This window comes from Solanum stenotomum, chromosome 2 (assembly GCF_019186545.1).
Source record: "Solanum stenotomum isolate F172 chromosome 2, ASM1918654v1, whole genome shotgun sequence".
Lineage (NCBI taxonomy): Eukaryota > Viridiplantae > Streptophyta > Magnoliopsida > Solanales > Solanaceae > Solanum > Solanum stenotomum.
In genome coordinates, this window is record NC_064283.1 from 4,739,849 (window position 1) to 4,797,428 (window position 57,580).

General features: G+C 34.2%; 5 protein-coding genes and 1 long non-coding RNA gene across 6 annotated transcripts; 4 read left to right on the top strand and 2 right to left on the bottom strand.

Moving 5' to 3' along the window:
* Positions 1-4,670: 4,670 nt before the first annotated feature.
* LOC125855406 (transcription factor bHLH84-like) lies at positions 4,671-6,322 on the top strand. The gene is made up of 5 exons (XM_049535130.1): positions 4,671-5,264; positions 5,361-5,615; positions 5,716-5,781; positions 5,875-5,940; positions 6,056-6,322. The coding sequence occupies exons 1-5, from the start codon at positions 4,671-4,673 to the stop codon at positions 6,149-6,151; spliced, it is 1,077 nt and encodes a 358-aa protein (XP_049391087.1). The 3' UTR covers positions 6,152-6,322.
* On the bottom strand, positions 4,993-9,224 carry LOC125855407 (uncharacterized). The gene is made up of 3 exons (XR_007445480.1): positions 9,037-9,224; positions 8,392-8,819; positions 4,993-5,125 (listed from the first exon to the last, which is right to left on the bottom strand). It is a non-coding gene; the product is annotated as an uncharacterized LOC125855407 (long non-coding RNA).
* Positions 9,225-11,727: 2,503 nt separating this feature from the next.
* LOC125857080 (uncharacterized) lies at positions 11,728-27,470 on the top strand. Its single transcript, XM_049536750.1, has 8 exons — positions 11,728-12,129; positions 18,595-19,331; positions 20,909-22,581; positions 24,757-24,959; positions 25,044-25,839; positions 25,916-25,997; positions 26,197-26,244; positions 26,677-27,470. Exons 1-8 carry the CDS (start codon positions 11,811-11,813, stop codon positions 26,878-26,880), a joined length of 4,062 nt encoding a protein of 1,353 aa, XP_049392707.1. The 5' UTR covers positions 11,728-11,810; the 3' UTR covers positions 26,881-27,470.
* Positions 27,471-29,553: 2,083 nt separating this feature from the next.
* On the top strand, positions 29,554-39,678 carry LOC125857081 (uncharacterized). The gene is made up of 9 exons (XM_049536751.1): positions 29,554-30,132; positions 30,941-31,100; positions 31,191-31,252; positions 32,281-32,375; positions 34,011-34,124; positions 35,371-35,436; positions 36,967-37,064; positions 37,405-37,844; positions 38,229-39,678. The coding sequence occupies exons 1-9, from the start codon at positions 29,730-29,732 to the stop codon at positions 39,521-39,523; spliced, it is 2,733 nt and encodes a 910-aa protein (XP_049392708.1). The 5' UTR covers positions 29,554-29,729; the 3' UTR covers positions 39,524-39,678.
* A 4,442-nt stretch (positions 39,679-44,120) lies between these two features.
* Positions 44,121-49,335, bottom strand: LOC125855189 (uncharacterized). Its single transcript, XM_049534874.1, has 13 exons — positions 49,019-49,335; positions 48,082-48,247; positions 47,871-47,951; positions 46,580-46,662; positions 46,363-46,478; positions 46,168-46,278; positions 45,878-45,987; positions 45,300-45,609; positions 45,130-45,207; positions 44,972-45,022; positions 44,795-44,881; positions 44,548-44,625; positions 44,121-44,411 (listed from the first exon to the last, which is right to left on the bottom strand). Exons 1-13 carry the CDS (start codon positions 49,026-49,028, stop codon positions 44,370-44,372), a joined length of 1,323 nt encoding a protein of 440 aa, XP_049390831.1. The 5' UTR covers positions 49,029-49,335; the 3' UTR covers positions 44,121-44,369.
* A 4,111-nt stretch (positions 49,336-53,446) lies between these two features.
* LOC125856837 (cyclin-D5-1-like) lies at positions 53,447-54,834 on the top strand. The gene is made up of 5 exons (XM_049536481.1): positions 53,447-53,725; positions 53,803-53,877; positions 53,966-54,242; positions 54,443-54,579; positions 54,760-54,834. Exons 1-5 carry the CDS (start codon positions 53,447-53,449, stop codon positions 54,832-54,834), a joined length of 843 nt encoding a protein of 280 aa, XP_049392438.1.
* The last annotated feature ends 2,746 nt before the right edge of the window (positions 54,835-57,580 follow it).

Sequence of the window (57,580 nt, forward strand, 5' to 3'; positions counted from 1 at the left end):
ATCTCATAAAAAAAATAAATATTGATTTTTCTTGTCAACATCTTCTCAATCGAGCTCGTCACACTCAACTTATCTTGATGCAATTATTGCATATGAGCGAGTTTACTCAATACGCACCCGAATAGCAATGGTGGGTTTTGGGGATTCCAAAAACAAAATGTGAATGGGTGATCACGTAATCTTGAAATACTAGAAATCCCTTTTTGAAACTTGCACATTACCAAATTTGAATATAAAAAAAATGAATGACATAACCCTATATCATTTGAATATATAAAAAAAAATAACCCTCTAAATTATTATTTTTACGTGGATCTCTTTTTAAGAATATTATATATAATAAAGTTATAAATTAGAGATAAATTTATATATAGAGTAATATTATAAAATCAACTGACCTCCAAATTTCTGATAATTATCTCATGCACTAAATGTATATCCACTTAATTGTTGAATAAGAAATATATATTGAAATGTATTCAATAAAGAGATCATATCAAGAGATATACAAGTTGGCTATGAAGGCTTCGATGACTTTTAATAATTTCTTTCAATCACGTACTCCCTCCGTCCCTATTTAGTTGTCCACTTTAGAAATGACACACAGATTAAGGCAACAATAATTAGCATAGTGAAGTTACAATTTTACCCTTATAGTACAATTTACAACTCCAAAATAAATTCACTCAAAATAACTAATCAATGCTAGGAAGTTCATAAGTTTATTTACTTTATTTATGACAATTTTATTTAAATAAGGGTATAATAGGAAAAAAATTGTTATCCTTTCTTGATTTGTCAAAATGGACAACTAAATAGGGACAACTAAAAGAAGAAATATGAACAATTAAATAGAAACGGAGGCAGTATCAAACATCTATATAATTTGTTTTTGCGGAAATTCCTTTTCGGGATTTCACAAAGCAATTAATGAAATACAAGCGCACTAAGTAATCTCATATGATGAGTTTGATCGAAAAATATGTAAGGATTTTAAATCTAAGACCCCTCATTTGAAAAATTACTTGGTCAATCAATTTGATCACCTCCTTGGACTGTGAGTCTTTAATCCTCTTTTGAAATATTAAAAAAAAAACAAATATGTTAATTGTCTTTTCCCACTTGATAATGTGATATTCAACATTAATTTTTATAGAATGGTACTTTACATTATTTTTTTGCAACTGAAATACATGGTCACTTCAAACGTGGCTCAATATTAAAAGACAACAAGACCTTAAAATGGTTAAACAAGGCAAAAAAAGAGATTGCTTCAATAATGCGGTAGTTCTAATCTTCTTTCACGTAGTATAATGTTAATTAGTTTTATTTTTACATAATTAATATGATTGAGTTCAAACTTCAAGCATGATACTCCCTCTTTTTATTTTTACTTGTCAGATATATTATTATTTATTTATTCATTTTAGCAAACCGAGAAAAAATTAATTACATTATTAGTAGTTAAATTAAATTTATAGACAAATAAAAGTAAGTTGATGGACTAGTTCAAATAATTTCTTTCTTCTTAGCTACAAATCATGACTCCCTAAGGGTTATGCCTAGTTAATAATCAAATAATCAATTAATTCAGATTCGAACTATAAAAATAAGGTTTTCCTAAAATGTACTTATTGAAATAGTAAATATAAATATATATCAGATAGTTATACCCAAAAAAAATTAATAAGACAATAAATTAGTTTTCAACTTGAACTCTTGTTAGAGAAGTTAGGATGAATTATATATATTATATAATATAGTGAAAAATACGTCGTGCACGGCCGGCCAACTGCCCCCATTTGAAAAAAACGAATTTCCACAAGAACAATATCTTAATTTTTTAGAGTTGTACGAATCTCTTAACTCTCAAACAAAAAAAGTAGATTTTATCCCCCCATTTTGTGGTTGCTTTTTTCCTTTTTAATATAATATAATATTATGTCTGTTAGTTTGTTAATTATGTCTTTTTTTATTTATCCTTTTTCATCCTTTGAGATCGTGCAATGGCCGGCGTTGCCTTCAAACTACATTGAAAAGTTATAAGCAAAATTCATAGAGAAATTTCCTAGAAGGAGTATTGGCCGACGTCTTAGCCGGTTCACGTGAATCCAATAGCGTTTTGTTCAAAGAGTAAATAACATAAATTTCTATGTATCTATATTTCAGAACATATCTAGAAAGATACATATACATCTATCTAGTATTTAAAGTTGACTCTCTCGCTCGTCTCTCTCCCCTCTCGCTCGTCCCTAACCCTATGTATAGGTATTTCATAATGTATTTGGTATCAATGATATATGTTTCTAGTATCTTAATTTGATACATGTATCTGACTTGAAATCGGGTACAAAATTATTGATTAGTAAGACTATGCGTAATTATTTCAAACTATAGAGTAGATTAGTATTTACTTATTTACATACATTATATTTAAAAAGTTAAAATAGTTAACTGTAAATTCAATTATTACAATATATTAATTTGAAATTTTGTTATATAGAAATCTATAAACTTTAAATTGTGATTCCGTTTCTATCTAGGAAACATAATATTTAATTTTAATGAAAAAGAAAGGAAGACAATCAAATATAGTTTATATGTTATTTTTGGTAAACACAAATAAAATATGAAGAGGAGGTCTTTTTCATGACGCGTAAATGATGAAGGGCGAAAGGAACGGCGGAATCAAAGGTGTGAATTGGCAAAAGCTAAGTTCAGGTAATCTAAAATTATGAAACCTTTAACTTCTATCATCTCACTCTTTTTTCTTATCTTAAAAACAAGATATCACAGCTAAGTTATATTTATATGATTGAGACTCTTGCTTCCCCCTATCCCAATCATTTATCGCCGTTTGTGGACACTTCAACTAATATTGTAACTGGTATTTTCTATCAGAATAAGTATAATTGTAACTCTATTTATCAAGGTTTGAGCGGATATAAAAAACTTATCTTGTTTTTTATTTAGCTTTCACTATGATTTAAACCTGAAACCTCATGATTTTCAATCCACTTTATTGATCATTAGGAAATTGAGATAAAAATTCATATCAAAGTCCTTGTCACAATTCTCAAAAGGAAATTTGATACATTGGCGGATCAAGGAAGAAGGCAATAAGAATTAAACGCATGCCTATTAGTGCCGGAGCTAGAATTTAAATTATATTGTAATTAAAATTCTAGCATTGCAATATAGTGTATCAACAACTGAGTTTTGAATTTATATATATATTGGTTCTGGATAGATGTGTGAGACAAAAGGCTCGTGGTACATATTGCCCATCTTTCCTCCTTTGTTTTGAGAATCGTGTGAACAAAAAGTAGGCAGAAAAGAAAGAGGTTTTCATACGGAGTCGCATACTTAAAATGTATCAAATAAACTCATTCGGGGCAAAAAAAAACAGACAAAGCATTACTTAGATAGCGCTTTGATTGATTTTTTTTCTTAGTGATTGGAAAGGAGGGCGTCTGAATATGTTATAGAAAGGGAAGATAGAATCAACATTAATGGCGAAGAGAGGCGACTCAGCAATATATATATATATATATATTATTTTCTTTATGTATTTACTTATTCATATTTTTGAACCTCTTGATAAAAATTGTGGCTTAGTACTTACCACAAAACTTAATAATAAGGTTTGTTATGATTCTATGTATTTGGAACCTTGTCATATTTTGGGACAAATGGAAGTATCAAGTACTTTTTTTCTCTTTGAAAAGGGAAAAATAGGGGGGAAATCCACTAATTAATATCCTTAATTAGAAGATATTGTATTTCAAGTACAACTAGGTGCAACAATGGTTAGGTTTAAGAACAAGAAAAATCCAAAAAATAAAGCAACAAACGAACTTTGCGGTTACTGTGTCGGATTTCGTTAGTAGTTTTAAAGATTTTCAAAACTCATCTCCCACGTCCTCTTCATTTCTTGTAATTAATTATAATTTATTAATCTCTCAACAGAACTCATTAAAATATTCAAAAAAAGAAACTCACCACGTTCTCACTTGTTTTTTTTTTCAATCTAATTAATCACTTCTCTTAAGATTAATTTTCATCAATCAGTGAGGTTAGTAGAATAGTAAGTCATACCTTAATGATTAGATTAAGACAGTTAATATCAATGACTTTATAAGCTACCAACATGGGTTGTGATGCAGTGGTGAGACTGCTTCACCCTTAAATAGAGGTCTCAGGTTTGAGCTCTAGGATCCTGTTGGGAGTGCCACCCCTGAGTAGGCACTATAATGCGCGATCCAAATTTAGTCTAAGCTTCTATATGGGGTTCGGACACCGAAGGAAAACAAAAAATAATGACATTATAAGCTAAGTCCAAGATTGCATTAATCTCATTGAAAGGTTAGAAGTATATTTTATTTCATTATTGCATGAACTTGGTCCCTCTTCTTAGTTGTACTTTGCCTGTTGGTTGGTCCCACAATTGGAAAAACAATTTGTAAATTAATCATTTGGAATTATGAAATATATTAAAGAAATCAAGTTAATCTTTTACTAAACATTCTTCTTATTCCTTTGTAATCTTCTCTAGTATAAATATTACAAACTTATAGCTCATAATTCCCAAGTGCTAATTAGATCATCCTCAAAAGCTTATTTTGTCAGTTTATTAGTTGACAATATTTTCTACATTTTTAACCAAAGAAATGGAGCATGTTGGAGCTTTTTTTGATGAAGAATGGGAGTCATTGAGCAAATTATTCTCTAGTACTGAAACTGCAGATTTCATGTTTCAATTGCAAGGTGATCATGGCAGTTTGTACTCGATGAATGGTAGCGATAATGCTGGCTCGAGCTATGGGACTGATAATCCACAAGTAGCATTCTCTCAATTATCTGATGAAGCTAACAATAACTTTCAATATTTTTCTCAAGAAAGTAGCATTACCAGCTGTGGAAGTGATCACGGCATGTTTTTTACTAACCCGAGCCACGAGCATCTGCAGCATTCTAACAACATTGATGATGTTAATAACCAGCTCCTTCAAGTAGCAATCAACAACAACCTTCCTGATGAGTATCAGTCCATTGATTTCTTCGATATGGACAGTAAAAATCTTGAAAATTTGTGTATTAATCAAGATTTTCAAGCTGACATGACCTACAAAGAAGAAATGGTATGTGATCAATTGGACAATGCTGGAATTTCCCCTGTTTCAGACAAGGAAATGCAGTTAAAAAGGAAGTGTGACAAAATAGCACCTGAAAATCCCAAGAAGAAATCGCGGGCTTCACAACATGTGAGTTAAATTAGAACTTTAACAAGCGTGATTGAATAACATCTTCTTTTTATACATGAATTTACTAATGGGATTCTACCAATTTACTCAATGCAGGCACAGAAAAGTACTAAGAAAAAGGCACAGCCAAAAAGGGGGAAAAAGAATCAGAAAATGATTCAAATTAACAATGAAGAAGGAGAAGAAGAGACTAACAACAATGCAGATAACCAAATTGCACAAAGCTCAAGTTGCTGCAGCTCTGAGGATGATTCTAATGAACTAAATGGAGGCACGGTATCTTCAAACACCAAAGGAAAGTCAAGAGCTAGCAGAGGAACTGCAACAGATCCACAAAGCCTTTATGCAAGGGTAATAATAATTAACACCAGCATCATTCGTTTATCGTTCAATAATAACTTGTTCGTAGATTCAAAATGTTAACTAGTATTTCCATTTGCGAAAATTGCAGAGAAGAAGAGAAAGAATCAATGAAAGATTGAGAATCTTGCAGACCCTTGTTCCTAATGGCTCAAAGGTAAACAATACTTAAAATCATAATACTTCATCTTAACGATTGATAAAATAAATCCTCTAATCGATTTTTCCCCTCTTTTTTGCTATACATCAGGTTGACATTAGCACAATGCTTGAAGAAGCAGTTACTTATGTGAAGTTTTTGCAGCTTCAAATTAAGGTATTTAAAAATCGAAGCCTTCACATATCAATTTTTTCCCTTTTCTTAATTTGCTTTGGTTAAATACCGGACGGAGAATAACATAATTTACTAAATATTTCTTCCATTTCTGCAGTTACTGAGCTCAGATGAACTTTGGATGTATGCACCACTTGCTTACCATGGAATGGACATTGGCATCTATCAAAAGATGCTGCCACATCTGCAATGACTTTAGAAGCAACATGAATTGTTGCAATTTTTTATTAAGTGTTTACCTATAAATAACAGATCACAACAGAAACCCCCTCGCCCCTCCCCCAAATATGCTGACTATGTACAAAAAAAAAACACATCTATCATTTCTTCTTGATCATGAGGAATAATTCTCATGTTTTATAAAGTAATATTTTATAGTTCTCTGCTCACATTATCCAAGGAAGAATTATGAATGGGTAAAATTTTATTCATACTCGCTATTGACACCAAATCACAGTAATTTCCCAGTGTGGCCTAGTGATCAATAATGTACTTGATAATTGAAGTTAACGCAAGTCAATAGCTTCTTTGATTATTGAGTACACTGTTGACTTTTCATCATTGATCTTTGGTCCTTATGAAGGACTTATCATACACAAAGAACCACCAGAGTCTTAATAACTAGGATGAGAACCAAGGTGAACTCATCATCAGATTAACTATGAGAAGCGGTCAATTCAAAGCTATCAAAGTTTTCCTTATTTAATGGAATATAAAAATGTTAAAATAGCATGAGATGCTAGAAAATAATTTCTTCCAATTAGGTAAAACAAATGTACAACTGATAACATGGAGTTCAATGTACTTTCCAACTTTTCTATACATAGGTAGGGGCGTAGCAAGAAAACCTCTTCACAGAGACCAATTACGTACTATTTCGAGTAATTCTCATTCCCTGAAAGTTCTTTTTTAACCAAAAAATAAACGTTTGTTTGGAACATATCTATATATTCGAAATAAGTAAACTATTGATGGTTAATAAATGGATATTAAGGAAACTTTTCGTAAATGAAAATCATTTAAATTGATATCGGTATCCTCATAGTAAGCAACGCAAAACCAATAAAGAGGAAAACAACTATTTATAACCAAAAAAAAAAAAAGAGTTCCGTAAACACCTACTCCTTCAATCATCAAGTACACTATTTGACTTCCAACACTTATTATGGGGATCTTATCATACACAATGCACATGTGTCTTCATATGAACTCTAGGACAAGAGTCAAGCAAAGGTAGACCCCGATTAACTATGAAAAGCGGTCAAATCAAAACTATCTACGTATGTTTTTCCTTTGTTTAGTGCAATATAAAACTGATAAATTCTGTGGGAGGCTAGAAAATAATTTCAACCTAGCTAGGCCAAATTAATGTCCAACGATAATATGGAGTTAAATATAGTTTCCAACTTCTCTAGAAAGTAGGCTGAGACTAATCACTTAGTACTAAGTAATTTCACTCCCTAAATCATTTTTAAAGTAAAAAATATAAAAAGCTATGCTTTCACAACATATATTTGGAATAAGTTAGCTACTGATAATCATATATACAAATACATGGATATTAAAGAAACTTATTCTAAATAAGGAACACTTAAATGTATATTATCAGTATCCTCATAGTGAGAAATGCATAACTAATAAAAACAAGATAAAAGAGTTCCATATCTTTTGGTACAGATAAAGCTTACCCGGAATCAGTGTTAACTGTTAACTAATATGTATTTTCTCCTAAATTTGTAACTCCTAATGTTAAATTTCTTAGTATGGTGCAGACATCATGTAAGTTTTTCCCTCTTGATAGACTCCACTTGAATAAATTTCTTTATTGACTGAATATTAATCGTGTAGCTTCTTCTTTACGCCTAAGGAAATAGTAGATTTTAGCTCGAGATGAATAGGCAGGTACGACGTTAAACTTGGAACAGCCATTTCAATCTTTTCTTCTAATTCTAAGAAAGAAAAATCCTAATTGCTTAGCGGGGGGTCGGTTTAGAAGGTTTTTTTTAGCACATGTTTATCATATTGATAACTTTCTCAATGGCCTCCTTGTTTTGAGACATTATGGCAAATTGTCAATCTTTTCTTTCATCTCGGGAAAGATACGATTGGGAGGAGCTAATTCAAAGAACAGCAGGGGTGACACATGTTGTGTACTGGTCAGATTTGAGCTGGAGATTGGCGATTGATTGAACTACATTGACAGATTGTGATGGAGAATATCTCTAACATAACTATCAAATAAGTTAATAAACTACACAAGTCATGTAGGTGCACACAATGCAATTCAAAACTACAATATTGCATATTAACCAACACTTATTTTTCAAATATAATAGAGTTACTCAGAACAGAAGATTAAAAAAAGTTAAAAAATGAATCATGGCTTGTTGTCTCTATAAAATTACTGAAAGACTAGAACTTTCAAGTACTTACAGTATGAGAACATGAACTTTTGACTGAAGACTTGGAATTCTTGAGGTCCAAAATCATCTCTAGGGACTTGGACTTGTTGTCTAGCGAATGCTCACAAAGTCACAAAAGACTTTGTCTTCACCTTTGTCTTTCTTTTTCCCATTGAAGCTTTTGTTTCTCTTTAAACTATACAAATTACAGTACAACCAGGGAAAACTCAACTTTTTGCACCCAAGGTGTGACTGAAGTGGGTCCAGAACTATTCAATTCTCAGCGGAGATAAAAACAAAAACGCCATTTTCTTCCCATCTGTCCCAACCTTGGTGGATAGTATGACCCGGTACATGTGTTGGTGGGATGTGTGTGCAAGCTGATACGAACAACGGGAACTAAAGTGTGTGCAAGCTGACCCAAACAATAGGAACAAGATTAACTAAGATGTGCACAAGCTGACCCGAACAACAAGAACAAAATTAACTAAGGTGTACGCACGCTAATCAGAACAATAGGAACAAAATTAACTAAGGTGTGTGTACGCTAACCCGAACAACAAAGCAAAATTAACTATTGTAGTATGATTGTAAAATTGGTTCTGTCAATTCGGTAATCAAATGATAATTAAGAGAGATTAGCATAACAATATCATGAGGGCTCTTTAAAGAAGACTGACCAAATCCCAAATTTTGCCTCAAATCACGAAATTATGGGCACTCATGAAGAAGATCTTCTCAAAAGTTCATATTTTAGGGCGAGCACGTAGCTTTTGCTTGGCTGCCTTAGCATTCTTCTCTACATACTACCGTTTAAAGGTTGCTGCCTCTCAAGACTCAACTACTGAGCGGCGTCAAGTTAGCCATGCACAAATTAGACCTCTGATATGGACAAAAGTGGTTTTAAATTGATTGTCCAAACACAAATGGTTGGATCCGGCTCCCCTCCATTACTCCTTCCCTCCATTTCGTTAAGTATGTCTAAATTATAGATATGTGTCATATTTAAAGTTTAAAGGTTAAAATTATATTATATGAACAAATATCATAACCATAGTTAAATCAACTAATTTTATAAAACTACTCTCCAAATTTGGTAAGAATTACAATATATTCCATATAAAATTTGATATTTATTAATATCATTAATTTCAGCTTATATTTTTAATTTACATTTAAATATTAAACTTGTAGAACATGAAGCATTTATATTTAATGTGATAAATAATAATCTTCAAAAACATTTGCATTTAAAACAATGTTATTTTCTATTTCACAAAAAAAAAAAGAGATAATTTTTTTTTCTTTTTTTTAAAAAAAAAAATTTCCCCTTCAAACACAATAGCCACATTTTATCGTTGGAATAATTTTGGTATTTCAGGTTTAATTCTAAAAACCTTTCATCTTTTCATTTTATTTTTATTTTTATTTCGTGTCTTTTATTTTATAGGTTTTTTCCACACTTATAATTCTTAACTTTTTTGTTTTGTTTCTCAGCATAGTATTATAATATTTCAAGAGCAAAGTTTACTAGTACATAATTTGTTTAGTTGATTCTCACTTTAAATATCATATAATTTAATATTTAAAGACAAAAATATAATATTAAATTAATAATATTAATAAATATCAAATTTTGTATATAATATATTGTAATCCTTACCAAATTTGAAAAGTAATTTTCTAAAATTAGTTGACTTAACTATGGTTATGATATTTCTTAATATAATATACTCTTGGCCTTTAAACTTTAAATATGACACATGCCTCTAATCTAGACGTGCACTTGATGAAATGGAGGGAAGAGGTAATGGAGGGGAGCCGGATCCCAAATGGTTAATGCATAAAAACATTTTTGTTCAAAAAAACACTTCTAATAAAAAGTGTACTTCTCAAATAATAGAGTTTATAAATTTGGCCAAACAAGTTTGTTGTTTTTGGCATCTTAACTCTATTTATTACTAATACCATGTTTGTCTTTCATACTATATCCTTTGCAAAGTAATACCAAAATTCTCGCATGATTTATACAAATATTATTTGTAAAAAAATAATAATCAATATCAACTTATGTTAAACTTTCTCAAATTTCAACCAAATACTGCACAAGCTTATGTTTTTTTTTTTCGTTTGGTGTTCTAAGTCTATATTGAAGTTTTGATTAAATTCAAATCGTGCATTGCAGGTTATTTTGGGTGATATTCGAACGAAAGTGGCGAACACGAAACCTCTAGTTAAGGATGGAATAGTCTCATCACTACACCACAACTCATGTTGATTATAAACTTATGTTTTAATATGAGAATTAAAATTTCTAAAAGACCAAATACATACATCGCCTCTTTAATTTGCTCTTAAATTTTGTCTTGAAACTCCGACTTAATCTTATTCTATTTTAATCCTTCAACCTCATTTCTCATGCGTCATTTAAACATAAAATGTTGACTAAAGATTGATGAAATTGCTCACCTTTAAAGTGCGTGAGAAATTTTTTAATAATAATATTTGACCCTTTTACGGTTAACAACCTTCTTCCCTATTTATTTCCTTTATTTTCTCGTCTTCCTCATTTATTCTGTCACCGACTTACCTGACTTATTCTTTTATTTTCTTCATCTATCCTTCTTTCTTATTTAGCTCTTTTTAAAGCTCTTCCAAGTAAAATAATGTCTCAAAGAAATAAAAATTCGGATAATCGATTCATTTACCAGCAAGCAACATGAATCAAAGTTCCTTTCCAAAGACACAAACGTAACCTTATCTTTCAGATGCAACACAAAATATAAAGAAAAATAATAAAAAGGCCTTAAAACATGATTATAGTCTTTGAATGATGAAGAATCCAGTAATTATTGAGGGCTTTATCTCCTCAGGGTGAGGATTTGGAAACGATTGTTGGGTTACATTATAGGTTAGAGACTTAGGTTTGTTTTATAGAAGCAATTATGTCTTATCAGAACTAGATTAATTCGGATGACATGGAATAAAAAATAAAACAAATGGCTTAATTTAATTGAATGTTTTTTATATTTCATTATATATTCATCTAACACCTGCAAAACAGTTATATATATCAGATAAATTTTTTTTGTAGTTTAATGATACATAAAGAATGAAATCAAAAAATTAAAATAAAGCTACATTAAGTTGAAGCGCCAAAATAAAATTCGAGACCAAATAAAAAGGCTTATATGTGTGTTTGGCCTATCTAAAACCCAAACCAAAGGACCTAAGTTAAATCTCCTCAAATTTCAATTTTCAACCATATATTATACATGAATATGGAATGAAATTTGCTGGTATAGACGGTAATTACTAATTACATATTTTAATTACACTTGGGAATATAAATATCCTACTTGTTAATCACCGAGTAAAATACAGCTGAAAGCCGTGACTGAGCGTGTCCCCACTCAGTTTCCGCCTCCTCCTCTCTCCCGTCCCTCCGCCATGGCGACGACGGAGCAACCACTGAAGAAACGGAAGCTCTACGAACCACCTCCACCGCTGCCTCAGTCACCGCCTCCTCCTCCTCCACCGCAACCACCGCCACCGCTGCCTCAACAGCAGTCGGCGCTAACTTTCCAGCAGAGCAACGCTGCTCCACCGCTATCTCAGGATGAAATTCTCCGACGGAGAAGAAACCAAGAAGAGATTCGAAATGCTTATGAGTGCTACAAACGCATTAAATTCTGCATCTCACAGAACGATGATCGTCTTTCGGTCGAACTCGAACAAGCATATCTTTCTCTCCTTACTGCCTCGAGAGGTTTGTATAAAACACGTTTTTTGCTAAGATATCATGTGGTTCTTTTTATTTTAGATTGTGAAGTTGGGTGTTTTCATCGAGAAATTTGAAAGAGTGGATTTTGAATGCTATTTTTGTTCAGTTGCCTGCTAAAGAGTCAGAATAGGAATGAGGTTTATACAGCTTCTTTTTCTCTTTGTTGTTATTCGAAGAATAAGAACTAGTAATTTTGTGAGATTGATTAATTATATGAATTTAAGTGTTTTTAGGCATTTCTGGGATTTCCCCCTTGTATGTTTCATGAACCCTAGGTTCTAGAAGTTTAAGGTTCGTTTGGTTGGAGTGAAAAGAGAAGAGGTTGAAGGAGTGAAACTAAATGTGGAGAGTTTGTTTCTTTTCCATGTCAGACTGAAAGGAAGAACTACATCTCATTTACTTCCTATTCAACAGTAAACTACCTTGTTATCATTTTTTTTAAATAAGGAAGAAAAAAGAACTAAGTTAAATTATAAACAAACCGACCAGAGTGATGCAATGCACGCAACGGTTACATCTCATGGTTGAAGTGATGCATATAAGAGTGTGTTTTAAGTTACTGCTTCTCATGGTTGTGTGTTTTAATTTACTGCTTCTCATGGTTGAAGCGATGCTAAGCTATGTTGTTCAGCCCCCCCGAAAAATGCATATTATTTGGAGGAATGACTCAAGTGTTATTCAAGCGAGAAGGGTTGCTTCTTCAAACATGAATTTGAAAGATGGATGCCTATTACTCTTTGAGTGGCAATACTCCTCTTTGCTGTCATCTTTTGGTTTTTTATCCCGCAAGAATCTCCTCCTCCACCTCCTTTGAGAATGGTAAAATTTTACTAAGCACAAAGATTCTCAAATTGGTTGTGCCAAAAAGTTTATACAATGGGCTTTGGATTACCCTTTAGAGAGCGACACTAATTGCTTTTGCTTATGAAAATCCTCTCTTGCTTCCAGAAAGCAAATGACAAATAGAGAATGAGAAGGAAAATTGTAGGATTCTGAATTCCTATATTTAGAGTAACATGGTTCATTCCTCAATTATTGAAGGATTAGACATATGAAACTATGACAGTTAGCCCAGTGACGTGTACTTGTGTTTGCTATCGTTTTTTCTTAAATGTCATATAACTGTGCCAATTGTTCTACGAGATCTACCCTTCATGCTATTCTTTCTCAAATGATGTTAGTGTGCCTATTGTTCAGTGAAAGCCGTTGCAGTTTCGTTTTATCTAAAGTGCCACCAATTGTTCTGTGGAACCCACTCATAGTGACCGGTTGGCTTGTATGACAGTTATTGCACTTGTGCTTGTATTTCTACTAGTTTTTGGATATGTACGTCGCACATACATTCTGTACTAATCAACACACTTTTTTTATACATATTCTAAAAGTATGTTGGATCATATATATAAAATGGAAATTTAAGTATACAAATACTTCAAGTTCATTGATCCTATTTCTTGGTGACAATTTTAGTTCAAAAATATTGGATTTCAACATAGTTGAACAATTAAATTAAGGTTGTTAGATACTATTTGAAATTACATTACTTTATCTTACAAGTGACATACATGTTATTATGTCATAGAAAAAGAACTTTCTGAAGGGATAATAGTGAATGGTTAAAGAGGGCGACTAACAAGGAGAAAGTGCATGAGGTGATAGAGTGTTGTGTGGGTGACAAGGATCTAGGTTCAGATGGTTTCACTTTGGTTTTCTTTCAGTATTGTTGGATAAAGTCAAACATGATGTATTGAATACTATTGATGAGTTCCAAGAGAGGGGTAATTTTTAAAGGAGCTTGAATGTTTTAATCATTGTCATTATTCCTAAGAATGAAAACAATTATAGAATTAGGGATTACAAACCTATTAGTCTGGTGGGAAGCATCTACGATTTTTAACAAACTTATAGTGTTTTGAACGAGGTTGATTCAGCTTCGCAAAATGCTTGTCAAAGGTAAAAAAGTTTGGTTGCTTCTTTGGTGGCTAATGAAGTAGTAAATTCGAGGGAGAAACAAGGTGAGCTGGGTGTTTTGTGCAAGTTAGATCTTTAGAAAGCTTATGATCATGTAAATTGGTAGTTCCTAAATTTCATTATGTTGATGATGGGCTTTGGGGAGAAATGAAGGATGTGGGTTAGTTTGCATGTCTTTTGTGAGATTCGATTTTGATGTAGGATAATCTGTATGGGTTCTTTGGTAGTTCGAGGGGTTCAAGGTAGGTAGATCCTTTATCACCTAAGCCTTTTATTTTGGTGATGGAAGCTTTAAGTAAAATGATGCACAATGTTGTATTAGCCAGACATTTCAAGGGGTTGAAGGGTGCGGTTCGTGGTGTTGGCACTGTGTTGATTGCCTATCTTTTATTTGCAGTTGATACTTTAGTGTTCTATGTTGCTGATGGAATGCATTTGGACTACCTTGGACAAGTGTTAACATAGTTCTAGGTGGTGTCGTGACTTAAAATCAATCTCAGAAAGTGCAACTAGACTATCTTGGACAAGTGTTAATTTGGTTCTAGGTGGTGTCATGACTTAAAATCAATGTAAGAAAATGCAGGATCTTACTCGTCAATGTAGTGGATAACATTGGCATGCTTGCTTAAGTTTTGCATGGCGGGGTAGGGGCTCTCCCTACTACCTACCTTGGATTACCTCTAGATGTGTCGAACAAATATCTCAGCATTTGGAATCCGCTCATTTATAGGGTAGAGAAGAGGTTAGCAGGTTGGCAGTGACGATACTTGTCCAAAGGAGGAAAAGAAGTGCTTACTAAAAGCTATTTATTGAGTATCCATTCATACTGCATGTCCTTGTTCAGTACACCTACCATTGTTTTGGGAAAGTTGGAAAGGCTACGAAAAGACTTTCTTTGGGATATAACAAATGGTGAAAAGAACTTTCACTTAGTTTGGTGGAGACCTTGACATCTTCTAAATGGTAGGGAGAACTTGGGATTAAAAACTTGAAGGTCTATAACAAAGTATTTTTTGGTAGATAGTTGTGGAGATTTGGGGTGGAGGGAGAAGCTTTATGGAGAGAGTGATAACTGAATAAATATGGAGTTCTGGAGGAACATAGAAGGGGTGGGGATCCTTTAAAAACAATACTACTTTTAAGGTTAAGGATGAGAGTGTGTGGAGTTTTGGTGCGAAATGGTGGTTTTTTTTAATTTTGTATAGGGTCTCTTGCCAAAGCGTATTATTTTTTCAGCAAGTTAAGGGGACACGGGGGTTGGACCTTTTGGGATATGAGGTTAAGGAGAAACCTCCAAGATCGGAAGGTGGTTGTTCTTATATTATACTCTCTTCACTTCACAACCAATGCGAGTCAGTCGAAAGACTCGATGGTTTGAGTTGGGAGTTGGGCAATACAAAGTATTCTTCCTCAAGTCCTTTTAAGAATCTTCTGGCTAGGACAAAGGATAGTTTTTCGTATGATTCAGTATGGATACCTAAGGTGCCAAGGAAGGTGTGATTTTTTCGTGGTTACAAGAGGAGTGATTTCGATGATAGAGAATCTTTTTATGAAACGAATGGTTGTTTGCATAAGTTTGTGTTTACCATGTTATGAGGCAGGTGAGGATGTGGATCATATTTTTATTACATTGCAAAACAACCACGAGGTTATGGTGGGATATTGTTAAATGGTTTGATATTTCTTGGGCAATGCCAAATTCAGTGAAGGAGTTGATGTTTAGTTGGAAGAGTGAGGCTAGTAGAAGACACAAGGCTTGGAATATCACTCCTCGTGCTTTAGTGTGGGCCATTTGGACGGAGAGAAATAAGAGAGCTTTTGTAGGGGTGGAGTTAAGCTTTGATTAATTGAGGAGTAGTCTTTGATCCCTTAATTTTTTTGGTGCATCTATGCAATTCCTATTTGTATAGAGGATTGAGTAGCTTATGGAGAGAATTATTTTTGTAGGTTTCTCCTCTTTTGATATATCTCTTGTATACGACCAAATTGGTCTTGTTAGTATCAATGAAATATTTTACTTGATAAAAGAGAATATAGACCAACTTTTAGAATAATAAAAAATTCTCAAACATAGTTCGCCCAATTGCTTGCCAATTGCCACATAATGGCCTAGTAGTTGCGAACGTGAGATATTGTTATCTAATTTGTTCATCAAAATTGAACTTAAAAGAAAAAAGAGCAACTCTCCTACAAAGAAATACCCTTATACTTGCAAAAACGGTTTGCACGGGAAAAATGAAAATTTAACCAAAAAAAGAAAGAGCAGAAGAATCACACCAACAAAAGAAGCAAATAAAATTTGATTATATATATATAAAGAGGGGGATGCGGTCCTGAATGTCCGTATAGGTAATTGAGATTGCTATATTTTGGCTAGTCAGCAGTTCCTCCACTCAATCAACATACATGATCTAAATTGCCCCCACACACTACCTCATGTCTCATAACTATAGTCTAACCCTTACAATTTGATTCTTTTTTGTTAATAAAATCCCTTTCAATGTGTGTAAATATTCATAGTGTCTTTTGGTATGTTTTTATAGAATTTAATATTGGATTAAATCATTATTATCATCATATTATTATAAGTGGGAAGCTGCAAAGTGCAAAGTTGGATTACTATTTTAATCCTTTACTAAGTTAAAATATTACTAGTAATGATTTCATGTTATATATATAAATTAATTAAAGTGAAAATTCACTATAGTTGCCGTGAATTCCATGTTCTGCCAAGCATTTAGTGTAATCTATTACTCCCTCCGTCCCATTTTATGTGACACTGTAAGACTTGACACAACATTTAAGAAAAAAATGAAGACTTTCGAAACTTGTGGTGTAAAACAATCCTTAAATATTTGTGTGGGTAATAGAGAAATTTAAAAATTAAATTGTTTCTGATTATAGTAAGGTGACATTTTTTTTGGGATGGGCTAAAAAAGAAAGACGTGCCACATAAAATTGGACGAAGGGAGTACCCTTTTTTGGAAATGAACAATTAATGTCTATTCATTGCTTTGTACATGAAAATTAGGTGAAGAGTTGTAGCCTTCGATAACGAAGAGTTGTAATATCAGTGGAGGGTAAAGAATATAGTATATACTGGAGCCGCTTAATTCTATAAATGTATCTCTTTATTTTACCCAAAATCTCCATCCTAATTCCTTCCGGTGGGTTTCATCCGGTCCCTTGGTTTCTTGCCGCTTCAGTTCCTGTTCTTTCTTTTCCGGTGAAGAATCCATTCAATGCCCCTTAAATTTTTACATAATGTTTAAGATACAATTCTCCGGTTTAATTAACTGTCTTTTTCCTATTTAAGATCGATCATTACAGAAAAATAATATATGCCATTATGTCTTCCGTTACGAAAGAGAGATTTTGGTGATTTCCTTGGAAAGAGAAGTCGAGATGGCAACGACATTAGTTTCCATTGCATCTCGCCTATTGTCTCTCAGATTTGCTCAAGTTTCTTGTATCATTTTGCGTTATCAATTACTATAATTTGTAATTACGTCTTTGTTGATCTGTTTTTAGTCCGTCAGTAGACATGCAAATCAAAATGTAAAAATCAAATATTTATCACATTCGTTTTTCTTTCGGATCTCTGACAGGTTGCTAGGACAAGTTTGTGTCTGTGAGTGTGAGTTATATGGCTTTTCACGGGTTGTTTCCTGTATTTCTGTTTGTAAATTCTTATTAGCCACTCATGGTGAACGTTTTATATAATCGCTTGATTTTTGTTCCTTTTTCTTCTTCTATGAATGTATGGAAGTAAAATATTTTCTTCCTTTTCAGTTTTCACGTCTTTGCATTTTTATTTTATACATTTGAGGAGATTGTCATCAGATTGATGTTTCAATTGTACCAAACCATCCTGTCTTTGTATTTTATTTTATTGTTGAATAAGTATATCTCTAAGCACTCTTTTCTTTAATTTTTTACTCTATAGTTTCGTGCAACTCATGACACACATTCTAATTTCATGTATTCCATAAACATGGACTCGTGTCCAGGAACTAGTAGTATAATAATGGCAAAAAATACAAAAGACTCAAGGCATCATTAAATTAACTGTTATGCATAATAAAATATTTTTAGATATTTTGATATTGAAGCTGAGGGGATATATGATGTTTATGGGCATAAAAATCAATCATCATTTAAAAGGCATTTTAGTCTATGAACTTTTCAATTTAGGGCTTCCCACTTATAATATATAGTATGATGATATGATTTTTTGCCACTCCGCGTTAACTTTTATTCAGTTATCTATAGTAATTTTTTTTCATCATCTTCTTTAATAATTGCATTATAATGAATTGTCATCGATATTCCTGGTAGAACATCATTGCACTGACGTAGCTTCTGAACTCCCAAAGGGAGTTGAATCGTTGTTGAATGTATCCTTGGTGGTGCTGAAATGTTTTGAGTGTTTTATAAAATTTTGAACTTCATTTTTCATCTATGACTCTGGATTTGCAGGTTGCACAAGTGTACAACGTCTAGTGGCTGATTTTATTCCTCGATTTGCTTCGTATTGTCCCACTGCTCTTGAAGCTGCAGTGAAAGTTGTTATCAATATGCATAATTGGAAGTTAGCTTTGATTGGTAAAGGAGAAGATACGGACGGTGTTGCATTTGACACTGCTAAGGTGTGCATTTTTGGTCTAGCTGATATTTGTCGAAGTGCTGCTGCTGAGGCACCAACATCGTCAGTTATTCGAGGAATTTGCACCACAGTTTTTCGTGATGCACTCACCTTCTTTATATCCTGTTTTGAAGGGAAGGATGTTCTCGAGATTGCTGACAAGGAATATTTTGGTATTCAGGATGCTCATTTATTTTCTGAGTACCAACAAAAGATTTTAAACAAGGAACAACCGGTACTGCTCAAGCTATCTGAGTTCCGAGTACTTTGTTTCCTCAGAATTTTCTTTACCTGCCCCAAAAATTCAATTGCAACTTGTTTTGAGCTCATCGGCTCTACTGGATCGGAGGAATCTAGTCGGGAAGGATATTACTTACTTCGTCAGTTAACTAACAGGCTTGATGATGCTGTTGGTCATCCTAGGAATGGAGGAAATAGTCCTGTGATATCATCACCGAAGGCCACAGAAACAAGTAGCAAAAGTAAGGATGTGGATGATGGCCTTGCAACATGTGGCAAACAAGGCTTAGACAATCGCTCCCTTGTTTCGATGAACTGCTTATTAGGACTGGTATACTTCTCTATTTACAATTTCTTTGCACGGATTAACTAGTCAATTATTGTTCCTTTTCCCCCTTTATCTAAAAGCAATTTTCTGAGCTTCTGAGTGTGGCAGCTTTATAGCACAACTGTTACTTATTGTTTCTTGATCAAGACAGTGACATAATGTTTGATGCTTTGATCCACATATTGAGATATCATCTGGGCTTAATATTATTGTTTCTATTTCCATCACTTGCGGCATCACAGAAAAGTCCACTATGATGCTGTATGAGTTGATCGGTGAAACAAGAAAACAGCTAGAGCTGTTATTCAGTTCCCTATACAATTAAGCTGTCATTTGTTTCTGATATTATTTCAGTGCATCTACTTGTCTGTTTCATGTTATTTTCTTTTCTTTTTCCTTTTAGAAGTATTTTTGTTTCATGTTAGCTGGTTGTTAGCAAGTGGTTTACTTGTGGAAAATCATACAATCAGAAATACTGTAGATTCACTGATTCAGTGTATTGCGTGTATTCTCTTGTTGCAATTACCTTGTTTGCTAGTATGGCAGAGCTGGTGATAGAAACTTGAACTCATGGCTTAGGTCTGAGACTTTCCATATGGTTTTGTAGATCATGGTTACCTCTAAGTAATTTCTGTTCCTCAGGAGGTTGTTCAATTTGAATTCATTATAAGCTCCTCCTTTTCTTTGCTTAAGTCCATCAGAAATTTGGTTTAATCATACATTTCAAACATATAATCTGAATATTGGTTTTCCTGTTCTCTAAAAAATTTATAGGCTTTACCTAAATACAGTACAACCACAACTTAGAGATCAACAACAACATACCTGTGTAATCCCACAAGTGGGGTTTGGGGAGGGTGTTGTGTACGCAACCTTACCTTGGGAAGGTAGAGAGGTTGTTTTCGGTAGACCCTCGGCTGAGTAAACCACAATTTAGAGATCATTGCTTCATTTTCCTCGAGTGCTCAACGTTAGTTTATACAATTTTTTCTTTGTTAATTGTTGCATTAATCATACAATAACTTCGGATAATTGATTTAAGGTGAGCTCTACATCCAATGTTTCTAATGAATTGTTGAAAACTTTGTTATAGTTCAACAGAAATGGAGGAGGAGGGTACAGACATAAACCTCGAGGGGAGTTTTTTGTAATTTAATTGTTTAACTAGAAGTGTAGCTTTCTTGTTTAAGTTATGTATCCCATATTTAAATCCTTGATTGCTACCCACAAGTAAAAAATAATGTATGATGATCATATTAGATATTCGATCCTTCACTTTTGATGTCATCTTGAGGAAAATGTTTCTTTTTTTTTTTTGAGAAGGGAAAATGTTTCTTTTTATGTTTAAACTGTCCCTAGAAAATCAATTTTGTTATGGAGATCACTCTGGAATTTTCCAGCGAGTTTATTAGTTTCAATAAAGTATTTTCCTCCTCCCGTGGGGAAGTGATACTCAGTATAATAGATTTATTTGGTTTTCAAGGCCTTTGATCAAGATGCACCATCATCTATTATGATTCATATCTTTGGTCTCTAAAGCTTATGCTCAAGATGCACTATCTTTGGATCTCTTTATGCAGGCTGTAGAGAAAGATCATTCTCTGAAGATTTGGATTTACTCAAGGTTTAAGAAATTAAGTGAATCAGCTTCCTCTCAAGTTGTTTCAGATATTTCCACAGTTCTTGAAGGAGTATTGCAGTCTTTCTTGAATGAAGTGAAGGCAGAAAGACCTCATGATGGTTGTGATGAGGATGGTCTGGATACTGCAAAGTATGTAAGTGAGTACTTGTGTCATGAGCTATCTGCTCAAAAAGTAACTCATGAAGTTTCTAGAAGCCCAGCAGTTCCTCTGGGATCAACTCACCGCTCCGGTATGAGTTCAAATACTAATAGTGGTGAGCGTAGGTCTGTAGTTTTTGATTCTAAAGAGTCTGGAGATTTTATGAATACTAGGCCTTCTGTGCATATGGAGGTCTATAACCAGCAGATTCTTTCACCTATTGCTAGAACACCATCGAATTTGAGAAACAGTTCATCTGATGGAGGACACCATGTTATGATGGAGAACCACCGAATTCTTAATGTGGACCGTCCTCTACCAGCCTCAAGATCATCAGCAGGAGGTATGAGCTGTTCCATGGAGTCACCTATGCAGCGGTTACCACTGTCTCATTCTCCCACAAATCAAGGGATTTGGTACACTGATGGAGACTCAGCTGCAGCAGACATCTTTTTCGCTTCAAAACAGCTATGGTTGGGGTCTTTAGGCCCTGATGCATCTGAAGTTCTTGTCAGAAATAAGTTTGAGATGTTTGGTCCAGTAAATCAATTTGCATTCTTTGCAATCAAAGGTTTTGCTTTGGTTGAATACCAAAACATTATGGATGCGGTGAGAGCCAGGGAAATCATGCAAGGAAATTCTCTTTGGGGTGCTGGTCTTCGAATAAAATTCTTGGATAAAGGATTAGGTACTAAGGGGGCTATAAATAGTGCCGGTGTTGGTTCTAGTTGCTATATTTACGTTGGAAGTGTTCAGAGCCGCTGGATGAAGGATGATGTCGTGCATGAGCTGAGAAAAGCACTTCAAAAAGGTCCTTGGATGGTTACTGATCTAGGCAGCGAAGGAGCATTGCTGATGGAGTTCAACACACCTGAGGAGGCCACAATTGCGATGAATCATCTAAGGCACTGGCGTAAGGTAAGGAGTGACTGCATTCAGCCCCTAAACTTAGGTCCAACTAATGCTTCCATGCGTACTGAAGGTATAAGACCTAGCTCTACGTCTGTTTATGTTGGTACGGGAAGCAATTTTTGTGCCAATAGTACTGTTGGGACATCTCACTTCAAGAACATGCTTGAGAACCATTCTGACAGTCACGCTCCAAGAATATCACGTCTATCTTCATTGCTTTCACAGTTGAGCACCAAATATAATGTCAAATATGATCCTGGCTATAATAGTCATCATATGCCAGGGAGTTGTGAAACTGGATTCTTCGGAGGAGATACAATGCAGACAAATACACTACAGATTAGCATTCCAAATGGTAGCTCCTTGTTTATCACAGAAGATGAGCTTTTGGCTATTTGTAATCTTGCCATTGACAACAAAGGTTCTATCATCAGGTTAATGAGAGAAAATATGCCTATGGGTTCTTGTTGGCTAGTTGAATGCAGCAGCATGGATTCTGCAAATACTCTCCTGAAGAACCTTCGTGATTGTCCTGGGTTATTCTTCCAGATAGAATTCAGGTATGTAATCGTATCCCCCCCCCCCCCCCCCCCCCACCCACACACACGCAAAAAAAAAAAAATAGGAAAGAATTCAGTATGTAATTTCTTCAAGCTTCTTGTCAGGTTTTAATTCACTCGGCACTGATATCCTTAAAATACTTCTTTTTTTTCTAGTCGCCATTTGATAGTTTGTTATAGTTTTAAAGTGACAATTTAATTTCTGTACTTGTCCTGTCTTTCCCACTCAGACGTGGAACTTGTTTCTGGATGATCTTGTCCTGCTAAGTATTTAGTCATCAAAATCTGCCTTGTTAACTTTCCTTATTTTTAAGTTATGATTCACCACATAGCAATATCCTTCAAGAGTGTAGAGTTTAAATAGGAAAAATCATGTTTTGGAGGCCCAACTAAAACTTCTCTGTATACTTTATACACCTGTGGTGAAAAGTGATACACTCTATTTGGACAACCTTAATACAGAAATTATGTTCTTTGAAAACCCAACTGGGACTGCCTTGCTGATCAATAGTTTGAGTCTGACATATTACATTAACAATATCTGCTTGAAGGTAACACTGTAAGATTTGGATCAGAATCTGGATATCATTGATTATATATCTCGTTGATTGTATAGCTTTTGAAACCGCAGCACAAGTTATATCTGAAGCTTGTGGTGTTTGATTTTCCTCATGATGATGAATAATAGTGATTAATTTGTGAAGTGCTTGCAAATTTTTAAAAATTGTGAAATGCTAACAAAATCAAAGTACATAAGAGAATGTTTACAATGTCGAACAAGTCTTTGGCTTCATTAAATGAAGGGGAAAAGGACAAATATACCCCCGAACTATCATAAATGGTATGTCAATACCCTCCGTTATATTTAAGGTTGTATATGCCCTTCCCGTCATTCTTTTGGGTTGTATATATCCTTGAATCTAACGGATGGACACGTGGCATCATCTAAATGATTTACCCGATTTTATTTATTTTTTACCCAAAAATTAAAAATCCACCCTACCCACAACCAAAATAGGTGGTGCTAAAATCCACTCTTCATTTTCATCAAAAATCATCCCTTTATTCTTCTCAACCCACCATAACCATGGAATCAAGAACTCATCTTTCAAGGAAGAAGATGACTTGTTCACTAAAACTACTATTTTCTTCACTTTCACTAACATCCCTGCAAGTTATGTGGATCTTGTGTCTTTCAAATTTTTTAAATATGTAGCTTTATGCTTGCTAAACAAAAAAAAATTAAATTCATCTTCATTTAGCACAGTAGGAATCTAGGTTATTGGGTGTTTTATACATCATTTATTTCAAAAATATTTTCAACACATTTCAATAATAACAAATCAATTTGAGCTTGAATTTTTCTTTGATTGTAGACCCACTTTAAAGCTTGAAGCTTTGTCCATCAATGGTGGTTGTATTTTCTCAAACCCTTTCAACAATAACAAATCGATTTGAGCTTGAAATTTTCGATTTGAATGTAGACCCACTTTAAAGTATATTGCCTTAGTCACCTTTACTGCATTCTCTACCTCCTCTAATCTTTTTTCCTATTACTTGAATGTGATCATCTCTATTCAGAGCTCTTTTTGGCTCTATAATGGAAATAATGGATATGCTCTGTTACAAGTTCAAATTTACCTCCTTACCTCTTCTCACTCTAACCTTTACAATCTCTCACCTTACTCTGAATTGGGAATGGGAAGTGGAATATCACTTTTATGGACTAAATGGGAGATGCCATGACAGGAGAAGAGGGGTCACACATTAGGGAATGATGTAAGAGATGAAGGGGCAATATATTAAGTATCGCATTTCGATCGAGGTCCATGTACATAAGAGATGTCAGCAGCAATTTCACATATCGTATATTGCACAAATAAAATGACAGAATTACTTTTAAAATGTGGAAGACTGCAGCACCACTTCTCAAAATCTTTTCTACATTCGACGTTCTATTCACAAGTTCAATAGTCAATACAGACTTAAGCTTTACCTAATTTTTTTAAAAAAATACTAGTAGCTATTCAATTCGTAACACTCATTTGTTCTCTCACCTTTTGGTTCCTGTATACATAGAAAGCTTCATGCTTTATTTATAGCTTTTAAATGTCTTACTCCGTGAATCATGATCTGGGCTTAACTATTGAGCTTCGCCTCCACTTGTTCTAACAGTCACTCTGGGCAGCATCATGTTCCTGTAAAAAATGAAGGTAGTATTCTGGAGCTCACATCACCCAGACTAAATCCAGAACAAGGTAGCATGTCTCATGCTGGATATGCATTTCAGTCTAACTGGACACATGTAGCAAGCAGAGGGATGCCCGAAGTTGGTTCTGGAAAAACCGAGATGATGATTCCAGTTCCATCCCCGAGAGGTACTTCTCCGTTATTCTAGTTGTGTTTTTTCCTACAGTAGTTTGATGCTCATTGTCATATTGTTCTCCTGGTGATTTGTGCAGGTAATCATATATTCTCTGGTGCTGCTAATGACATGTGGATGCACAGGAAATCTGAAGCAGAGATACATTCTAGACCGGCAATCATTGCTTGCAATCCTGCACCTCCTCAAGCGCCTCCTAGATCACTACAGCCTCTTCAAGGACCTCCTACTGTGCCACCGCCTGTTCAAGCACTTCCTGCTGCGGCACCACAGCTAATTCAAGGACCTCTTATTGCACCACCACATCAAGCACAACCTCCGCCCTTTGTGCGCCCAATGTATTTTCCCCCAAGTGGGTGGGATTCACGTGGTTTGAACCATAACTTGCCCCCAAATCCAATTCCATCTGGTGCAATGCCTACTAATCTTCATCATTGTTCAGTTGCACCGCCATTTATACCTGCTTCTGTGACTCCACTGTCGCAAATACGAGGCACCTCCATGCCACCATTTGATCATATGTATGCTGTGCCTGTTGTTCGACCACCAGTGACGTCTTTACCACCACAACCACCACCTCAGCTTGACTCATTACCCCCGTTACCTCCACCTGTCTTGCAGCCTCCGTTACCTTCATCCCCACCCCCACCACCTTACCCTGACCCACCTAATATTCCTCCTCCACCTAGTTCCCCACCTCCTCCTCCCCCGCCTCTATTATCTGAACCTTCAAATTCAGAAAGTTCTAAACAATATTTGCAGTGTCGTTGGCAGGGCTCCTTGAGTAAAAGTGGAGTTCATTACTGCACGATTTATGCCCAAAGAGTAGAGTCAGATATTTGCAGGTATCCAAATGCCAGTGCTGAGCCGACAGAGTAAGGACTTCAGTTCCTTTGATGTTTTGACACTTGATTTTTAAATATATTGTTTTTAAATTGGATACCTGTGCAGATGGCCTGCGAAGTTGGATATGACCAAACGTACTGATTTTCGGCATGTCAAATCAACATTTTGTAGTACACCACCCCACAAAGTGAGTCTTGAACATTATGAAGGAATATTCTGCATATCATATTTAAATAGCATATATTAGCACCTTTTGATAATTGTTGTTGTCATCTCTATCATATAATGTAGGCTATACTGTTTGTATATGTATCAGTTCTTGCTCATTTTTTTCGATATTAAAATGATCCATGACTTACATTCTTTTTTAACTTAATGTGAAACAGAAGGAGATATGCTGGTTGCTACCTTCTTCTCCAATGGACCATAAGGGCGTAAGTTGATCATGCTCTCCTTTCAGTTTTCATTACCAGTGAATGCAGTCATGATATACGCGATAGATAGTAGATGAAAAATGTCTGTGTATCTTTCAGATTTACTTGGTATATACCTTATTTTGTGTGTGTGTAGTCACCTAAAATAGGAACTAGAAAGAGTTGCCAATGAAAATCATTTCAGAGAGGATTCAGATACAGGATTTTGTGTTCTTTTTTTTTTCCAGCTGTTTGAAAAATAATTAGTCCAGTGTCCAACTTTTCCACTAGGTCTATCCATGATTGCAATATGTGTGCAGACATGGGACCTTAAGGAGAATATTTCTCCATTTACTTTTTACTTTTCAGTGTTCTATTTTTGCAATGACTGCTCACATATTGTAACTGTAGCTGGTTTAGAGGACTTAAATGTCAAAATTTACTTTTTTGCAGTTTCAAGATTTTGTATCATACTTGAAGCAGAGGGAATGTGCTGGTGTAATTAAAATCCCAGCCGTAAACTCAATGTGGGCAAGGCTTCTCTTCATCCTTCCACAGTCATCTGATACCTGCTCTATGCTCTCAGTTGCACCTAATCCTTCTCTTTGTCTACTTGGTCTGGTGGTGCCCAAAGAGACAAACTCTGAATGGGTGTGATGCTAGTCTATGTGGGCAATACCACATTGGGAAAAAGAGTGGCATGCGCTGCTAATTGCCTAATGCTGCTGCTCGCCAGGTTTTGTTCAGTTTTTGACTACGACTTATCATAAAGGCATTTGCCAAGAGCTTTGGTGAATGTGCATGGATCATAAAGAAATTCATGACGCACAGCAAGTGCTGATTGGCAGTTGCAGCAAGATGTGATGAACCATAGTATTTTGCTCACCAAGCTTCGAATCTGATATATATTATCGGGCAATAGATCAAACTCCTCATTCTACTGCATCAACTGTCATCTAGTGTGAGATGGTTACTGGGAAGTCAATGTTACTTTATTTAACTTTGTAGGTACTCAGAAGATCATATGATCGATATTACAACAAGATGGTGTTGTCAGCTCAATGCAAGTTATATTATAGGAGTCTTTTGTACTTAGAATCCGCTAAGCCTTTTTGTTTCTTCTTTCTTCCTTTTCTCCATCAGTAGTGGAGGGATATCTTCTCATGTCCATGTAGCATAGTAGAATATGGTTGTATGTGAGCTTTGAATTATTTTTTTCGGCACCATTGTTAACTATTTAGTGTGGATGGTCTGCTGTTATGCAGTTCTTGCTCAACATAAGATGTTTTAGTTGTGTAAATGTGAGTACTGTTGATCGGGTTGCGTAAGACATGTTTCATTATTGCACTTTTGAGATCAGACTAGATAAAATCAAACTGTATAGTTGAAAGACGTGGGGAATGGATGAGAGGCGTGGGGGTTATGTTCTATCAATTTGTACACAACCTATGGTAAAATGCCCGTCCGTAATCCAAACATATTAAGGGTGTGTTCTCTATGGAGAAAAATGTTTTTTCATGTTCGGTTGATCAATATTTTTCAATTCATATTTTACATTGATAATGTCCTTCTAACACTCTTTACTCCCATCACTCTAGATAATATTTTTTGCTTGCATACCGAACCCAATAAGATAAATAAGTACCCCTACTTGTTTTCCTAGATTTTCCATGAAAACATATTTTCCATTATATCAAACACATCCAAAATATATTCTTTCCGACCTATATTAGTTGTCCACTTTTCTCTTTACACACCCCTTAAGAAACTATAAATAAGAAAGAAAGTTTTACTAATTTATCTATAAGAAACTCTTTTGGAGCTTTATACATTTGTTTACACTTTAAAAAATGAGTGACTTTGGTAGTGGACAAAGAGCGAGACGAACATGGTTTGCGAGATGCACATATGCCCTTGTGAGCAGAGACCGATCCATCCTATAGAGTGGGGTGCATGTGCACCCGTTAACTTCGGAAAAAATCATGTGTGTAGGTGTATGTCTATCTTGAAAAATTGACATAAATTAAGATATAATTAACCGTGCATTCATGAAAAGTATAGGTTTGTCATTATGTTGTTGGTACAAGCTAGAAGAATCACCCACGAGACCTAGGTTCGAATCTAGCTACAACTCTATGTTATTGTTTTTATTTTTCAAGTTAATCTTAGAGCTCATATTTGAGAAGATGCAAAGATAGGCCGAAAAAATATTGGAAGAGGTAATTAAACAACACATGATTCACCGGTAGCAATATGAGGACATGACTCTAAATGTGATAGTATGAAAGTCAAGAATTGAGGTAAAAGGTTAATATATAGTAGAACATTGTCTAGTTTTCTAATATATTATTATTACCATCCTATTGTCTTACTTTTCATTTATTTATTACATGTAGAGCTGTCAATATGGGCTAGCCCACCCCATCCGGGCTAACCCATACAGGCTTTGACATTTTACGGGCCAGGCTGGGCTAGCCCATCTTTTGTGTGGGCCAGAAAACGATCGGCCCAACCCACAAGTACGTGGGCTACAGGCTTGCCGAGCCAGCCCACTTTTTTAAAAATTATAATTTTTTTTATAATTATAAATTATAATTTAAAAATATTATCATAAATATCGATAAAACAATATTACATGGTGTTAATGTTACTACTTATTAATCAAATCCACAAATAAAATTATCTTTATAAATATTTATTAAGTTTTTTTTCAAGTAANTTAATCTTAGAGCTCATATTTGAGAAGATGCAGAGATAGGCCCAAAAAGTATTGGAAGAGATAATTAAACAACACATGATTCACCGGTAGCAATATGAGGACGTGACCCTAGATATGATAGTATGAAAGTCAAGAATTGAGGTAAAAGGTTAATATGTAGTAGAACATTGTCTAGTTTTCTAATATATTATTATTACCATCCTATTGTCTTATTTTTCATTTATTTATTACATGTATTTCCCTTACTTCAATTGTTGTATTATTTTTTATTGTTATTCTTTTTTTATCATTAGTGTTTCTCTTTTTTAACTTTTCGATTCACTTTACATATTTGCATAAATATATCCTCTACATTCACTTTTATTTGTTCATTAAATCGTAAATACATTTTCTACTTGCCACTATTAGCTTATAAAAAACTATATTTAACTCTCATATTAATTACATATTTTCCAAATCAGTTTTAAGACCTTAGACAATATGTGAGTAATTAGTATGGGTATTATAGTTAAATATTTAAATATTCATATTTTATTTTAATTACGTAAAGTTGAAAAGTAAAATAAGTAAAACTGTAAAAGTGAAAAAAAGAAGGTAATTTCTTGAAGTAAGGGCCTGGGGAAGCCGAGCAATTTCCATATTTTGTCTCCAATCCAGTTCGACCGTCGACGGCACTGAAGGAGAAAACCTCTGATCGCCTCTGTGATTTTGGCCGTTCACTTTCCTCAGGCGAAGTCAATAGAACGAAACACAATTCTCCGACTATCTAAAAGTTATTGCTGAAGCCATGTCGAATCGCTATAGTAACCCAAACAGGAACGAAAAAACTCAGAAGAAGTTTGTTCCAAAGAAGGAAATGCAAACTTCTCAAACCCTAACGAATTCCTTCAGGCAATCAGTTTCTATCAAATCTGAAGGAAGTTCCAACGCCGTTAACTCCAGCAGTGCCGGTTCTTCTGCCGGAGAGGTCAAGAGTAGGGTTAGGATGGGAGAAAGTGGCGCCTGGGTTTCCGCCGCTATTCCTAGTGGAAAGTTCGTGGATTATTTGCCTCAGGATGAGGCTGTAGCAGCTGGGCTTGGAGCCGATGAGGGTGCATTGGATCCCGTGGAATCACAGCGTGTGGTGGATGTTTTGAACAGGGAGGTGTGTAGGTTACTGAAGATGAATGCAAGAGATTTCTGGCGAGAAGGTAATGTTTTTTCTATTGCTTTTGTGAAATTTGGTTTTGAAGATTTTCATTTGAAATTAGTAGTTATGGTTTGTATGATTTGATTAAGGAATAAAGGTAGCTAATGGTAGCCTTCTAATTTTTCTGTATTGAAGAAAGATAAATGATTTATGATGCTTTATGCTTGTCTGCATTTGGAAAAGAGGTATAATACGCCATATATAGTGAAGCAAACTTTTCATACAGCATTTTTGAGCAGTACTAATCCTATCTGAATTAAATCTAGTGAGGCAAACTCTTTTTATACAGCATCAGAAGCAAGCAGTAAAAGCTAGTGAGTAAACAGACGCATACAAAAGGTCAATCATAAGATGATTATAAGTTGCTCAGGATGTTTATGTTATGCTGGAAAATGTTGGGTTTCCCTAGAAACGCCCTCCTTTTCCATTATTTCACATTAGCTGCTAAAGACTAGAAAGCTATATCCCACAATTAACATGTAGGGATCAAAATGCCAGGCCAGGGTGAAAGAGAATCTTCTTTTGGTAAAAAAATAAATTCAGCTGCGCATAATCCTTGAATCAGCAGCGATGAGAAATATTTCATTTGTCTTGCATCGCGATAAGTTTTATTTATTTTATTTGTTGTGGGTAACTAAGTGATACATTTGATCTGCTTAAAACAAACACCCAAAAATGGTGCTATCTCAGTCCCAATTTATGTGAAGGTATTTGAGTGGCAAATATGCATTGGTTTGGATTGTGTGTTGGTTTGTATGTTGTGCTGCTGTATATTTATACCAGTCTCTCCTGATTTCTGTGTCTACCAGTGGCCAGCGACAGCTCCCTTCGCTCTTTTCTTGAAAGCTTTCTGAAGTTCAGGAGTAGGTGGTATGATTTTCCATATCGAGGAGCCAGGGGTATAGTTGCTGGGGTCGTCGTTGGTGAGTTCGAGCTCTGCCGGCGTATCTTTATGGTCTTATATCGCATGTGAGTCACTTTAATTTCAAAGCATTTGATGCATCAAGTTGCATCCCTTTATGCTGTGCCTTTTGATCTAAACAGTTCTTTCAATTTTAGATCGTCAAATCGGGACCCTGGAGCTAAGACTGCTGATAGTCTTACTCAGAAAGATCACGAAGGTGTGTGTCTGTCCCTGACTCGTTGCAGTTATTACTACCTTTGTATACTTCAAATAATTTCTTGGTATTGTGGAGGTCAAATTTTAAAAGTTTTATTCAAGTTGCAGCCCTGACGTGTACTTTTGTAATGAACTCTGCAAGTAAAATGTTTTATGCACTTCCTTTCCTTATATTATGACTAGTCTCATCACAATCATGATCAGGAAGATCATGAATTTAGAAAATGGCAATACTACCTTTGAAGTCTCAGGTAGAAGCATAGTTTAGTTTCTATTACCTTGTGTAATAGAAACCTTATTGTAATTTTAATAATATTGCTTACTAAAATGTCAAAGATAGTAAATAAACACAAGTCAATTAATCTAATTAAATTGGGGAATGATAGAACTCCACGAAATTTCTTTTAATTAGTAAGGGAAAAGTTTTTATCTCTTGAAATTAAATCAATAGTTAGATAGTGGATTCTTATTGTAATTTTAGATGCTATATTCCATGGCATAAAAAATTTCACACTTTGATCTACTTTTTTTTACGCTTTTATTACACTATTAGAATTTAATTTAATTAATCAAATTAAAAAATGAGGGGATAAAATGTCACTATTTTCCTAACATCCCACTGACTAACACCAAATATGATGTCAATTGTTCTATACTTTATAATTTTCAAACCATTGATACTTTAACTCGTTTTTTAATGATGAACAATTTTTATTTTTTTTTAATAAAACCGTCGCAAGGCACTGATTTCCATGCGCCTTGCAAGGCGCATGACGGCTGCGCCTTACAAGGCGCATGGAATTCCACGCCTTGCGGCTGCTGCCCTAATTTAAACATCGTTTGATTTTCCGTCAGAAAGTTTCTATAATTAATTTTGTTGCCCTTTTGGAATTTTTGAAAAAAATTCTTACCCTTTTGGCTCCGGACTCTTGAATAATATGCATTGTAAAAGGCCTGATGATGTATCTCTCGCTAATTATCTTTGGAAATTGTATTCGAGTGCACAATGTTCACTAATTGCATTTGTAGCCCTTTTGCAGGAGAAGAAGTTGCTTGATTTACCGAAGTTGTTAGACATATGTGCCATATATGGTCATGAAAATGAAGATCTGACAAGAATATTGGTATTATTAACTGAACTGCCTTGTCGTTGAACTATTGATAATATGGTTTATTGTTCTTTGGTTTTGGTTTAATCTTGTGTCATAAGATACACATCCTGATGGTGAGCCAACATAAATGACCTATTATTCTGCTTCTTGTGGTAGGGAGAAATAGTGTTTCTGTTCGGAACCTTTACCCTTTCCTTGGATCCTTCTGCTATCTCCCTTTTGTCACTAAAAATTCGAACCTAAAAGGATAAGAAATCTAGAATCTAGATGGTATCACCTGCTAATTGATAGAAGTACTAACTTTCAACTTCAGAAGTTTCATCAGCAAATTGGCCTTGAACTCCAATTTCAACATTTCAGGCACACTCTGTGATAAATAAGCATCTGAGGAATAACTCCCATAGTTGTTTTCTTGTTTTCTATAGTGGTTCGTAAAATTGAAGGGGGTGGAGGAAACAAACATACAAACAGAGTATCAAAATTGCCTCTTGATCCATGTCACATTGCGGTTTTATCTCTTGTCTAGCTAAGAGTAAGCTTCACAAGAAGTCAAGAACCACTATTATATGAAAAGAAAATCTAGAAACCGTCCATGTGAAAATGTAAAACTCTCTGCTTAGATGCTTTTACAAGAAAATCTCCTATCTATGAGTAGTTTATCCTGACGTATAGAACTTGTGGTACTTTTTATTTTAAATAATATTGGTCTGGGATGAGTTTAAATAGAGCAACTTGGTCAATGAGGATTCATGCCGACTCCAACTTGTTAACAATTGAGGCATAGATGCATAGTTGTTGTTTAGATGTTTTTACAAGTTTTAGGTATGAAATCACACGTTAGTGGGGCACATACTTTGCATGATGATCTGTTGAAGGATGGATTAAAAATTTCTAGACGGTGTTCAAATTATGATAATTAGATAGACACTATTTGTAGGTCTTCTGCATATCCCTGAAATGTTTCCTGTGGATTAAATGTCAAGACCATTTTCCTTGGGCTCATGACTCTGCCTCCTGACCCAAGAAGAGATGTAGTAGAGAGTTTTAAGCACCGCCTACTAGAAAATTCAATTTTTGTCTGGGGTTCAATGTCAAGTGCATGGCCCGCTGCTTCACAGTGCCCCCTTAAGCCTCAAGTCTGACTAATGCTCTGTGGTCATGGACATGACAGCAAATGGGGCTCATTGGTCTCTTATCACTAAATTCTATTACAAGAAACAACTGCGGCAAAAGAAAACTGCATTCAGATGAACTGTTAACTCTTTTTTTTTTGGGTGCAAAAAGGATTTGATTAATGAATTTGAATAAGTGATAGATCTAATAGGATCTTGCTTAATTAGAAGGTACGGATTTTTGCTTGTAATTTGGAAGTACTTTGGCAGCACCTCCTTTGTTGCTATGTTAATAATAAAGTTGCCACTTCTCGGAAGAAGAAAAAAAAAACTGTGGAATTTCTTGCTTAAGCATTTAGGTGAAACCAAGTTAAGAAACATTTTTTTTTGCCCTGATAAGCCAGTGCTCCTTATTGTCATTTCTGCTTTGTGTTTGCTTTAACTGCTTCATCCATTGTTCTTCTCTTTTTATCAAGGATGCTAATGGATATTCAGATTCCTGTTGCTGACTCCTGTCTGTATATATGTTGTTCAGGTCGTCAATGCCATAAAGTCACAGCCATGGATCCATGATGATCTTTCATCTGTTATTACACACTTTCTTAGCATTGTGCAGACTATGTATGAGAGGTGTAGCTCATCGTTAGAGGTATTATTTCTTTAATGGACTGTACTCTTAATTTTATCTTAACATTTTCTTTTTTAAAAAATCCCTACACAGGGATTTCAGAGAAAGGGTAAAGGGGGCAGTTGGAATCACACCCACATCTATTGTGTTAGACAATTCACTAAATTACCACTACTCAATCCATTTACGGTGTCAATGGATTATCCAACGAAAGGGGGCAGTTGGAATCACACCTGCATTTATTGTGTTGGACAATTCACTAAATTACCACTAGACAATCCATTTAAGGTGTCAATGGATTATCCAACACTGATTTATGCGCTGTTTTTCTTATTGAAATTTGAAATATTAGGCGTTCCTTGCTCTTCTTTGCTTTCTACTTGCATGTTCATGTACTTCCTTTGCCAGCGCGGTTTCTAATTGTATATATCTCACATGCTTTTGTATAGAGTACGCACTTCTTTTGTTAACAAGAAACTTGCATCTCATTATTTGTCCAAAAGGCATGAGAGTATAAGTTCAAGGTTTCCCTCTTGTCGTTTTGAGCTACATCTCTGTGGAAGGTTGAAAGATTGCAGAACACACATACATGGCATTTTTAGATCTCAGCAACTTGTCATCTTCATCGGTTTTAAGACGCCAAAAGCAACTAATAAATATATCATTTGATTTACATAGATAAGGAATATTTTCATTTTACTTTATGGGAAAAGTATGTTCTTTTTATTGATGAAGTAATTAGTTCTATTGCATTCGGAAAAGTATATTCTTGAAAAGGCAATATCTTTTGGGGTCTATGATGAGCACCTCAACATGGTATCAGTCTAATAACAAGTCTTTGTTCAAATCTAATCGTCACCCATTATCAGGAAGAAATTTCACATACTTGGTCGATGCAAAAAGAATGAAGCTTGCATGTGAGGGGTGTGTGGAAGACATGATTATTTGAATAATGTACTCTCTCTAAAAGTTTAAACTTTTAAATGAGATGGTCACGCATTTTCAACAAAGTGCTTATGTGTTATCTTTGGATGTTTATGGAGTGGTCTACTTGTAGAGAAATGATAAATGCAGGTTGTCATTGCTTAGTATATATATTCCATTTACGACCATCGTTCTAGTTTTATGAACAGCTTGACCCAATCTAGATGTAGGTTGATAGACATACTCTTAAATGTGGGTTTTCATAAGGATGTTTGCAATCGCAAAAGAGTTCTTGCAAAGGGTTATCCAAATTCATACATGATTAACTATTATCCGGCTGCAGGTTTTATTTTCCTCCAGTCACTTTCAAGATCATGGGCATACTCAACTTCAAACAGACTATCTAGAGGTGAGTTTATTACCTGATGAGCTGTAAGATAGTTCATGTATATATGTGTGTGTAACATATATCATCATATCATCATATTATATTAAAAGTGGAAGCTTCCAACTTCAAAGTTGGATTACCATTTTACCCCTATTCTAAATAAAATGTCTAATTAATTAAATATTAAATAATATCATATATATATTATACTAAATACTTAAAGTGGGAAGGTGTTTAAGTCCAAAGTTGAATCAACTTTTAAATGAGAAAGACATTAAGAAAAGATGATAATGAATAGATAATGGTTTCAAAACCCTTCATTTCTAAAATTAAATTTTAAAATCTTATCTTTTCATTTTCTCATATTGAATTAAGAAAAACGTTGGTCTTGCAAACTTATAAATTAAGACATTGGACAATATGAGATAAATCATAAGAAATAGTAGTGTTCAATTGTTGATTTCAAACTTCCTTCTTTTATTTGATTCCTTCTTCTAAGTTGCTCGGACTCTTTACTTTTGGTGCAGCACCCGTGTTGACACGACGTGGGTGTGGTGTGGTATCCGTGTCCGATTTGGTCAACGGATTTTGGGTACTTTGCCAAAATCGATGGGAAAGTTTGGACAATTTTAATGATTTTTATAATCAATACAAAAGCTAAGGTGAAATTGAAGAAATTGGACTACCTTTTATATAGAAATTTATATGTCACTCCTTTTCATTTAATCTCCTTCCATGTTTCTCCTCAAGTTCTCCATATAATATCTTATAATTTAGATTTTATAACTCTGTTTTTAGATATTTTAATTATTTTTAGGCGAATCCCCGCACCCGTATCCGTGCATGGATCCATATCGCCGAATCTTTAAAATTAGATCATGAAGGATCCGACCTCTAGATCCGCACCCGTATCGGACACCCGCACCCGAGTCCGAACAACTTAGTCCTTCTTCATCTATGTATTATCACAATTAATTATATTTATGTTTTTCATTTTTATCCTCTCTCAAATTTCATGACATCATAATTGCATGACAAAATATAATTATGATTATATGTGAGAAGTCTGATGATTCATTATATTTGTTTGGTAAGAATCTCTTCTTTCTTTACAACAACTTTTAGATTGCAAAATATCAATTTCTAAACTCCCAAAATTTATTGATTATGTGGAAGATGTGATGAATACATTATTGTTTGGGACAAACGTGCAATGCATGTTCCCAAAGACTAGTATATATATATATGTGTGTGTGTGTGTAAGTAGTAGCCCAAACAAGATGTCCAAATAAGAACATTCAGGCCCAAACCGATAAACTATTCACACCAAAAGGGTTATATCCATTTATAAGTTCTGAAAAGTTTAATCATAAATAATCCCTTAACCAGCCCATCAAATAAGTGGAAGATTCATTAAATTGTGAAACGTTACCCTGCCATAATGTGATGTGCTTCCAATGCCAATAAAATGTAACCCATCCAATTCTTGTCGGTAGTGTGTGTGAAATTTGTTATTTCTTACTGTACGAAGTTTCATACTTGCACCTGCAGGTGATGGACTTCTTAAATGATGCTGTGGTATCTATGGATGCGTTTGTCAATGCGTATAAGCAAGCATCCATCTACTTCTGCTGTCCTGTTGAAATGAGGTACTAACCTTTTGGTTGACTTTTGTTGCATCAGCATGTGTAATGTGTTAATTTATCAATGAATTACTAGGATAAGCACTTAGAATCTCAATGTCTTGCCCCAAAATATGGAACTCATTGTATTGCAGAGTATCATTGACTCTTCATTTATCTGTCTCTGATAATTTGCAACTTATTTGTTATTTCATTCTTTCCATGCTTAAACCTTGTGAGCTGCACTTCTATTATTGCCAATTTGGGTAATTTCTGTTCTCATTACCTGCCGATGGATTAATAGTTTGTGCTTATTTAAGGTAGGCACAACAAAGTTCATATTCATTAGTGTCTTTTCTCTGTGCAGTCATGGAAATGAGGAGGTTCTTACTACCCTTGCAAGATTGCATAATTCATTGCTTCCCTCTTTGCGGCGGGGCTTCCACATAATTTTAACCTCCGGAGAGAAAAGTTTGACGGAGTCATCTAATGAAATGCGCTCAAATGTTTTTGTCAGTCTCAAAATGTTATCCACAAGGATAGTAAATTTTGGTTGGAAGCTGCTATACTTGTGCTATCTAAGTGATGAGGCGTTTGTTGAAAGTTCTCCGCTTCCTGCTACCATGAAAATGTTCCCGACCAATGTGGAGGATCCTGCTATAAGAGCAGATATATTAGTGCAGTCAGTGAGGGATATCAGTGGAGATTACTCACAGGCTCTAGAGGGCCATAGCAAAGGAACGTTTCTCCAAATCATTGAACAAAATTACAACATAATGAGCAGAATCGAGTTACTACGGAATACAGGTAATTAGCTGAAAATGATGCGTAGACTCTGACTTGTTTCTCAAAGTTTAAGGTGGCTATCATGCTATGGGTCATAGATTCCAAATGAGAGCATGCATGACAGAAAGAAAATGGAACATATGAAACTCTGTTTAGAGTGTGAATAACATTTTCTGTGATTGAAGCTTTAGCAGAAAATGCCAGAAATATCTACATTTGTTCTCTCTTTATATGGCTTATTAATATTTTAGTTGAGAAACTTAAGCCTCTCTTCTTTCTTTAATCCTTTTGAGAAACTTAAACCCCTCTTCTTTCTCAGTTTTTCTCGTCTGATGTCCCATGTCTGCTTATTCTTCATTCCACTCATGCATGTTTGTATATCTGAACTGATTTAGTTTCATGCAGGGTGGATATCAATGGATGATGATCAATTCAAGTTTCTGTCGGGGATCACAATACACCCAGTAGAAGATAATGTTGGAAGGGCAGCCCATCCGGCAGCCTCTGGAAAAGACAACCGACCACAGGTTGATGAAGATGCTGCTATTATGGAGTCAAAAATAAGTCAAATAAAAGACCTGTTCCCTGATTATGGAAAAGGTTTCTTAGCTGCTTGTCTTGAAGTATATAACCAGAATCCTGAAGAGGTCATTCAGAGGATTCTTGAGGGTACCCTTCATGAGGAATTGCAGTCTTTGGACATCTCCTTGGAGAAAATACCACCACCCAAGTCTGATGTTGCATCCATGACCAGAAATGACAAAGGTAAAGGGAAACTAGTGGAATCTACACCAATGCCCCCTAGAAACATTGTGCCCGCAGCATCGCCTTACAAAGCTGTAGGCTCTTCTAATTCATCTATAGCTCCAGCTGGAAGATTTATCAGGAAAACAACCAGTGAAGAGCCTGCTTCCTTGACACTTGACTCTAGAGATGCGAAGGATTTGGCAAAAACGCTTGCACTTTCATCACAGCTTGAGTATGAAGATGAGTATGATGACTCATTTGATGACCTAGGCCTAAGTATTGGTGATTCAGCGTTTGAGGAAACTGAGAACCTCCAAGACAAGACAAACTTCAGCCGTGGGAGAAATTCTGAAGCTGATAATGGTAGCTCAGCTTCCAACGCTTCTAAATGGGGATCACGAAAGATGCCACAGTTTTACGTCAAAGACGGCAAGAACTATAGTTACAAAGTTGAGGGTGCTGTTGCGGTGGCTAATTACAATGAAGCTTCTATAGTAAATCAAGCTCAGAAGGAGTTGATACATGGGTTGGGACGAGGTGGTAATCTTCCTTTGGGTGCAGTTAAACGGCTGACCGAGCCAATCGAGGAGAAAGAAGACGAACCGGAATCAAATGAAATGGGTGGAAGGGGGAGAGGTCGAGGGTTCTTCAGGGGAGGAAGAGGTGGGAGAAGAAGAGACTCAAACGAGGAGAAAGACAACGAGCCCGAATCAAATGAAATGGGTGGAAGGGGGGGAGGTCGAGGGTTCTTCAGAGGAGGGAGAGGTGGGAGAAGAGGGGGAGAGTCAAACGAGGAGAAAGACAATGAGCCGGAATCAAATGAGATGGATGGAAGCGGGGGAGGTCGAGGATTCAGAGGAGGGAGAGGTGGGAGAAGAGGAGGGGGTAGATCAAATCATTACAGAAAGGATCAAGCCATGAAAAAACACTTTTCAGGTTTGACAGGCCATTGATATGGAAGGTTACTTTAAATGTATACAAATTGTTGATAAGCAGTATTACCTTTTAGTTACCTTACAGAGTTTTTAACCGACTGTGCACGCGATTTCCTCTGGGAAGAAATTTCAGTTGGATTTTGTTTTCATCAAATATACTTAAGTTTATACCATGGCTCAGAGTTTCTTTTAATTTTCCGATGTAATAAAAAAGCAGGTATTTGTGAGATGAGGATTTAATATAAATGATTATGTGAACTATGGCGTTGAGGATTAATGGGAAATAATCTTTCTGCTTGGAAAGTAACGGGTAAGGGGTAAGGTTTGCCCACGTTTTACCCTCTCAACACCCCATTTTGTAGTGTTACATGAGATAAAAAAAAAGTCGTGTATTTTTAAAAATGAGCTTGTAAATGCAAAAATATGTATGAAAAAAATATTGACACTATGTAATATTCTTCCAATTCATTATGAAGATCCTCATAAAGTTTTTTTTAGAAAAAAAATTCGGATGCCTCAAGGCACCGAATCCATTGGCTAATACATCCGAAAAATGAAAAAAGTTTGTGTAATTCCTAAAAGTTTGCTAGTAAATATGAAAATATGCGTGAAAAAATGGTGGGACTATACCTAATGCCCTCCTGACTCATTGTTAATGTCCTCATAAAGTTTTTTTAGAAAAAAAATTCAGATGCTCAAAGACGTCACACACGAAAAACCAAAAAATTCATAATTCCTAAAAGTTAGCTCGTAAATGCAAAATTATACGTTAAAAAATGGACTATACATAATGTTTCTCAACTCATTACGAAGGTTCTCATAAAGTTTTTTTAGAAAAAAAAATTGGGAGTTCCAATGCGTCAAATCCATGGTTAATACACACGAAAAAACAAGAAAGTCGCGTAATTTCTAAAAGTTGGCTCGTAAATGTGACTATATGCGTTAAAAATAACGGGACTATACGTAATTCTCCCTCAACTCATTATGGAGGTCCTTATAAAGTTTTTTCAATAAAAATTTCGGGTGACCCAAGATTCCAAATTCATCGGCTAATACACACAAAAAATCAAGAAAATTGCGTAATCTTAAAAGGTGGCTCGTAAATGCTAAAATATGCGTGAAAAATATGATGGGACTATACATAATATTCCCCAACTCATTACAAAATCATTATAAAAAAATTTAGAAAAAAAATTTGAATGCCCTAAGGCGCCAAATTCATGGGTTAATACACACGAAAAACTAAGAAAAATGCATAATTCTTAAAAGTTGGCTCGTTAATGCGAAAATATGCGTAAAAAAATGGTGGGACATACGTACTGCTCCCCAACTCATTACGGAGGTCCTAATAAAGTTTTTTCTAAAAAAGTTTTGGATGCCACAAAGCGTCAAATTCATGGGCTAATACACATGAAAAATCAAAAAAGCTGTGTAATTCTTAAACGTTGGCTCTTAAGTGCGAAAACATACGATAAAAATGATGGGACTACGGTAAGCTCCCCGAACTCATTATCGAGGTTCTCATAAAGTTTTTTCAAAAAAAAAAAATCAAATGTCTCAAGACACCAAATCAATGGGCGAATACACACAAAAAATTAAGAAAGTCGCATAAATCCTCAAAGTTGACTCGTAAATATGAAGTATGCGTGAAAAAAATAGTGGGATTATATGTAATACTCCCTTAACTCATTACGGAGGTCCTCATAATATTTTTCAAAAAATATTTTCGCTTGCCTCAAGACACGAAATTCATGGGCTAATACACATGAAAACCAAGAAAATCGTGTAATTGCTAAAAGTTGATTCGTAAATACGAAAATATGCATAAAAAATGGTGAACTATACGTAATATTCTCCCAACTCATTATGGAAGTCCTCATAAAGTTTTAAAAAAAATCCGGGTATCCCAAGGAACCAAATTCATAGGCTAATACACACAAAAAATTAAGGAAGTCGCATAATTCCTAAAAGTTGGCTTGTAAATGCAAAAATATGCGTGAAAAAAATGGTGAGACAATACGTAATGTTCCTCATACTCATTACGGAGATCCTCATAATATTTTTTTAGAAAATATTTGTAGGTGCCCCAAGGCATCAAATATGTGGATTAATACACACGAAAAACTAAGAAAGTCGCGTAATTCTTAAAAGTTGGCTCGTAAATGCGAAAATTTGCGTTGAAAATTGTGGGACTATATATAATGCTCCTCCATCTAATAACAGAGCTCCTCATAAATTTATTTGGAGCCCCAAACAGCCAAATTCATAAACTAATACACACGAAAAACCAAAAAAGTCGCATAATTCCTTAAAGTTGGATTGCAAATGCGAAAATAAGCGTGAAAAAATTGGCGGGACTAAGTCCTCAATCCATATGTTACCGACCTGACCATCCATCTATCATTGAAATCAAAAGAAACTGGTTTTCGTTTGTATTGGTATTGAATGAACATATCAAACAAAGGCGAGCAGTATAAGCCCTTCTCCAGTCGGTTTTATACGTAATGTTCCCCCAATTCATTACAGAGGTCCTCATAAAGTAGCATTATTCCTAAAAGTTAGCTCGTGAATTTGCAAATATGCATGAAAAAAATGGTAGGGCTATACGGAATGCTCTCCTACTCATTACGGAGGTCCTCATAAAACTTTTTCAAAAAAAAAATGCAATTACCCAGAGCATCAAATTCATTGGTTAATACACACAAAATCAATAAAGTCGCGTAAAAACAAAAATCCTTTCATGACACTTATATATGAAATAAAGGTATTTATAGTTGCCACAAATAAAAAATTTTGTTGGCAACTTACATATGAGTTTGCAGGAACCTTATTCGCTTACGTTGAAGTCGCTACAAATAATTTTTTTTAGTGACGGCTTGTAAGTATGGGCAGTGATAACAGTTGTTATAAATAGTAACTTTTAGTGGCGACTTATATAGTATAGGCAGCAACCAGTAACAACAGTTGTTATAAATAGTAAACCTTTAGTGGCGACATATACAGTATTAGCAGCAACTTATGTCGCCATGAATAAGATCTTTTAGTGGCGACATATATAGTATTACCAGCAACACAAGTCGCCATGAATAAAACCTTTTAGTGACTACTTATAGTACAGCAAAAGAAGTCGCCACGAATAAACCTTTTAGTTGCGACTTTTATAGTAGTAGCAGCGACACAAGTCGCCACGAATAAGACCTTTTAGTGGCGACTGTTATAGTTTTCGCAGCGAAAAAAATCGCCACAAATGAAAGCTTTTAGTGGCGACTTGAATGATATTAGCAGCGACAAAGGGTCGCCACGAATAAACTTTTTAGCGGCGACTTAGTTGCCACTAATCAGTATCATTTAGTGGTATTTTTTGCTGCAAGTAAAGCCGCCAGAAATAATAACTAAAGTTGCCACCAAAAACATTTAAGTTGCGCTTTATGTTGCCACAATAAAGAACCTGTAGTGGCGATCAATAATTATTAGCAGCGACAGAATTTGCCAAAAAAAAACTTATGGTGACAACTTTTTTATGAGATGGTTGTGATTAAAGTCACCTCGAATAAAAAATATTTAGCGGCAACTTTTATGGCTAATTACATAGTTTTTACAATTTTAATTATGAATAATACCCCCCTCTATTTAATTTTATTTGTTTTATTTGAATTTTAACATATCTATTTGGAAAATAATGATTGTTATGACTATATACCTATTATTTAATATTTTATGTGTTGTAAAACATAAGCAATATATTGCAAGTAATTTCGACACAAGATATATGGGGAATAGTGTAGAGTATTCTCATTCAAATATCTTCAAATGTCATTGTGTATCTTATAATGGTGATGGACAACCATATTTATAGGTTGAGAAATCACTCCAAAAGTCACCATATTAAATATCATAACAAATAGATGCATTTTTATCCAAAAAGGTCATAGAACCTAGGGAATACACATAAATGATAAGTACAAGTTTATGAATAAACTCAATGGACGATACTTAGTTCAATGGATTTATAATAGAATTTTAAAAAATGATTTGAGAAATAAATAATTAATGTTAAACGGTACAAATATGAAATTTTTTTACCTCATTTGCGTGATAGTGTTTTGACTAATAATTTAAGAACTTCATTTGCATGATAATGTAATTTGTCTTAACCAACAGTTACTTTATGCATGTCTACATTTGTTTTCATTAGCAATGAACTTACATGTATTATTAACATTATTAGATAAGAAAGAATCATAAAAAATTAATATTGAAACATCATTTGCTTAAAATATATAATAAATCATTTTTAAAAGTGTTAATCCTTAATAAACACAAAGACAATATCAGAAATAGCAAAATATCATGTATAAATAATAAAATTTACTGAAATTATTCTCTGTTTATATATGAAGTTAAATTTTACCAAAAATAAATTAATTAAAATACAAATTATATTGTGACTGTCAAAATAAGATAAAAATTATTAGGTCTTACCTTATCCAGTATAATCTAATAGGTTATATTTACTACTCGTATTCAAATTACTCCAATGGCATTCAATCCCAAATATGCTAACGTTTAAAAAAAACCAACTCCCACAAAACCAAATAAAACCTTACTTCAAAAATTTCAACAGAAAGTGGCTGGCATTTCTTATGCACTACTGATGAACTCCATCAGAGGCAACAAGTCAAATGTATTTTATTACATAACGAAAAAGAAAAATAAGGGAATACTACCAAGTAGCAACCAAAATGATCAAATAACTATCTTTTTAAATCATTTTGTTCATTAAATCTGTGACTATGAATGAATAGTATGACACAAAGGAAAATTGTCCTTTTTTTGCTGAGACTGTGTTGCTGCAACTGCTTGTTCAGAGCTCATCACCACCCGCATAGTAGCCGACATTCTTGTCCTGAAATAAATTATATCTCAGGTTTAGTTGAAGAACCCTACAGAGCCCACAAACTTGGATACAAGATCCACCAAGTGTGAGCTGCCTAATATACTTGGGGGGGGGAGGAGAGTGTTCACAAAGGAAAACAACTTGCCTGGGACAACATTCTTTGCTTGTTTAGAAATTGAGTCCTGGCCTTGTTAAGGATAGAATTTGGCGACTTGTACATTCTCTGCAAAACAGAACATTATCTTAAAAATGCTTCCTCAAATTTAAACAGTAGGTCCATCTCTCAATAAACAAGGAATATCGCTTTCTTATTCCAAACTAAATCTGGAAGAAGTACATTTCTAGAGCAACAGTTACAAATTAAAGTGCTACGTAGAAGCTCAGGATGCTACCTTATCAGTTCCAGATACACGGTGCTGAGAAGCTGGGAGATTCTTCTTTGGTGTGAAACCAAATACATCATGAAGAAACTCATTTTCCTGCACAATTTGGAGAGGAAACAGCTAATTACCACAAGATTAAATGATTCCAATAGCCCAAAAACTGGAGCTTTTGATTAGAAAACAAACCTGCATATGCTTCACAAATCCCCCTCCAAGGAAGTGCTTAAGGAAGTTTAACTGTCAAAAAAATAATGATTTCAGCAAATATGCAGCCAGTTATATTATAAAATTAAAAAGAAACAAGACGTATCAGCCAGTTGTATTATAAAATTTAAAAGACGTACCTGTATCAGATTAGCCCAAGTACTTGTGCTAACCAATAGTCCACCAATCTTGGCTGAGGTTTCGGGACTATACCCATCCTGATGTTAATCATAAGACAATTACAGAATGCAGCAAAAAGAAAAGAAAGAATGCAAGAGGAGAAAGCTGAAGATATGGGATACCATATTACCTCTAGAAATTCCAATATATCTCGGAATGTGTTCCTTTGATTGTTAAGATCCTTCTTGGCTGACCCTTTACCTCCAGCCTCTGCCGAAAGGGTTCTTACTTGGTTCAGGACTTTTGCCCTTAATCCCTGTATATGTAATAATTCCTTAGATTTGTTAGTTTCAAATGTGGAGCTGTCACCAGATCCTTTAGATTCACCAGAAAACTTTTCCAGACTCCCGACTTCAAAAACTAAAGCAAGTGTTTCGCCAGCTGCAATGCGCACAGATCGGTCTTCCTTGTCTAGAAGATTTGAGAAGTAGGAGATTGACCTGCATCATGAGTAAATACCTCAGCATCTAACACTATCACCAAACAAGGACCTTACAACAGCTCATAATTCTAACAAATATAATTTTGCTTGGAAGGATGCCATGGTTACAAGTTCTTCCGATTCTTCTTTCCCTGATCCTCTTTCTTTCTCATTCTTTTTGTTGTTGTGGGGTGGGGTGGGGNGTGGGGGGGGGGGGGGGGGGGGGGGGGGGGGGGGGGGGGGGAGTAGGTAGACGTGCAAATGGGGATTTAAAGAGAGTTACTCACCCTTGCCAACTTTTTGGGTTAAGTGTCCATCCATCCATGGTCGTAAGAAGGAAAGACCAAGAAGATACAACTGCTGTTATCATTGCTGGTGAAGGTTTAGCAGTAGCCACCTGATCCATGAACCAGACACAATTGTGAACAAGTTAAGAATTGTCTAAGCAAATAACTGATTTCATTGATAGGTATCAAGCGTTTCAGAATTAACTCATTAGAAAACATCCCATATACAGCAAAATAAGATAGTAAATAATCTATTCCAGAAAATGAAAAGATGACCATGAATCACATACATTGGGACCCAGTTTTGGATTGATGACTTGCCACATCAATTGCATAGACTCTTCTGTTTCCTCTGGATCTTTGCCACCAACAAAGGTGATGATGGCCAAACACTCCAGTAACTAAACCACAAAAACCAAACAGCAGTCAGCTCCAAGCTAGCAAGCACTAAAATTAAAAGAATTTTTCACCAACTTTGAACATACCGACGATATTTTAGAATTGTCAGATCGAGATTTAAGAGCAACTGAGATAGGTTTTACTGATTCTTCCAGAATCTCGTGTGCTTTGTCCCCAGGGCCAGCAGTTAAAGAAAGAAGCCCTATCACCCAACCAAAAAAATAGCAGAATTTCCAACTCAAACATTTGATCAGTGGATCACAGTAGAAGGACCACAATTAATCAACAGCACTAACGACTAACCAATAACATGAGATGCCAAAGCTATCTCCTTGGAGGAACCACGTCTAATGGAACTCAAACATAGTTGCAATAATGTGGCAAACCTGAAGGATAGATCATAACTGTGAGAAGTGCACAACAAGACATGTACCTAGGTCCTAGAGTATCTTTTTCTTTTTCTAGGATAAATTAAAGTAATTTATTACGGTGGGAAACATGCACCTAGAGCATCTTAGAAGTCAAAACATGATAAACAGGCCTACTACAAGAGAGTGCAATAAAATAATTCCTAGGACTGGAATCACAATGCAATGCTAGTCTGTCAGAAGTTCCCTAGTAGAGATTTCATTCACTGGATATTAGATAATAGTCGTGGCTGCATGCTAATTTGCACAATAATATAATCCATAGCTTGTTCTGTCGCATAGAATTAAATTCCTTACTAATATAAATACCAAAATGATGAATATATCACCATTACAATGATATTTTTTTAAGACAGAAAAATCGTTCTGGAGCAAAACCTTGGAAACTTGGGGTTGATGGGCCCTCCCATCTACCCTTCTACACTTAAATACTGGACTTTATTCGGTTGGCATAGGGCTCGAACTTGTGAACTCAGACACAAGTCCCTCAACCTTCGCCAAATGAGCAAACCCCTGAGGGCTCACCATTACAATGATATTAATAAAGCCTCTGCAACTAACTGAAGGTTTCAAGGTACTTTCCAAGCCTAATATTGAATGAGCTGGAAAAGTCTAACTAAGATATGGGAGAAGGGGTCTAAATATATCTTTATAGCATTGCACGGATGATTATACAGAATTGTTGATTCTAGAGAAGTATTATTGAAATAGTTAGCTGCAACAAAGAATAGGGAAGAACATCTTCATCAACGTAGAATTCTGTTGAATGAAAACAGACTGCCTGGTAACTAGATCAGTGAAAGCACATAAACAGAAGAAACACGTCTATAGACTATACACCTATGACATCTGGATAAACATGGTAGTCGGAATTATTTCAAGCTAATGTATAAATGCTGTCCCCGTGGTAGAATATTTTTTAAAGATGTTTAGCATGACTAGTTAAACTACACACCTTTGACATCTGGACAATCATGCAGCTGAAATGACTACAATTCAATCCATAATGGCAGAAAATGTATACCAGTGCTAGCCAACCCCCTCTCCCAAACCCCCAAACAAAAGCCAGCATAATACAATATAAACTAGCACAAACTGATGAGCCTTAGAGGCAAATATAACAGATTTCCCAATATAACTTCATAAAAGTAGGCAAATTTCCTTACTTCTTTTCAACAAATTCATGTTGTACGTTGCTATTGAATGCTTCTATAATAGATGCCAAAGCCTTCTCTCTTGTTGATCCCCTAAAGCCAACAAACAAATAGAAACATTAGCCTTATTCTTCATTAGAACAAAAACCTCAAGTGGAGCTAATGATCAAAGATGGGAACTTCAAAGTTGAGTAATCACTTCTAGCATTCAAGTATATCAAACCTTTTCTCATAAAGGGCATCCACGCATTGATCAAGGACAGTCTCCTTATCAAATTGAACCTCCTCTAAACCAGACAACATCATGTCTGACCGAGTAGTTGATGATGAACTCACGCTATCAGTGTCATCACTATCCAGCATAGCAGCATTCCTACGTTGTGAACTTCCTAAAAAGAGAAACAATTCCACCAGCAAACACCCTTTATTCCCAATTCCCTTTAAAGTTCCAATACAACATTTAAATTCCCCACAAAGCAACACACTTTACCCAACCCCACCAAAAATTAGGACTTCATTTTGTGCTTCACCCATCAAGATCCTACTGTTATCAAAAACAAATACTAACATTTCATTAACATGAAGTTAATTGAACCCAAAGATTAATATTTGTTTCAAAGATAGAAACCCAATACGATAAACTCACTTAAAAAATCCACAATATACAAGTTAAATAAGATAAACCCAATTCAATTTCACGATAAACAAGTAAAATAGCAGAAACCCAATTCAATTAAACTCTCTAAGAATTTCCTTTCACAACAAACAATTAAAGAACAGAAATCCAATTCAATTTCACGATAAACAAGAAAAATAGAAGAAACCCAATTCAAATAAACTCTCTAAAAAAGATTTACAACAAACAAGTAAAAGAACAGAAACCCAATTCAATTTCACGATAAACAAGCAAAATAGCAGAAACCCAATTCAAATAAACTCTCTAAAAAAATTCACAATAAACAAGTAAAAGAACAGAAACCCAATTCAGTTTCACGATAAACAAGCAAAATAGCAAAAACCCAATTCAAATAAACTCTCTAATTTCTCTTCCACAATAAACAAGTCAACGCCAGATTCAATTTCACGATAAACAAGTGAAATAACAGCAACCCAATTCAAAAAATCGATATATTTTCACAATAAGGGAAGCGTAAACTTACTTCTACCCATGGTGACAGCTCCAGCCTCCAGGTAACAAAGGTTAGAAGCAAATACAAGGTTGACTAAAACTCAGACGATGAAAAAGAAAGGAATCAAAAGGCAAAGCTGGCGTTGAACAAACAGAGCAATCAAACTTTTTGATTATATCGAAGAACAATGTATCCATAAAGAAACTTTTTGGACAAAATTGAGAAAAGGAGAAGATCTAGAGAAATCACAAGATTACAATGAAAAAGAAAGAGAGAAAATTGTGGAGAAAATGGCTCTGCTATTTATAGATCTAATAATAAATTTTGAGGGGAAAATTTCTCTTCACGCAAATTAGATATTCCGGGTGGGTGGCTGCGAATATTCGGGGCAGGGGCTGTGGTAGGGATGATGACGTGGAGTAATCTGAGCCGTTTATTTCGTTAGGGATACATGTGAGAGTTGCACGTGCGTAGTTTCGCCTCTACGGAACTGAGTGGCGTGTGTTTTATTGCTTTGTAGAGGCATTAAAACTATTGTAACTTATTAATTTTGATTGATGATGATGATATCATATTTATTAAATTTACATAAAAAATAAATTTATTAAACATAAAGTACAATGCATATATGAGAATCATTGTATTTTATTAAATTATATATTATATTTATTGAATTCATATAAAAAAAAATTATTATACATAAAAGTACAATATATTTGTGATTCATTGTAATATATTTTTTTTATTAAATAATTTATTGTAAAATAAATTCAAGAATTCAATGATGCATTATAAAAATAAATTCATTGTTTTTTAATAATTAAATATTATTAATGGTATCTTTGCTAAAAACATTTAATGTATGATAGTGAGAAAATAAACTATATAAGCAACATAGGAAATTTCTTAAAATTATATCTCAAAATAGCTTCTCATTAAAAAGGTATTACAAAATATTATTCATTGTATCTTTACTAAAAACATTCTGGTGAGAAATAAACTAAATGAGCAACATAGGAAATTTCTTGAAACCTTATCAAAAAATAGCTTCTCATTTATAAGGTGTCACAAAAATATTATTCATTGTATCTTTACTAAAAGACATTCTGGCTTAAGTGAAAATGGCTTCTTATTTATCACAAAATCAACAATGACAAATCAAATACGTAAAGTATTAGATGAATACAAAAGAGATCATTTCACATGCACTCAAAAAGATTTGCAGTCGTGGAATCACCGAAACTCAAAAAGTATTATGGATTTCAATTAGATTTAAATTTTAACAAAAATAAAACAAAATCATATGGGTCTTCTGAAAATATATTATTTTATTATCTTATCGAAATGAATAATTTTTCCATTAGCCCAAATCGAAATCGGAGAAAAATATTATCTTAAAAAAATTATTAATTTACCGAATATTAATTTAGTGAAATTTTACTGTATTTATATTTCATTTTTCAAACAACTTGAAAATGTTTTATTTAAATAGTAAAATTATCATAATAGTCTCTTGTCTCTTATGAGATAGGAATAAAGGTTTACATACAGTTAATTTTTTTAAAAATCCTACGGTGAAAATGTTATTGATATTATTGTTGTATTGAACTAATTTACACACCTTGGAGTAATTTTAACCACACCGTATTTCATATTTGTATTTCTTAAGAAAGGAAAAAATAACAATAATATCATATTTGTGTAGTCTCATAAGTGGGATATGAAGAAGAAAGATAACGCATATACAATCTTATTTATACTCCTTTTGTTCCTAATTACTTGTCCATTTCTAAATTGACACACATATTAAGAAACAATGATTAACATAGTGAATTTACCATTTTACCTCTATTAATTATGAAGTGAATAAATTAAAAACTTAAGATTTTCAAGAAGTTTTACTTTTTTTCAAAGTAATTAATTGAGGCTTGAGGGTATAATAGGTAAAAAAAATTATCTTTTCTTGATTTGTAAAATTTGACAAGTAATTAGGGACAACTAAAAAAGAAAAAATGAACAAATAATTAGGGACAAAAAGAGTACCTTGTGAAGGTAAAGATTCTATTTTTGATAGGCTCGCGGCTCGCATATAAATCAAGTATACAAACAAATATAGTAGTGAAAAGCTCATAAACAATGAAAAAGAGAGCAATATTAAAACAAATAATATGATAATTGAATTTAAAGAGACAATAAAATCAAAAGATAAGACATTATGATAGTAATAAAAACAATACTGATAAGGAAACTAAACAACAATCAACTACCTACTAAAGTTTCTATCCTAATTCTCGATCTCCAAATTTTTATACATAAGGCATGTCCTCGAAATGTGTTATGCTCTGTTTAATCAGCTCTTACAAATACTTCTTTGATCATATTTAATTTTACTTTTGTAAAGAAAGATTTAAATATCTTCCGTATTTAGCTTAGTTTTTTTTTTTTAAAGAAAGTTTTGGTACTTCTATCACTTGAGAAAGCTTGTTTTGCAATTTATAATAGGGTAACTTATAGAAATGCTACTAATTTAGTATCTAATTGTCCCTTGAACTTGTCTCGAAAAGTCAATTATACACTTAAATTATTATAACGATCCATTACACACCTTTACTACTTAAAAGTGAATTTAATATCACCCTAAGAGGTGTAGCACAACTCTCATAGTATGTGGTGTATTACACTTGTTGCCACATCAATGATACGTCAGCGTCATGTTAAAAACTATAAAAAAAATTATATATTTTTTGTTTTTTTTTCTTTATTAATTAACTTTTTTTTGCTAGCTATATTTTACATTAATTAGTTTCTAATTAATTAGTAAAATTTTCTAATAATTATATCTTCTTCATAACAAAATTGCAAAGAAGAAGCTTTCTACAATGGCCGCCAAGAAAAATTTTTGAAATTCGAAGTTGATTCGTATGGTGAAAGAATTTCTTTCGTTCCAAAATGAACCACAAGAAGATTGCTTCAATTTCTTCCATTGATTGACCATGAAAATCGAGCTTCCAATTGCAAATATTTTTCAAATCCGAACACATTTATTTTTCTTTTTTCTATGTTCTTCACGGAGGTTTCTTAAAAGATAGGAATGATAGGAAAATAATTTTCTTCCCCTTTTCAATCGATCGCTCATCTTGTTTACTAAAAAAGTCTCATCATAGCTGCATGATTGAGAAACCCCCAAATTTTTACCCCGCCGATGACATGAACAAACACAAATCAAAACCCACAAATCTTAAGTCACCTGGTATTGTTTTGATTTATTGCTGGGAGGTTTATGGGTAAAAAAAATGGTGTTTTTGAAGTAACTTGTTACTACATTGCTTCTTGTTACCGATTCATTTAAGCTTATTTGGGTGTGAAGAAGATGAGAAGGGTGGGGCATGAAGAAGAAGAGATGTGGGGGGTGGGGTATAAGGATAATTCTGATTTTTTAATTATTTTTTTTTACTTTAATAATTATCTAATGCGCATGATTTGTTTTTATTTTATTTTATTTTGTCACGTCAGTTTTAGGGGGTAAATAAATTTACTTTTAAATAGTATATGTGTGTAATAGGTCATCATGATAAATTGAGTGTGTAACTGACTTTTCTGTACAAGTTCAGGGGCGGATCAATGCTTTTTCCCATTAGAATTTAGACTTTAGATACATATATTTAGAGTATCCAAAATAAATAAGCAGTGTATCATTTATAATGTATCGGACAACTAAATAATGTATCATAAGAGATCTTTTTATAGGTATACTAATTCATAATGGAATTGAAAAAATAAATACTGGGGAGTCGGAAAAAGAATTACAAGTTGAATAACTAAATTCTCACAAAAGTAAAAAGATGGTCAACCAGTTGAGTTATTAAGATTTTTGTTGTAAAAATAAATAAGAATAAAAACAGCGTACCCTAAAGAGAATCCATACTTCTTGGTTGTAAATATCTGAAACTGGTTGTTTGCTATTCAAGAATTCTTTTTTGGTTCATACTATCCATAAATAGTGTTTTGATCTAAGAATTGAATTCTTTCGTGTTTCATAGTAACATATTCCTCTATGGAGCTCAGTTCCAAAATATGGAAGAAACAAGCGTTTCCACAATTCTGCGTGGGGACTATTGAACAACTCAAAAAAGCTAGTTCTCACTTACGGAAAGTAGAAACCGAAGCTGAATAGTTTCGAGAGTGAATGGATACTCCGAGATAAGAAGGGGAAAAATTGATTTTTATTAATTCAACTCCCTCCAGCTCTGTTTTTCAATGTGTTAAATCCCCTGTTTTGAAAAGAAATATAAAAAGAATCCCCTGTTTTTACAGCTCAAAAACTCCAGTCAACATTTCAAGATTTAGCCGCCATTTTTCCGTCCTCTTTAATTTTCTGTTTTTACAGTTTTCCTTTGCTCTATATAAACACAAAATCTCCAAGAAATAACTGATCAAACAACTCCAAAGAAAAAGAAAATGGCAGAAGATTGGGGTGATATTTTCAAAAATCTTCAAATGAGTTCAAATGAACAAGATATTCTCAGAGGTGATTACGAAAGAGAATTCGTCCATAAACAAATTTTGGCAGAAGAAACTGATGATATTGGAGAAGATAATGAAGATTACATCGAAAACATGCTTAAAGAAGAAGAGAAAATTGCCATTGCTGGACTCACTAACCGACTTCCATTAAGAACAATCAGCCTTCCATGGCTTCTTGAAGCTCGCAATACTGCAATCTACAACATTGTTTATGTAATTTATATCGAAAATCCCATTTCATTATTTTCATTTTATTTTACATTTTTTGAAATTTATATATATATATGCAGATAGGAGGATGTTTTGGAGTCAGAAAAATCACAGTTTACACAGCAATGATTTATGTTGATAGGTTTCTTTCATCAGTGCCAAAAGTAAGTACTTCATTGATGATTAGTACTCCTTCCGTTTCAATTTGTTTCGTCTAACTTTACTTCTATTTTTTTTTTGTAGAAACCAATATTGCCGATTGCGAAGTTATTGGCAATGGCATGTTTATATTTGGCTTGTGAGCAATTTGAGGAATATGAATGTCAAATATCAACATCGAACTATATAGGAAGTATAATGAGTATGAAGTCCAATATTATTACACAATTTAGATGGATTGTCACTTTTGTTACTCCTATTCAGTTCATCAAATATTTCTTGTCAAGATTCTGCAGAGATCTTTCAAGAAAAATGTACGCCAAATCCATAACTGTTGAAATCATCATGAGTACACTTGGAGGTACGTAATTTCATTCGATCCGCCAAATGAATATGTATTGTTTTCTTTAAATGATGTTGAAAGAAATAAATATTAGACGTAACTAGATTTTGTAAGTTACATAATTTGTTCAAGTCAACAACATGAGTTGTGAACTATAATTAACTTGTTTAAACTTGGGCGAATTATTACTTTAATAAACAGTTTGTTTATTGAAGCAGATGTGAGATTAATGAGTCTTAGAGCATTTATAGTAGGAGCAGCAGCAACATTATTGGCATCAAACCCAAATATATTGACACATGAAATGATAAGGGATGAGATTAATGCCTTGCCTCAAAAATGGCTTATTCCAATTGTGAGTATTACTATGTCCTTTTCACCTTTTAAAAAAAAATAATTATATGTTATGATATTATTATATCCTTTTCAATTATTCACCTTTTTTTTTTGTAAATTACATGTGGTAATTATATAAGTCATAATATATTAAATGTTTTAATTATATATTAATATGTGTTGGAAATTGATTGTGCAGGATGAGGTGTGCTCTTGCTATGATCGTTTGCTAGAGACCAATAAGCACAGACTTGATATTTTGGATTGTAATTAGCTGTTTTATGTAATATTTTGGACACATGCAGAAATATTAGGAACATGAATTATGTAATATTTTGGACTATAAAGAGAATTCTTCTAAAAGTTTTGTCATCAACCTCTTCCAATTTACTGATAATTCATTTGGACTAATTCATGTTCATCGATTTTGATTATTGTATTATTTGTCGTTATTATTATTGTATGATGTGCAATGTTTTCTAATTCACATTATTTTGTTATTGTTATTGCTCTTATATTTGTATTCGATTTTTCAAACAGTTTGAAAATGTTTTACTTAAGTCGAGAGTCTATTGAAAATAGTTTCTCTATCTCTATGAAATAAGAACAAGACTACATATACTTTACCCTCTCCAAAATCTTGCTATAAGGTAATATTGGGCATGTTATTATTGTTATTGTTGTATTAAACTAATTTATGTGTACATCAAAGTAATTTTATTCACCAAGCAAAAATAAATTAATTGTTTTAGAAATATTTGTACATGATCCTGATATTGATTATTTTGGGAGTAGTATTGAGCACCGATTTGGGTAAGAGTTCATTTTAACTCAAGCCCCATAAACTATGTAGGCAGTGCAGGATAGGATCGTAAGGACTTACGGGCGACTCATCACTGCCGCAAGAAGGCTCATTGGATGGATTCATTGTTATAGTTAGCATCCTATTCTGTGACAAAGTATATGATGACTCTGACAACGTGGGTGAAACATTGTATCATCACTAGGCTCATATTGGTGGTTGTTGGTTAGAGAGGCTCCCCAACTGAGTAAAGTATATTATTTTCATATTACTTTTATTGCATATTTTATTGTAAAACTTAAATGGTTTTCACTTCAAATTCATTTATTGATTTTGTTGAGTTGCTTTCAGTCTTTCAGTTCAGTTATTTGTTTTATTCAATCCTATTACATACCCGTACATTCAAGCCACATTCAATGTAGTGATGTCATTCGATCTGCATCATTCATGATGCAGATTTAGGTACTTAAAATTATCAACAAGCATTCCGTTGAGATCACATCATCCGCTCGTCAGATTTTGATGAGACCTCCTTACTTTCGGAAGACTCTAGTTTATTGTTTGGTTTTAGTAATATTTTGAGGTGTTGTGGGTCTTGTCCCATCACCTATCTTTAGACAGTAGATACTTCATGGACCGACATAGTTAGAGAGTTTTCAGTACTTTCTCAAATGTTTTTGCTAAACGTTTAACTATTTATATTAAGTAATTTCAAACATTGTTTTAAGTTCTTTAATAGATTTAAATGCTCATCTATTAAAGCTTCTGTGTATTCTATTGAGTCATATGTATCATAATTAGTCAAACCAAGGGTTTGCTCGGGACCAACAATAGTTTTCGGTACTGGTCACGTCAAGGTTGTAGACTCGGGGGTGACATCAATCAACTGAACTATCAAAGTTTCCGTCAAAAAAATAAACCAAAATAAAAAAACAGCCTATTCAAAAGGGAATCCAGCATTTCTTGGCCGTAAACATCTTAACTGATTGTTACTATTCAAGAATTCTTGTTTAGGTCGTTCATACCATCCATACATAGTGTTTTGATCTAAGAATTCAATTCTTCTGTGTTTCAATAGTAACATATTCTTCCATTGAGCTAAGGTCCAAAATATGGAAGAAACAAGCGTTTCCACAACTCTGCGTGGGGCTATTGAACAACTCGAAAAAGCTCGTTCGTTCTTGCTTATGGAAGGTAGAAACCGAAGCTGAATAGTTTCAAGAGAATAGATACTCCGAGATAGCCCCCTCCAGCTCTGTTTTTTCAATTGATTAGTACTCCTTCCGTTTCAATTTGTTTCGTCTTACTGTACTTATTTTTTTTGTAGAATCCAAAATTCCCAGTTGCGAAGTTATTGGCAATTGCATGTTTATATTTGGCTTGTGAGCAATTTGAGGAATATGAACGTCTAATAGGAATATCAACATCGAATTATATAAGAATAATGACTGTTGAAGTCATCATGAGTACACTCGGAGGTAATTTCGTTCAAATCATAATTCAATCCGCCAAATGAATATTTATATTTCATAGTTAGATGCGATTCTCCAAAAATGAGTCGTGAACTATAATTAACCTGTTTAAACTTGGGCGAATTACTTTAATAAACAATTTGTTTATTGAAGCAGATATGAGATTAATGAGTCTGAGACAAGTTATAGTAAGAGCAGAAGCAACATTATTGGCATCAAATCCAAATATATTGACACATAAACTGATACAGAAAGAGATTAATGTCTTGCCTAAAATAGGGCTTATTCCAATTGTGAGTGTTATTATATCCTTTCCAATTATTCACTTTTTTCTCGTAAATTAAATGTTGTAATTATATAAGTCATAAATTGATTGTGCAGGAAGAGGTGTGTTTTTGCTATGATAGTTTACTAGAGACCAACAGTCATAGACTTGACATAAGTTGATATTTTGGACTGTAATTTGCTGTTTTATGTAATATTTTGGACACAAATAGAAATATTAGGGAAAATGCATAAGTACCCCCAGCCTATACCCGAAATCCCCGAGACACACCTAACCTTTACTAAAGTCCTATTACCCCCTGAACTTAATTTATCTATAATATTCTACCCCTTTTTGGCCTACGTGGCATTATCCTTGAAAAATTTGTCAACATGCGTTGGGCCCACAAGATAGTGCCACGTAGGCCAAAAAGGGGTAGAATATTACATATAAAATAAGTTCGGGGGGGGGGGGGGGGGGG

What these genes read in the sequence shown, in the direction of transcription:
- LOC125855406 (XM_049535130.1), top strand. Translation starts at nt 4,671, where the DNA reads ATGGAGCATGTTGGAGCTTTTTTTGATGAAGAATGGGAGTCATTGAGC. An exon ending in AATCGCGGGCTTCACAACAT is followed by an intron (nt 5,265 to 5,360) that starts GTGAGTTAAATT and finishes TACTCAATGCAG; the next exon opens with GCACAGAAAAGTACTAAGAA. An exon ending in TTTTGCAGCTTCAAATTAAG is followed by an intron (nt 5,941 to 6,055) that starts GTATTTAAAAAT and finishes CCATTTCTGCAG; the next exon opens with TTACTGAGCTCAGATGAACT.
- LOC125857080 (XM_049536750.1), top strand. Translation starts at nt 11,811, where the DNA reads ATGGCGACGACGGAGCAACCACTGAAGAAACGGAAGCTCTACGAACCA. An exon ending in TTCTTCCAGATAGAATTCAG is followed by an intron (nt 22,582 to 24,756) that starts GTATGTAATCGT and finishes TTGTTCTAACAG; the next exon opens with TCACTCTGGGCAGCATCATG. An exon ending in GCCAGTGCTGAGCCGACAGA is followed by an intron (nt 25,840 to 25,915) that starts GTAAGGACTTCA and finishes ATACCTGTGCAG; the next exon opens with ATGGCCTGCGAAGTTGGATA.
- LOC125857081 (XM_049536751.1), top strand. Translation starts at nt 29,730, where the DNA reads ATGTCGAATCGCTATAGTAACCCAAACAGGAACGAAAAAACTCAGAAG. An exon ending in TACTCAGAAAGATCACGAAG is followed by an intron (nt 31,253 to 32,280) that starts GTGTGTGTCTGT and finishes TTGCATTTGTAG; the next exon opens with CCCTTTTGCAGGAGAAGAAG. An exon ending in TTCAAACAGACTATCTAGAG is followed by an intron (nt 35,437 to 36,966) that starts GTGAGTTTATTA and finishes TTGCACCTGCAG; the next exon opens with GTGATGGACTTCTTAAATGA.
- LOC125855189 (XM_049534874.1), bottom strand. An exon ending in GATGCCCTTTATGAGAAAAG is followed by an intron (nt 47,952 to 48,081) that starts GTTTGATATACT and finishes TGTTGGCTTTAG; the next exon opens with GGGATCAACAAGAGAGAAGG. An exon ending in ATCCAAAACTGGGTCCCAAT is followed by an intron (nt 45,988 to 46,167) that starts GTATGTGATTCA and finishes TTCATGGATCAG; the next exon opens with GTGGCTACTGCTAAACCTTC.
- LOC125856837 (XM_049536481.1), top strand. Translation starts at nt 53,447, where the DNA reads ATGGCAGAAGATTGGGGTGATATTTTCAAAAATCTTCAAATGAGTTCA. An exon ending in CAATCTACAACATTGTTTAT is followed by an intron (nt 53,726 to 53,802) that starts GTAATTTATATC and finishes ATATATATGCAG; the next exon opens with ATAGGAGGATGTTTTGGAGT. An exon ending in AAAAATGGCTTATTCCAATT is followed by an intron (nt 54,580 to 54,759) that starts GTGAGTATTACT and finishes TTGATTGTGCAG; the next exon opens with GATGAGGTGTGCTCTTGCTA.